The sequence below is a fragment of the Durio zibethinus genome, chromosome 12, assembly GCF_047325235.1.
Source record: "Durio zibethinus cultivar Kanyao isolate XHJ-2024 chromosome 12, ASM4732523v1, whole genome shotgun sequence".
NCBI classification, from domain to species: domain Eukaryota; kingdom Viridiplantae; phylum Streptophyta; class Magnoliopsida; order Malvales; family Malvaceae; genus Durio; species Durio zibethinus.
In genome coordinates, this window is record NC_143173.1 from 1,286,193 (window position 1) to 1,347,140 (window position 60,948).

Below are 60,948 nucleotides of genomic sequence, written 5' to 3' on the forward strand. Positions count from 1 at the left end.
ATCATTACATGTTTAAGACTTTGTCTTGAATTGAAAAAATGATGCTGATGAACGGTGATTAAAGTTATATTTAAAATAAAAAAAAAAAATAATTGGGTTAATTACGAAAGATATATTCAAATTTTGCAAAATTAAATGTTTAAAATGACATATATATAAAAAGTATTATAGCTTTATTTTTATATAAAACCAGTGTTGTATTTGAATTAATATTCTTTTTCAACAATTTGCTTAATTTTAGCCAAGCATACATATCAAAATTTGAATTAACCAAAAAAAAAAAAAACTATAGCAAAATATAATAATGAAAAATAGTCTTAATTTCTCTAAATTTTACGTAATTTTTTTTTCTAAATTTTTCATTTTTCATTTCATTTTTTCCTCGTTTCTAAGACCTAACAAGTGAATTAGCTGGCATAAAAAATAAAATTACGGGAAACTGAACTATAACCCAACTATATTAGTCAAATCATGTTCATCAATATAAGTTAATTAACTATGTAATTGAACAAGCATAGTGATTTACACAATTTTTAATTAGCTAAAAATAATTGTGTTAACTATGAAAGATAAACTGAAATTTTAATTTGCAAAATTAAACGTTTTACTTTCATAGATTTTTATATAACTTCATTTTTATATAAAATCATGTTTTCTATTTGAATTAATATTCTTTTCTCAATAATTTTCTTAATTTTAGGCACCAAACATATAAAGCAAAATTTTGATTTAACAAAAAAAAAAACTATAGCAAAAAATAATAAGAAAAAAGCGTCTTAGCTTCTTTAAATTTTTTGTAATTTTATTTTTTTCTAAATTTTAATTTTTTATTTATTTATTTTTCTCTTTTCTAAGACCTAAAAAGTTAATTGCCCCGGCTGTGGGACTTATTCCATGGACTTGATGGACTTAACTTACTTATCAAGGTTTTTTTTTCTTCTTCTAGAATTGTCGAATTTCAATGGACCATAAAAAGGTTTTTGTGGGAAATTCAAGCTGGAAATTGGTGGTCATAAGTTTTCTTCAAGGTGGTTAGCCTATTATGAAAAGTTGGAAAACATAGGCCACATGTCACGGGCTCCAGACTTAAGTCAGAATCTGTGCGGAGCGCCCGATGTGCCGGTCCAGGACGTGACACACAAGCTTTCTTCGTACGGGATAGATCAACTGGCCTATTTATGTTTTGTGTTTGTTGCTTTTCAATACATTTATGATTATCATTACGTGTTTAAGATTTAGTCATAAATTGAGAAAATGATGCTAATGAACGGTGATTAAAATTATATTAAAAATTAATAAAATAATAATAATTGTTTTAACTACTAAAGATAAATTAAAATTTTTGCAAAACTAAACGTTTGAAATCACATACACAAAGTATTTTAACTTTATTTTTATATAAAACCTGTGTTGTATTTGAATTAATATTTTTTTCAACAATTTGCTTAATTTTAGCCAAACATATATAGCAAAATTTGATTTAACAAAAAAAGAAAAGAAAAATACTATAGCAAAAAAAAAAAAAAAGGAAAAGGAGTCTTAACTTCTCTAAATTTTATGTAATTTTTTTTTTCTAAATTTTTCATTTTTTATTTCATTTTTTCCCTCTTTTCTAAGACCTAAAGAGTTAATTGGCTGGCCGTGGGACTTACTCCATGGACTTGGTTGGCTTGATCTCCTTGTCAAGTTCTTTTTGTGTTTTTTCTACAGGTCGAATTTCATTCATATATATGAATGCTTTTTGTGGAAAATTCAAGTTGGAAATTTAAATTGGAGGTCTTCGAACAAATTTCCTAGCGCTTGATGTGGTGGAAAACATTTTTCTTTAACTTTATATATTATGTGTTGGTAGCAATGATCAGTATGCAACCATGAAAGCGGTTACAATTTCCTTATTTGTATTTCTTTTTGTCATCGCAGCCACTGTTATTAGCTTTTGTGATGGGAATTCCGATGTGCTTTGCATTGAAAGTGAGAGGCAAGCCCTTTTGAAGTTCAAGCAAGACCTCATTGATCAATCAAACAGGCTATCTTCTTGGGTTGAAGGTGAGGATTGCTGTGAATGGCTTGGTGTTTTCTGCAATAACCTGACTGGCCATGTCAAAGAGCTGCACTTGGGGCTTCATTCAAATAGTCCTGATGAGGATGTGAAAGTTGTTCTTGCAATGCATGCTTATGTTGACTTTCGATCAAAGGTAGGAGACAAAATAAATCCCTCTTTGATCGAGTTGAAACATCTTAGTATCCTAGACTTAAGCAATAATGACTTTACTGGCCTGGCAATTCCCGAATTCATTGGTTCGATGAAGAGTTTGACATATCTGAACCTCTATCAGGCAAATTTCCAAGGAGCAATTCCCCATAAGCTTGGAAATCTCTCAAAATTGCATTATCTTAATCTTGGATACAATTCTCTATTTGAAGCTAAAACTCTTCAATGGGTTTCTGGTCTTTCGTCTCTGCAGTATCTTGATTTGAGTCATGCAGATCTTGGTAAAGCAACTGATTGGCTGCAGGTAACAAACAAACTTCCTTCTTTGGTAGAGTTACACTTGTCAGGATGCTATCTATATAATGATCCATCTCCAATCAGTGTTAATTACACATCTCTTGCTGTTCTTGATCTTTCTGCAAACAAGCTGTCTTTGGTGCCTACATGGATATTCAGTCTTCGTAGTCTGGTGTCCATTGATCTTAACTCTGCTGGAGTTGAAGGTGTGATTCCCAATGGTTTTCAAAACATGTCTTCTCTCAAATTTCTTGATCTTAGTTTGAATTCATTCTCTTCATCATCGACACTCAGCTGGTTGTCTAATTTAAACCATCTTCAATTCCTTGGTCTTAAAAATGTCAGTCTGCAAGGTAATTTTTCAAGTGCCATTGGAAACTTAAGCTCTCTTACTCATCTTGATGTTTCAAATAACCAGCTTGAAATTATAGAACCCAAATGTTTGGAGAGTCTTTGCAATCTGAGGGGGATGGATTTGTCAAACAATGGAATTGATCATGAGGTATCAGAAATCATAGTGAGTTTGTCTAGATGTAGTTTGGATCGATTAGAGTCATTAAATATTGCATCTAACAAACTTTCTGGCCATTTACCTGATCAACTTGGCCAATTTAAAAATTTGGCATACCTTTCCCTTTACCGAAACTCCATTTCTGGTTCCATTCCAATCTCAATAGGGAAGTTGTCATCATTGAAAGTTCTTGATGTTTCATACAATCGATTGAATGCAACTCTTCCTCAAAGTTTAGGACAACTTGGGAATTTGGAAGATTTAGACGTTAGCAATAATATGTTGGAAGGAAATATATCAGAAATGCACTTTTTTAATCTCACAAGATTGAGATTTCTTTTGGCATCTAACAACATGTTAACGTTTAAACCAAATTCAAGTTGGATTCCCCCTTTTCACTGTGAAAGTATTGGATTAGGTAACTGGCGTCTTGGTCGGCAATTTCCTCAGTGGCTACAATTCCAAGGGAAAATGTATAATTTAGATATCTCCCATGCTGGAATTTCAGGTGTCATTCCCACTTGGTTTTGGAACCTTTCGTCAATTTTTGAATATCTAAACCTTTCCCATAACCAACTAATCGGGGAGTTTTCATATTTACCGATTAGTTCGACGGTTGACTTGAGTTCCAACCTATTCACAGGTCCATTGCCACGGGCAATATTCTCATATTTGGGGGATTTATTTTTGTCCAAGAACTTTTTTTCAGGATCACTTTCTAATTTTCTTTGTAATCCCTCAAACGAACTGAAAGTTTTGAACATTCTTCACGTTGAATCAAATCTTCTGTCAGGTGAAATTCCAGATTGTTGGGAAAATATGCCAATGTTGGAAGTCCTAAATTTAGGAAACAACAATCTAACTGGGAAAATTCCTAGATCCTTGGGATCTGTGCGTCTTATTAAGTCATTAAGCCTTCGTAACAATAACCTGTTTGGAGAAGTACCATCCATATTGCAGCACCTAGTTAATATGCTTGTTCTTGATCTTAGTGAAAATCAATTGACGGATAGTATTCCAGCATGGATTGGAGAGAAGCTCTCAAACCTTGTGGTTCTAAACCTCCGTTCAAATAACTTTCAAGACTATATTCCTGATCAGATTTGTGCTCTTAATTCTCTTCATGTCTTGGATCTTGGTTATAACAACATTTCAGGAGCTATTCCAAAATGTTTTAGCAACCTAAGTGCCATGGCCACAAAACCCTTCGGCCAACACTGGCGTTACCCCATATTTTCATTGAACGGTGTTAACTGGTTTAATTTAGGTGCAATATTGGTGATGAAAGGAAGAGAGGATGAATACAGTACCATACTAGGACTTGTTACTGGCATTGACCTTTCAGTTAACAATCTCACAGGAGAGATCCCCAAAGAACTTGGTAATCTCAAGTGGCTGCGGTCATTAAATTTGTCAGGGAATCTCCTAACAGGAAAGATACCAGAGAACATTGGCAATATAGAGGTGTTGGAATCTCTTGACTTGTCCATGAACCGACTCCATGGTGAAATCCCTCCAAGTTTCTCCAATTTGAATTTCTTGAATCACTTCAACTTGTCCTACAACAACTTGACAGGACAAATCCCATCAGGCACCCAGCTCCAAAGCTTTGACAGGTCTTCTTACATTGGCAATCATCTTTGCGGACCTCCAGTCACTAAAAATTGCAGCGGAAATGGCGGAACACCTGATTTTACAAATGGAGGTAGCAGTGGAGGAAAGAAAAGATCTAAGGTGAATTGGCTTTATGTGAGCATAGTGCTTGGATTTGTGATGGGGTTTTGGGGAGTTGTGGCTCCCCTGTTTTTCATCAGGTCTTGGAGGTTTGCTTATTATCAAAAACTGGAGCAAATTGGTGATAAGCTATCCGTGTTTTGGGCTACTATTGGTATGTAATTATTTGTATTGGCAGCTCATTTCGGTGTGTTTGGTAATGTAATAACTCGATTTGCATATTCTTTACTTAATCCATGTATTCGGATTCAGAAGTGGCATTACATGTTGTAATTTATTGAAATAAAATAAATTATGTTAATGTATTTGACTCATGTATGTTTGAATTTAATTCAATATGAGTTGAAGATACAATTTTTTATAAATCATTTAATTTGAAATATTTATTATTCTAGTCTTATTTATGATTTTGGTTTGTTATTCAGAAGTAAAATTTCAAAAACAACAAATTTTTATAAATCCAAAGGAATTGAAAGCTTTTATTGTAACTATATAAAAATTGTAGAGTTTACGGGAAAAAAAAAAGTATTCGGAAATGGGCCGGATTTAACCAGCCCGTTTTTGTCAATTCACTCCACCCTACAAACCCATTAATGAATCAAGCCTAATAGTCTTTTTACCCTATTTTATGTATTTTTTTTAATTCTATTTATCAAAAATTTGAAAATAATAATAAATATAAAAATATAAAAGGCAAAAAAATTAAAAAATTAAACGCAAATCTAAATCATCATAAAAAATTTTAGTCGTATTTTTCTTTTAAATCTAAATCATCATAAAAAATTTAGTCGCATTTTTCTTTCTCTTTTTCTAAAAGTTTTGAAAAATGTTTATGATTTAAAATAAATTAAAAAACTCTTAGATTTGATCAAATAATTTATAAATTTGAAAATAAAAAATAAAAGTACACATCATAGCAAAAAAAGCCAACAGCAAAAAACGTGACCATAATAAATTAAATATTTTTTAATTTTGATATATTTATAAGATTTAATTTGTACACTACAAGGGTTTTGATTTTTAGTATAATTTTTTTTTTACGTTTAGCGACGTTTATAAACGCCACTAAAAAATTTATAACGTTTGCGAAAAATGTTAGTAAGAATGTCGCCTATACACACGTCGTGAAAAATAATGATGTTTTTTTATAAAACGTCGCTATATTAACGGTGTTTGTATCTGAAAAATTTTATATTTGAAAAATGCCATTATATTAATCGCATTTGTATTTTTGATATGCCGCTAATTTAGTGACGTTTTAATTAAATATTTTTTTAAATTTTGATAGATTTACATAAGTTAAATTTTTATTTTATTTTTATTAAAAATAATTATAAATAATGGGATCAAATTCTAGTAATGGATAAAAATATATAAAATAATGACCAATGTATATATGAACAATCAAATTTTTGGCCAATAAAATATTAGAGACTAATTAAAGAGTGGCAAATCATCCAATTAAGGCTGGAAGGTTATGCTTATGTAGGGTGTGAATTTGAAGAAAAAAAAAAGAAAAAAAGGTAGCACTTGAGGGAAGAGGTAAAACTAACCTATGGCACCTAGAAAGTGACCACTGACTTTTACATCTTATCATCAATTCAAAAAGTTATTATAACATCAATTATGCTAGTTTAAGAAACTTATTTATAATAAATTTTGACATAATTAATAAAAGAAGGATTATATGAAATAATTATTCAATGTAAAAATATATCTTTTTTATTTTATTAAAATCACACCGTAAAATAATATTTTAAAAAAATGTTGATTATTTATTTTATATTATACGTTATTATTAGATAGGTAAATTTTTATTTTAACAGCATTCACTTATTAGTGATACTTGAAAAATTAAAATTAATCCTTGTCAATAATATGATTATATCATATAATTTAAATGAAAAGCATATATATATATAGATAAAGCAATCTTTTTATAAATTCAAAGTCTAACCTAATTGATTTATATAGATATTTTAAAAAGTACTTCTAATCGGATTAAAATTTAAATTTATGCACTTATACTTTTTTTAATTCTCAAATTATAATTTATTTTGTATAAAAAATAAAATTATGACAAACTTAACTATAACCCGACTATATTAATCAAATCTTGTTCATCAATATAAGGTAATTAACATTGTAATTGATCATTCTAGGCATAGTGATTTACAATTTTAATTAGCTAAAAATATAAGGTATAGGCAGGACATAAAAGTGAAACATCACGGGTGATGTAAGAGAATTTTAACTTGATCTGGCCACCATGCCCTGATGAGTATTCCTTTTGACTCAGCTGTTGATTCTACTATTAACGACCCAATAATGACGTTCGACGCTAATAACTTGTTCATATAATTTTACTCTCTTTCCATCGTTTCTTTAATTTGTTCTTTCTTTCTTTTTTTTTTTTACTTTTTTAAAATAAATATTTGAATAATGTAGCCTTTCCCTCCGTAGCTTTTAATTACTATATATATAACACTAAGCTTCAAATTTCATTTCCTATGACCAAAACCAAAAAGCAAAATCAAAGAGAATTATAAGATCGAAGAAAAATCGTTTCCATAATAAGAATTACTTTTTCATACATGGATTCTTCGTTTTTTCAATACCTTAATCTCCAATTGTCTCTTGAATCATCTTCTTCCTATATTTCTCAAAAAAATTCTCACCAGAATCATTCAATTATCTCCATAACCAAACCCTTCCTTTCAATGGAAATGACTCCCAAGAAATGTTCCTTTGGGAGTCCTAAATCAAGCATAGGAAAACACTTTTGATACCACATCCGTTAATAGTTTTAGAAAGGATCATTAAGTGAACTTGAATGCAAACGAAGATGAGACAGGAAAGGAGGTTTCGTATAGAGGAGTTAGGAAGAGGCCATGGGGAAAATAAGCAGCTGAGATGAGGGATTCCATAAGGAATGGTGTTAGACTTTGGCCTGGAACCTTGGATATAGCTGAGGCTACAGTTAGCGTATGATCAAGCTACACTCGCAATGCGAGGTCCGATGTGATACTCAATTTTTCAATGGATACTGTCATAACATATAGATTTGAAAATCTATAGCTAAACTTAACAAATGAATAGAGTCGCCACCAATCTTTTTTACTAGGTGTGATTGGTCACCTAAGGAATCTATCCCTTTAAAGAGCTTCTAAGCTTGACGAAGGGTCCTTAAAAGAATAGGTTTGGGTCTATTAACCAGAACAAGTTCAGGAGTTCGGTTACATGTGAAAAAGGTTATAGCACCCCCACATGTCCATCCGAAAGATGGTACCATATTATTTCGAATTTATCCTAAAGTATTGAGTCTAATGGTTTCAAATTTTAAGTTGAAATTTTTTTAAGAATTCTACCATAATAATAAATTAAAATTAAAAATTAAAACTAAAATTGGGCTAGAACTGAGCTAAGCCCAATGGGCTTAGGCTCAGCCCTTGTTGAATCAAGCCCAATAGGCTCGGGCTTGGGTCTGAACAAATTAAGGTATCTACAACTGTCCCTCTTTACACATTTTCTGTGAAACAGGAATTGTGTAAAGACGTAGACACCCTGCTTATGGTCATCCCAACAAATTTATGCTCTTTTTTTATTTTATTTTATTATTATTATTTTTTTAAACAAAACTCCTCTAAATAGAAGCAACAAACTTCAAAAATAAATGGCCCCTCTGAATAGAGGCAACGAACTTAGAGAAAATAAATGGCTCCTTTAAATAGAGGCAATGAACTTTTAGGAAATAAATGGCTCTTTTAAATAGAGGCAACAAACTTTTAAAAAATAAATGGCTCCTCTGAATAGAGGCAATAAACTTTGAGAAAATAAATAGCTCCTTTGAATAGAGGCAACGAACTTAGAGAAAATAAATGGCTCCTCTGAATAGAAAAAATAAATAGCTCCTCTGAATAGAGGCAACGAACTTAGGAAAATAAATGCTCCTTGACAATCATGTCCAAAGGAGTTAAAGATCATGTTTGAAGGAATTTTAGGAAATTATACCCAAAGGTCTTGCAAATCGATCCTGATACTAAGAGACATCTTTTTTCAAAGGTTAAAAACTTACCTCACAAACTTTTTATCAAACAAAAATTAAAAAATCAAAAAGTCTTTACATATATTTTCTCCATGTGGGGATCCTAGAATACCCTTGCTTTTTGAACTTATGCACTATGCTTGCTTGAATGCAGTATATGCTATGCAAAATACAATGTGTGTAAAATTCAATGCATGCTATACAAATGCTAGCTAATTAATTCCCATTTAATTATGGTACTCAAGTTTCTCAAGCTTTTTCTTTAGCCTCGAACCCTTTGTTCTGCAAAGATCAAGTCAGCATAACTCGTAATCATTTAATTCTCACGTTCTTTTTGCAAGAAGTTTCCTTCCAAATATGTGTCCTTATTAGGAACTGAACATCTCAAATTTGCCTTTATCACTCTTAACCTTTCCAATGTAATGTAGAAATCTTTCATACTATTATTTATTTATCAATCATTATTTCAATCTCAAAAAGTAAGAATGCATTCACACATTTCTTCCATTGCAAGGTATTAAGGAGAAAAGAATAATGATGGTTAGGAAATAATCAACAGTAGAGACACACAAAGAATAAAGTAGAATGTCTTTTATTAGCAAAAATGCTGACAAACTCTAGGCAATGAAAAAAATTACAAAAATGGGTATAGGGAAGGTAAAGCCCAAAAATGAATAATCAAACGACCATGATAACATATCTCAAAGTCCCTTTGAAAACTCAACCATCTGATGCACTTAACAACTTGGAGCTCCTTAGAATATGCTAGCCTCCATGCCAATGAACTTTCAAATTCAATGCTGTATTCTTTTCATCTAAGTTACCTTTTTTGGTTTTCAAGTTAGACGCCCCCTATAACTCAAATCACCTTTTTCGAGTTTTCGCTTTGAGTCCTTTTTCATTTTTTTTCATTATTTTTTATTTTTTATTTTTTCTCTTTTTTTTAAGCATAGTAATTCTTCACAGCATCAGAATTTATAGGATGGGACAAATCATTTCCATCCATCTCTGCTAGTATCAATGCTCCACTCGAGAAAGCTCGTTTCACCACATACGGCCTTTTCTAATTGGGGTCTATTTTCCTCTATTATCATGCTGATTTGAAAGAATTCTTTTTAAGACCAACTCTCTCTCTCGAAAACAATGAGGTCGGACCTTTTAGTCATGAGCCCTCATCATTCGTCTTTGATATAGCTGACAATGGCATAACGTTATCAATCTATTTTCTTCAATGAAATTCAACTGTTTATAGCGTTCTCGAATCCACCAGTCTCCTCTAGTTTAACTTCTTTTAAAACCCTCAAGGATGGGATCTCTACTTCCACAGGCAATACGACTTCTATCCCATAAACCAAAGAAAATGGAGTTGCCCCAGTAGAGATATGCACTGATGTCTGATAAGCATGCAATGCAAATGGCAACTTTTCATGCCAATCTTTATAAGTTTCAGTCATCTTCTCAAGAATTTTTTTTATATTCTTATTAGTTGCCTCCACTACCCCATTCATTTTCGGATGGTATGGCGCTAAATTATGATGCTTAATCTTGTACTTGATACATATTTCTTGCATCATCTTACTATTCAGATTTTTTGCATTGTCTAAAATGATTCTCTTTGAAAGTTTGTATCTGCAAAAAATTTTTTTTTATAAACTTACAGACTATAGATCGTGTCACACTTTCAAATGATGCTACTTCCACCCATTTTGTGAAATAATCTATCATCACAAAAATAAACCTATGCCTATTAGAAGCTTTTGGGGTAATAGGACTAATGACATCCATGCTCCACATAAAAAATGGCTAGGGTAATGCCAAAATATGTAACGCAGATGGTGGAGCATGAATCTTATCAGCATAGATTTGGCACTTGTGACATTTTCGAGCATAGTCAATGCAATCACTCTTTATTGTCAACCAATAGTACCCTGCTCTCATGATTTATCTTGCCATCATATGTCCATTGGTATGTGCCCCATATATTCCATCATGTACCTCTTCAATAATTTTTTTAGCCTCAGCCTTATTTACATACCTTAACAATACTTGGTCATGGCTTTTTTTGTAAAGAATATCTCCATCTATGAAAAAATTTATGGCTAGTCTTCGGATGACCCTTTTATCATTCTCTGTTACTTGGAAATGGTATTGTTGATTCTTAATGTACTGTAAGATATTATAATACTAGGGCTTCCCATCCTCTTCTTTTACATTAGAGCAGTGAGCCGACATGTTTTTGACATCTAACTTGATAGGCTGGATGTCAACATTATCACTAATTCGAACCATTGCTGCTAAAGTAACCAAGGCATAGCAATCAAATTCTCTTCTCGAGGTAATTGATCAAATTGAATATCTTCAAACTGATTGATCAACTCTAAAATATACTTACGATATAGAATGAGTTTCGAATCTCTCATTTTTCATTCTCCTTTCAATTGATATATAACTAGAGCTGGATCTCCAAATACCTTCAATGCCTTAATCTTTCTGTCTATAGCAGCGTACAAACCCAATAACACATACATCATATTCAACGATGTTATTTGTGCAATTAAAATTCAACCTCGCTGTTATGAGATAGTATTGCTCATCTGGAGAAATCAAAATTGCCTCAATTCTATGTCTCAAGGCATTAGTAGCTCCATCAAAATACATTCTCCAATGGTACTCTTTATACCCTTCCCTTTCTAGTTGAAAAACAATCATCAAATCTTCATAAGAAAATTCTAATTTCATCGGCTCATAACTTTCAGCAACACGATCTGTGAGAAACTCGACTATGACACTTCTTTTAATTGCTTTCTGGTTTATATACATACACAATATCATACTCTGAGAGCATTATTTGCCATCTATCAATTCTTCCTGACAAAGAGGGTTTTTCAAATATGTATTTAATTGGATCCAATTTTGCTATGAGCCATGTGATATGATAGAACATATATTGTCTGAATATTTTAACAGTCCAAGCTAATGCACAACACATTTTTTTCTAATGAAGAGTACTTGGATTCGTATTCTGTAAATTTTTTACTCAGATAGTAAATAGCTCTTTCATTTCTGCTAGACTCATCTTGCTGCCTCAGCATACATCCCATTGAATTCTCGTATATTGTAAGGTATAAGATTAAGGGCTTTCTTGGAACATGTGGCACCAACACTGGAGGATTAGACAAGTATTGCTTTACTTTATCAAAAGTCACTTGGCATTCTTCATTCCATTCTTCAAGGTTGTTCTTGCGAAGAAGCTTAAATATGGGATCACATTTGTAGGTAAGTTGAAAGATAAACCGAGATATATAGTTCAATCTACCCAAAAAACTTCAAACTTTTTTTGGTGTGCTGGGAGGTGACAAATTTTGAATGGCCCATATTTTATCTGGATCAACTTCAATCCCTCTGTCACTGACCACAAAACCTAGCAACTTCCCTAACTTTACCCCGAAGGTGCACTTAGCTAGATTCAACTTGAGTTGAAATTTTCTCAATCTCTCAAATAGCTTTCTGAGATTGGTGGCATGATCTTCACCTTCTCTAGATTTTGCAATCATATCATCTACATACACCTTAATTTCTTTATGCATCATGTCATGAAAAAGCATCACCATGGCTCTTTGATATATTGCCTCTGTATTCTTTAACCCAAAAGGCATGACTTTATAGCAAAAGGTCTCCCATATAGTCTCAAAAGTGGTCTTTTTCATGTCATCTCTAGCCATCTTTATCTGGTTATATCCTGAAAACCCATCCATAAAAGAGAACATTGAATCTTTGACCGTATTATCTACCAGTGTGTCAATATGAGCTAAAAGAAAGTTATCATTTGGGCTAGCCTTATTTAAATCATGATAGTCTACACACATTGGTGTTTTTCTATCTTTTTTAGGAACTGGTACTATATTGACTACCCTCTCTAGATACTTGACCACTTGTAAGAAACCTGTATCAAATTATTTTTTCACCTCTTCCCTAATCTTTAGTAACATTTTAGGCTTCATCCGCCTCAATTTTTGTTAGATTGGTTTACATTCTAGCTTCAAAGGTAATTTATGCTATACTATTTATGTATTGAACCCAAGCATATCTTGATAAGACCAAGCAAACACATCTATGAATTCTCGAAGTAGATTTTTCAATCACTTTTTATCTGTCAATGAGAGTGATGTGCCAATCTTAACCTCTTTCTTATTCTCATCATTTCCCAAATTCACCAATTCAGTCATCTCTTGATGGGGCTCAATTGGTTTACTTTCTTACTTAATCAATCTCATTAGGTCTGGAGAAATAGTATGTTCTTCAAAATCATCTTCATTATCAAGTGCATCAGTATTAATTGATTTTTCAAAATTAACCCCTTGATCGTTATCATGATTATTTTTCTGTTCATTCAAGGACCTGAAATCGAATTAAATGGGATGTGTTGGCGAAATGTATGAAAAAATGAGAAAATAAAAAAATGAAAGTACTAGAAAAAATGAATGAAAATGCATATTTCCTAAGTTTATTAAAATAATAATAGATAAAGGGCTCAAACAAGAAAAACCACCTTAAGGCTTTGGGCATAAGCTATTGGAATGTTTAATTACATTGAACTGGTATCAAGCATAGCAGGCATCTCAATAATGTTTCAGTTGTTCAGCTCATAATCTGGTAGATAAGGACAAACCTATGTTTCATTCTCATTCCCACTTTTGTCCTCAATTGCATGAATGAAAAAATTAGCAAATGTTTCTTCCATGCTTCGTTCTAAATTTTCCTCTGCAGTTAGGTACAGGAACCCTCCAGGCTTGAAAGTCTCATATAAATGTGGGATAATCATTACTGTCTTGCTAGCTTGTCTTCCCTTAATTTCCCAGTCTTTCACCTCATAACCAAAGCCCAGTCTCTCTTTGTTGTCCATTGTTGTCAGAGGCTCTCTTATCCCTTGTAAATTTTTGCCAAATCCCATTCCAAGATACCAACCTTTATTGATGACCTGACACCTCATTATCTTTGAACAATGTTGACTTTTGGGTCCCTCACCCATAGAGTTGACTAATTCAAAGGACCGATAAGAGCATTTCATTATTTTTTTAGCAGCTTCCACATACAAAATATTCAAAGGCTGAGTTACCGGCATGTCTTCTTCTCCAAACACTATTACCAACTGCCCTTCCACATTGAACTTGATCTTTTGGTGTAGGGTAGAAGAAACAACACCAACCATATGAATCCATGGCCTTCCCAACAAGTAGCTATAAGATGGAGAGATATCTGTCATTTAAAATTTTACATTAAAGGTGCATGGCCTAATTTACAAGGGCATCTCTATATCTCTCAGAACTTTTTGTCTGGTTTCGTCAAATGCTCTAACGATCATTTGACTGTCTTTCATATGAGAATAATTAATAGGTAGCCTTGCCAAAGTTGACATAGGTATGACATTGATAGTAGAACCGTTGTCGATTAAGAATTTGGCTATAATATGGCTTTTGCATTTAACAGTGATATGCAAAGCCTTGGTGCTTCCCCTTTTCTTCTGGAGAAATCTCATCATCATCGAATGATATGTAATTTAGCCTGATCAGATTTTCAACCAAATGGTTCACATATTCAACAGACACATTATGTGCCATATATGCTTGATTCAACACTTTCAGTAGGGCATTTTGATGTGGTTCTGAATTCAATAACAGTGATAATAATGAGATACGTGTCGGTATCTTATTTAACTATTCCACCACTGAGTATTCACTATGTTTTATCAGTTTCAAGAATTCACAAGCTTTTTTTTTTTACACTGGTTTTGGATAATCTTTTTTGGGCACCACTTCAAGGTTATTCCTTTCTTCACTTACCTTGGCCTTTTCTTTTCTAGCCCTTTCTAATATTTCTGGAGTATAACATCTTTCACTTTGGGTGATACCTCTCACACTAGTTATATTGGCAGTATCAGGCTTAGAGACATTCTCCTCTTGTCCCTGAATTATTGTGTCATAGCCATATTTCCATGGCATAGCTTTATTGCTCTAGTAAGGGAATGGAGCAGGGACTTTGAAAGTTACTGGCCTAGGGGTAAACTTGTCTACGATCGACCTTGGCTTATTCCCATAATAAATTGTTAATGGTTTTGGAAATAGTTTTGGTGGCTGGTCAGTCATGAAGACTTCAACATTTTTTTAATCCCAATATTCTTCATAGAATTCAATCTGGTGTGAGTCCATGAGTTTTTGCACTTCTTGACAAAATTGCTCACAAGTTTCAATAGAGTGACCAGATGTCCCACTATGGTACTTACAGCTTTTATCAGCTATACATGTTCCATGAAAATTATATGGACTAACTAGTTGTATCATGTTAGCTTTTCATAAAATATCAAATAGCTGATTGAGAGGGGTCTTGACCTCTACCACTTTTTCCTTCAGATAATGCCCCCGTTCATCACTTAAAGCATTCACATGATGATTAGGCAAAAGATTGCCACTAACATTTGGTGGAGCTTCACTTCCTGTATTAAAATTGACCATTCCATCGTTGATCAGTTTTTACACTTTATGTTTCAGGGCAGTATAATTTTTAGTGGAATGACCAACAACCCTATAGTGATATTCACAATGAGCTATGAGATCGTACCATTTGAGATATAGTGGCTTGGGTGGCTCTACTCGATTAAGAGCAATTAGATGATTATTGTAGAGCTTTCGATACAATTCTATATATGTCATGAGAATTGGATCGAATACGGGTTTTTCATGAGTAATTCGTTGCTCTAATAAACCACTCATAGGACCAGTCGGACGAATTTGAGGCTTAGGGGAAGGTTGAGCATTAGAACTATATATGGCAGTCTATGGTCTAAAAAGGGATCGATGGGTTAAGGAATAGAGTGGCTGTGATTTGGTTGGTATTGGTAAGCATTATTCACAGTGGAATAATTCTGAGAGTAGCTCTGTGGTGCGTAGGGTTGATAACCCCTGAACTGTTGTCTATCAAAGCTCACAGCCTGAGTTTCAGTCTCTTTTTTTTTAGGCCCTTTTAGTAGATGTTTCCCCTCCTTCTAACTTATCATTTTTTATGGCACTTTTAATAATTTCACCCGAGATCACCATGTTGGTGAAATTCTTTGTTGCATTCCCTATCATCTTTTTGTAATAAGAAAATTTTATAGTGTTAACAAATAACACTGTAATTTCTTTTTCAATTAGAAGAGGTTGCACTAAGAAGCTACATTTCTTTATCTCTGAGCATATTCTTTGAATGATTTATTTACTTTTTTTTTTTTTCATATTTTGCAAAGACAAACGATTAGGGACCAAATCCATGATATGTCGATATTGACTGATAAAATCATGGGCCATGTTGCTCCAGGAATGGATGCGAGTTCTGTCTAACTAGACATACCATCTAACAGCAAAACCAGTAAGACTGTCTTGAAAAACATGCATTAGTAGCTTTTTATTATGAGCATGAGCTGCCATCTTCTGATAGTACATAGTAATATAAATTTTTAGGCACTTTGTATCATCATATTTTTCAAATTCTGGTACTTTGAACTTAGGAAGAATGACCACATCAGAGACTAAGCAAAGCCCAGCAGCATCAACTGAACCATAAAAACCAATTCCTTCCACAGCCCGTAGCTTTTGTTCTAGCATACTGATTTTGAAATCTTCCTAAGCTTTCACTTTTTTCTTTTCCTTGTCTTTTTCTTTCAATTCATCCAAATCAGGGACTTGAATTGGTTATACTACCTTTTTAGTAAAGACAGGATTCACATAGGTATGGAAATGCCTTGGATTGGAGGCTGATGGCATTTTAAGATATGTAGGGTATGTGAATTGTTAAGGTGGAACTTCTTGTGTGGACGGAGTTTGAGGTGGACCAAAATCAAGTGGATATAAGGGGTCAGTCACTTCTTATGATGAAAGGTCTTGTTGGCTTGTGTTCTCTTCTACCCCTTTTCCCTTGTTCAACTTGTTGAGAGCATCCAGAATCTTAGCCAACTCACTCTTAATCTTTTCTTGAGCTTTTTCTAATTTTTCAAATCGGTGAAAGTTTTCTTGCTCTATTTGTTTGGCTCTGGCTCTGGTGTTATATTGATGGGTAGGGTTTTTACTGGACGAAGCTATCATTGAACCTTAAGTACCATAATTATATGATTATTAAAAACTATGTATTTTATGTATGATATACAAATGTATGCCTGAAATATACTAATTTTGTCACATCATCAATATTGATAAAAGAAATCTCCATTTGAAACTTTATTAAATAAAAATTCAAAATTACACCCTAATAAAGTCAAAACAATATTTTAAAGTCCTAAACATCATCATTTATTTATAATGCCTCTTTATAAACATCTTAGCTTACTGGAAATGATTGTGTGCCTCATCTAGGAAATCAAGCAATTGTTGTCCATGGACTCCCACTGGTTGCACTACAGCCTTCAAATTTTTCACTTTTTCTTTCATTTCTGATGCTTTGTCTACGGCAACGCATAACTGATTAAACAAATGCCTTAGATGCACTTGTTTTTCTATGCACATGTCTTTCCATAGCCCACTCTGTTGAGTTTGTCTCTTGCACTCATCAGATAAGGCTTTTACTTGTGCTGTGCATCGATCCACTATCTCTTGTAACATTTGGTTATGTCTATGTGCTCTAGTAGTGGCCTTTTGTTCTTCCTCCACATTTACTTTTAGCAATTCATTTTTTAAAAAAAGTTGAGCAAGCTCAAGTGTGACTGATGAATGTGTCATATCTAGATCATTAAATAAACTCTTCATTGATCTTTTTACTCTGTCAAGCTCTGGATTTTCAGTTCTTGAAGTCGTAGACTCTCTTTTATTTCTAATTTCAATCGTTTATTTTCTTGTTCCAACTCTTCTTTCTCAGATTAGAGTTTTCTCTTAGCTATTTCCATTTTAAGCAAAGGATCCTGAAGAATGGGTTTTGGGGAATGCCTTATTTGTTCACTAGGAAGCACAATGTCTTTTTTCCTTATTACATGCCATACACTATATTCTGGGGTGACGTCGTAAGTAAACCTCCCTTGGTTAACCTTGGTGGTTTGCTTCCATGCCTTCTTGATCTTTTCAACCATTATATATGCCCCTTTATCAGTGAATGAGAACTCCCATTGGTTAAGTCCATAAGTTTTCGAAATGAATTGCTCATATCCAGATTATCTTTTCACCAAAATTAGGGCATAAGTAACAGCATCCCATAAGCCTAATAAGAACACCCATGGCTGATTTTCACAATTGTATAATACTGTATCATGACACATCAAAGGTGCTTTCTAAACTATCCTTGGACTATCAAAGGCTCAAAAATAAGAAACCTATTCTTCTTTTAATTTTGCTTGAGGTTATGTGCTGTAACAGAATTCCTTGATGGGGATGCTAGAACGAAGGTATGGTTTGTAAAATTAACTTTCTCTACATTTCATGTGACTCTTGATACATACATATAGCAACTGTAAACATCCATTAAATCGATCTTTTCCATTTATGCGACAAAAGTTTAAAGATCGGATGGTTTCTGCCAAAATGGTTGGTACTGCATTGACCTGATATACTAACTGATTAACAAAATCCACCATTGTGACATCAAGATATCTGATGACTTTCAGAAAGATCACCAATCCATATAAAGCTATAGCCATAGCCACTAATCCCTGATCATCATCTATGTGCCCCTGGATGAAATCTCACAGAAAACTCTATGGAATAGCCTTACTTTCATCTTTTTATCTTGACACATTAATTGACTTGAGGCAAACTAAGTCCAAGTATTTGCACTAGCTTTTTACAATAGCCCACCTTATTGGACCAGTAAATCTTGTCTGGGTTTGGTAGATCGAAGCAAAGTAAGACCATATACTCTTCAATTGTGGGCATCATGTCTGCTTCATTAAAGATGAAACATCTATAAAAAGGATTCCAAAATTGGATGATAGCCCTAATCAAATTATTGTCCACTTTTCTGAAGCAGTGAAGCTATATCTTTATATATGTTCGCAAATGCCTCATGCCTTATCTTATTCATGCATCCCTAAACACTGCTTAAGTCAACTAGATCATTTTACTGTAGCTTGAAGTGAACTTTCTCTGGTAATGAAGAAATAAAACCCTCAGGCAAGTAATTTTCTTATTTTCTTTGACCTTCCTCTGACTTAATTTTCAGTTGTTGGGCAAACTCATGATGAACTGATATAGACTTTGGTTGCATTTGACTTTTCATGGATGTAAATGAGAGATCTGATTTATCAATAACTGATATGTGATAAATATTTTCTATATGCAAATGATGGCATTAGACATGATTATGAAAATAATGCATAAAATGATATGATATAATAATGCTTAAAACATGAGAATGGAAATGATGCATAGAATGATGTAACATGATAATGCTTAAAACATAAAGATGCATGTTGTAATGCATAAAAATAACAAAAAATGGTTAGATAATGAACAGTTCCTTCTTGTGTCCTAATTTTGGGTTATATCTATTGATAGGTAGAAAGGGCTCTATCTTAAGGTTGACTTTTTAGGGGTAAACTATATACAGGGTTAGGTGGTTTTAACCACTAAAGGTTCTCAAATTATTTCTTACATCATTATCCATCGCAGACTAGTAAGGCAGTCCAATCCTCACCCATCACAGGCTACCAATGGAAAGGATTCAATTTAAGTTAAAGTATTTCACTAGCCATTACGGAGATTATCATCTCACTAGAGCGTAGGTACATTATTCCCTCCTAAGAGGGACAGAGCCCGGGTATAGAGCTTTTGTAATACAAATGCATGTGATAGTGTGTGTGAAGGAACATATGGTAATCGTCCCCATAAATCAGACAAAAACAAGAGAAAAAACGTTAGTAAACAAATAACTTAAAACCATTCGTTCAAAGGATAAGATAAATTAAAAAATTATGGCTTGACGTTCTAGCAGTTCCCAATAGAGTCATCAAATGGTCATAACATATAGATTCGAAAATCTATAGCTAGACTTAACAAATGAATGGAGTTGCCACCAATCTTTTTTACTAGGTGTGATTGGTCACCTAAGGAATCTATCCCTTTAAGGAGCTCCTAAGCTTGACAAAGGGCCCTTAAAAGAATAGGTTCGGGTCTACTAATCAGAACAGAGTTCAGGAGTTTGGTTACATATGAAGAAGGTTATAGCATCCCCATATGCCGATCCGAAAGATGGTATCATATTATTTCAAATTTATCCTAAAGTATTGAGTCTAATGGTTTCAAATTTTAAGTTGAAATATTTATGAGATTCTTCCATTAATTTGGTAGAATTCTTAAAAGAATATTTCTTCACCTCAAGAGTATTCAAGAATCCAATTTGATTTCTTGAAGAGGCTTTGTCGTCGAAAAAATATTTATTTATTATTTTTTAGTCAAAAACTTATCTAATTATTCCTCCATTTGGGCCAAATTAGAAATATTCTCTCTTTTTGAATTTCTAAAATTTTTCACCATTTGGGCCTATTTAGAAATTCTTTTTATTTTTCTTTGGAAAGAAAATAATATGACAATTACTTTTATTGAAAATTTTCATTTAAACTATTCCACCATTTGGGCCAAATTTAGAAAAAATTTCTCACCTAGAGATTTCTTAGAAATTTACCATTTGAAATTTTTAAGAATCTTATCCTCGGATAATTATCACATATTTCCAATCAAAATTTTATTTGGAAAAGAATACAATTATTTATATTGAAATTTTATCTAAATTATTCCACAATTTGGATCAAATTTAGAGAAAATTTCTCACCTAGAGAATTTTTATAAAATTTATCATTTGAAATTTTTAAAAATCTCATCCTTGAATAATTTATATTTAATTTTAAAATTTTATATTTTTTATTATATATATATTTTTTAATTTTTTTGATTGAAAATAAATATTAATTATTGTTATTGAAACATTATCTAAATTATTCCACCATTTGGGTTAAATTTAGACAAAATTTTTCACCTATGAATTTTATAAAAATTTACCATTTGAAATTTTTATAAATTCCATAATTGGATAATTAATATTCATTCCTAAAATTTTATTTTTACTTTATTTTACTTTATTTTAATTTAATAATTAAAAAACAAAAAAAACAAATAAATAAAATACTTAAATAAAATAAATAAGAAAATACCAAAAAAAATTTGAAAACGACTCGACTCAAGATAGAAATCACAGCTCAAACGCGCAGCTTGGAGTCTCAGCTGGAACCCGGGCAGAGAAGCGGGTCGCTAGTTTGGGTGCGCTACGGGTCGGGTTGGATCTTGGCAAAACACGTGGATCCTCAAGATTTACTAACGTAAAAATGACGTCGTTTTAGCATGGTATAAACGGCTCTAACCTCTATTTTTTTCACAGATGGCTCATTCCCTCTTTCTCTCCTTTCCCTCTTTTCTCTTCATTCTCTCTAAACGATCTCAGATTCTGGTTGAATTTCTACCAGAATCTGGAAAAAGCCACCGGAATCTTCAAATCTAGCCAGAAAACTCATCGGAAAATTCAAAGTTCGTCGAAAAATTTCATTGGATTCTGGAAAATTTTCAAAAATTTTTCAGAAAAAAGTCCAAAAATTCAAAAAAAAAATTCTAAAAATTCTATATTGTCTCTAAACACTTTTAGCTTCTGTTTCACCTCTCTATTTCTTTTCCTTCTGATCCCTCTCTGATTTTTTTCTGATTCTTGTTTGAGCCTCTATTTATAGGCATTGATCAAAAACAATTTTTAATCAATACTTATTCCCTATTTGACTGGGATTCAATCTTTGAATCCCAGTCCAACTCTACCAGAAACTATTTTAGAAGGAAACAGAAATTAAAACTTACTTTTCGGATCAAATAAAAAGAAAAATAAAATAACGAAAATAATAAAATAATTAAAAAAATTAAAAAATTAAAACTAAAATTAAAAATTAAAACTAAAATTGGGCCAGAACTAAGCTAAGCCCAATGGGCTTAGGCTCAGTCCCTGTTGAATCAAGCTCAGTGGGCTCGGGCTTGGGCCCGGACAAATTAGAGTGTTTACAATTACAGTTTATGATTCATTTCAAGAAATGAACTATGGATTTGAAGAAAGTTGTTAACCTACTTTGACAATTGAGAAAAGGTACTCCATGAAGTGCAAAAGATCATGGAACATGAAGATCAAGAAAGAAGGAAATGGGGATGGAAAATATTTTGGTGTTTGAGGATTTAGGAGCTGATTATTTGGAGAAGCTTCTAAGTAAATCTAAGAGTGCAACTCCTTATTGGTGAATATTTGAGTGCAAACACCAACATTTTTTCTTCTCTTTTTCCTTTCTTCTCCCTTTTCAATTGAGATAGTGGAGGAGGACCAAATTTTTTACTGGATATTGTCTGTGAATTTGTAAATCTTGATGTACAATCAAAGTTTAGTGCTATTATAATTTTCGCCAACAATAATATTACATACTAGTTGAACATTTCTACAAATTTTCATTCTTCCATGTATACATACATACATACATACATATATATATGATAACAATTTCTAGTTATTTTGAATTCATAAAGAGTGATCATCTATATTAATCATATAATAGTAGTAGTTTTATTTTCCTTTTTGCTTAAAAGAACACTTGAAAATAAAGGTCGTTGCGCCAATTTGTATTCTCGTTTCTTTTTTTCTTGGTATAAAAGAAAATATTTTTTTCGAATTTATAAGATTTCTGTCCATATCTCACCACATCCTTTTTCGTGAAAGTAGAATATTAACCAGCTTTTCCTTGAGCAATATGTGCCGTTGCCAAGGCAATTTGGACCCAATTTTGAATCAGATGAAGCTCTAATTGTATTTGGCTGAAAGCTCACCGAATCACTATCATAATTTATAACTAAAACTGTTTTTAATGTGGAAGAGAACTCAATCCCCCTAAATCCAAGCCCATGGATGTGTTTTTACCATCATGAGCTTTTTTATGCTGCCTATCGAGCTCAATCAACGACTTGCATAATAAAAAAAGAGAGAACTACTATTTACCTATCAAATTAAAGTTATAAAATCTAATGGACCGGCTTCATATATATATATATATATATATATTAGTCAAAATTGATCCATCACATTATGATTCAAATACAAAATTAAACTGGGATCATACTTAATTAATATCGTACTATATGTTTGAATATATTACAATATGATACCACTATAATTATTTGTAATTTGACATTAATTGACCTAAATCCGGATTAATTAATTGACTGTGTTAGCCCACCATATAATTGCAAACATTCTGCACTGGGGAAAAGGGTTACGGAATGTCTGGGAAGCCATTGCACTGTAAAGGCTCAGCATTTCACCGAATCATCCCGAGCTTCAGGTGTCAAGGTGGAGATTTCACAAAGGGGAATGGCCCTGGAGGAGAAGCAAGCTATGGCATGAAATTTGCAGATGAGAATTTCAAGCTTACACATACCGGACCTGGTTGTTTGTCAATGGCCAATGCAGGACCAAACACCAATGGTTCCCAATTCTTTATATGCACGGAGAAGACTCCATGGCTTGATGGAAAGCAAGTTGTGTTTGGTAAAGTAGTGGATGGATAAGCGTTGTCAAGGAGATGGAAAAAGCTGGCTCAGACAGTGGGAGGACTTTGCAACCAGTTGTGATCGAAGACTGTGTTCAGCCAAAAGAAATTGATGGAGAACCTGGGAATGATGAAGTACTGCATTTTTTTTTTTTTATGTTTCTACATGGCAATTTGGACTCTGTCCACTTTGTTAGTCACTGCTAATGTACGTTACAATAGAAATTTGAGGCACTCCTGAAGGAAAAATTGCTTCAGTGTCATGTTTTATCAGATTATACATTTTTGGTTAGGAGAGGAACTGATCAATTTCATTTATATTATACTTGGATCACAATTTTATTTCCATCGCATGATACTTGAATTATACTTGATCACAATTAACAGAACATAGTCAAGGACTCTTATTCATGGGTCAAGCGAACGGAATCGGGCAGGCAATGGAGATGGGGGTGGCCGAAAAGGTTAGTAAAGTTGTTGCTGTAGAGGTTTGGGGGCTTGCTGGGGATTAGAATCGCTGAGATGTGTTTTAGAAGGTGGGAAAGGGAGGTGAAGGGAAAAAAGAGATGGTTTTGGTTCAAAAATGAAGAAAATAAAGGATTTTGGCAATTGGCGATGGGTTTAAGAGAGGTTGATGAGAGCATGGCGAGGAAAAATAGATGTAGAAGATATTTGTAGGAAGGAGGGAGAAGGGGAAGGCTTTATTTTGTTTATTAGCAGCAGCAGGGTTGTTTAGGCCTGTCAAAATTCTAATACCCCATTTGCTTGGTGGTATAAGGCAAAACAAAACTAGCCTAACACTTTTATATTTAAATATATATCATTTAAATTATACAACTCGAGTTCATATATCATTTAATACGAAATAATAAAATTATAATTACTTAAATTAATATCGTTCAATTATGTAAAAAAATTATTACATTTTTTATTACATCAAATATAGATTCAATCAATCAAAATACAACACATTATTAAAATTTGTAAATTCTCTCTTTATATAATTTAAAAGAATTTTTTTCCCATGGCTTCTATGAGGGGTTAGTTCCATTGCTAGTTGGATATAAAAAAAAGGGTTTGGTGATACTATATGATCATACTAAGTACAATGAAATCACACATTGAAATCTTGTTTTAAAAATTTAAAATTTAATTTAATTGATTTATATAATTATTTTTAAAATATAACATTCAATAAATTTAAAATTTAAATTTTAACACCTATAATTATGAATTGTGAAAATCATACTAATATTTGGTAATTAAAATTGTATTAAAGGTTAATGGATAAAAAAATAATTGTGTTAAATATGAAAGATAAAACTGAAATTGTAATTTGCAAAATTAAACGTTTTACTTTCATAGATTTTTATATAAAACCACTTTTATATTTCAATTAATATTCTTTTTTTGACAAATTTCTTAATTTTAGGCGCCATACATATATTAAAACTTGATTTAAAAGAAAAAAAGAAAGTAACTATAGCATAAAAATAATAAGGAAAAAGAGTCTTAGCTTCTCTAAATTTTTTGTAATTTTATTTTTTTTCTAAATTTTCATTTTTTTTATTTTTTCTGTTTTCTAAGACATAAAGAGTTAATTGTTTGACCGTGAACTTGACTTACTTGTCAAGTCTTTTTTTGTTCTTCTTTCTACAATTGTAGGATTTAAATGGACCATAAATGCTTTCCGTGGAAAATTCAAGTTGGTTTTTGTGGAAAATTCTCCATAGACTTGGTTGACTTGACTTACTTGTTAACTCTTTTTTGTTCTTTCTACAATTGTAGAATTTAAATGGACCATATATGCAATTTAAATGGACCATAAATGCTTCCCGTGAAAAAGTCAAGTTGGAAATTGGTTTTTGTGGAAAATTCTAACTCCGTAGAGTTGATTTACTTGTCTAGTTTTTTTTGTTCTTCTTTCTACAATAGTAGAATTTAAACGGACCATAAATGCTTTCCGTGGAAAATTCAAGCTGGAAATTGGTTTTTGTGGAAAATTCAAACTCCATAGACTTGCTTGACTTGACTTGATGTGATGGAAGATATTTTTCTTTAACTTTATATATTAGGTGTTGGTAGCAATGATCGGTATGCAACCATGAGAGCGGTTACAATTTCCTCATTTGGATTTCTTCTTGTCATCGCAGTCACCATTATTAGCTTTTGCGATGGGAATTGCAATGTGCTTTGCATTGAAAGTGAGAGACAAGCCCTTTTGAAGTTCAAGCAAGACCTTATTGATCAATCAAACCGGTTATCTTCTTGGGTTGAAGGTGAGGATTGCTGTGAATGGCTTGGTGTTTTCTGCAATAACTTGACTGGCCATGTCAAAGAGCTGCATTTGGGGCTTCTTTCATGTAGACCTGATGTGCATGCACCGCATGCTGAATGGGATGTTGAATGGGATGTTTACATTCGGTCAAAACTAGGAGGCAAAATAAATCCTTCTTTGATCGAGTTGAAACATCTCAGTTTCCTAGAATTAAGCAACAACGACTTTGGAGGCTTGGCAATTCCCGAATTCATTGGTTCCATGAAGAGTTTGATATATCTTAACCTCTCTTGGGCAAATTTCCAAGGAGCAATTCCCCATAATCTTGGAAATCTCTCAAAACTGCATTATCTTGATCTTGGACACAATTCCCTATTTGAAGATAAAACTCTTCAATGGGTTTCTGGTCTTTCGTCTCTGCAGTATCTTGGTAAAGCAACTGATTGGCTGCAGGTAACAAATAAACTTCCTTTATTGGCAGAGTTACACTTGTCAGGATGCTATCTATATAATGATCCATCTCCAATCAGTGTTAATTACACATCTCTTGCTGTTCTCGATCTGTCTGCCAACAAGTTGTCTTTGGTGCCTACATGGATATTCAGTCTTCGTAGTCTTGTGTCCATTGATCTTACCCTTAATGGAGTTGAAGGTGTGATTCCCAATGGTTTTCAAAACATGTCTTCTCTCAAATTTCTTGATCTTAGTTGGAATTCATTCTCTTCATCATCGACACTCAACTGGCTGTCTAATTTAAACCAGCTTCAATTTCTTGGTCTTCGTAGCGTCGGTCTGCAAGGTAATTTTTCAAGTGCCATTGGAAACTTGAGCTCTCTTACTCATCTTGATCTTTCAGGTAACTTGCTTGAAATTATAGTACCAAAATATTTGGAAAGTCTTTGCAATCTGAGGGAGTTGGATTTGTCAAATAATGGAATTGTTCATGAGGTATCAGAAATCATAGAAAGTTTGTCTAGATGTAGTTTGGATCGATTAGAGTCATTAAACATGGGATTTAACAAACTTTCTGGCCATTTACCTGATAAACTCGGCCAATTTAAAAATTTGGCATACCTTTCCCTTTCTGGAAACTTCATTTCTGGTCCCATTCCATTCTCAATAGGGAAGTTGTCATCATTGAAATTTCTTGATGTTTTAAACAATCGATTGAATGCAACTCTTCCTCAAAGTTTAGGACAACTTGGGAATTTGGAACATTTAGACGTTAGCAACAATATGTTGGAAGGACATATATCAGAAATGCACTTTTCTAATCTCGCGAGGTTGAGATTTTTTAGGGCATCTAACAATATGTTAACGTTTAAACCAAATCCAAGTTGGATTCCTCCTTTCCACTGTGAAAGTATTGAATTGCGTAACTGGCATCTTGGTCCGCAATTTCCTCAGTGGCTACAATTCCAAAAAAACTTGTCTCGTTTGGATATCTCCCATGCTGAAATTTCAGTCGTCATTCCCATTTGGTTTTGGAACATTTCGACTCAGTTGGAATATCTAAACCTTTCCCATAACCAACTAATTGGAGAGATTTCATATTTACCGATGAAGAGGACGGTTGACTTGAGTTCCAACCTATTCATAGGTCCATTGCCACTGCCAATCTCATATTTGAGGTTTTTTTTTTTTGTCTAGGAACCTATTTTCAGGATCACTTTCCAATTTTCTTTGTAATTCCTCAACTAAACTGGAAGCTTTGACCATTCTTGACATTGAATCAAATCTTCTGTCAGGTGAAATTCCAAATTGTTGGGAAAATTGGCAAATGTTGCAAGTCTTAAATTTAGGAAACAACAATCTAACTGGGAAAATTCCTAGATCTTTGGGATCTATGCGTAGCATTAGGTCATTAAACCTTCGAAACGATAACCTGTTTGGAGAAGTACCATCCACATTGCAGCATTTGGTTGAGGTGATTATTCTTGATCTTAGTGAAAATCAATTGACGGGAAGTATTTCAGCATGGATTGGAGACAAGCTTTTAAACCTTGTGGTTCTAAACCTTCGTTCAAATAACTTTCAAGCCTATATTCCTGATCAAATTTGTGCTATTAATTCTCTTCAAGTTTTGGATCTTGGTTATAACAACATTTCAGGAGTTATTCCAAAATGTTTTAGTAACCTAAGTGCCATGGCCACAAAAACCCTCTACCAATATGTGGGTAACTTCGCCTGGGAACTCGACCGTATTAACTTGATTCCTTTGGCTGCATTATTGGTGATGAAAGGAAGAGAAGATGCATACAGTAACACACTAGGACTTGTTACCATCATAGACCTTTCAGTTAACAGTCTCACAGGAGAGATCCCCAAAGAACTTGGTAGTCTTATGGGGCTGCGGTCATTAAATTTGTCGGGGAATTTTCTAACAGGAAAAATACCAGAGAACATTGGCAGTATGGAGGTTTTGGAATCTCTTGACTTGTCCATGAACCGATTCCATGGTGAAATCCCTTCAAGTTTCTCCAATTTGAATTTCTTAAATCACTTCAACTTGTCCTACAACAACTTGACAGGACAAATCCCATTAAGCACCCAGCTTCAAAGCTTTGACAAGTTTTCTTACGTTGGCAATCATCTTTGCGGACCTCCTGTCACTAAAACTTGTAGCAGAAATGGTGAAACACCTGATGTCACAAATGGAGGTAGCAGTGAAGGAAAGAAAAGGTCTAAGTTGAATTGGCTTTATGTAAGCATAGTGCTTGGATTTGTGATGGGGTTTTGAGGAGTAGTGGCTCCCTTGTTTTTCATCAGGTCTTGGAGGTTTGCTTATTATAAAAAATTGGAGCAAATTGGTGACAAGCTATACGTGTTTTGGGCTACTATTGGTATGTAATTATTTGAAATGGTAGCTCATTTTGGTGTGTTTGGTAATATAATAATTTTATTTGTATGCTCTTTACTTAATCCATGTATTCGGGTTTGGATGTGGTATTCTATGTTATAATTTATTGAAATGAAATAAAATTATGTGTGTTAATGTATTTGACTCATAGATGTGTATTCAAGTTTTATTTAAATTGGGTTGAAGGTACAAATTTTTTTATAAATCCTTTTAGTTGGATTGAATTATTAAAAAGATAAATCAAAGTCAGGGTGAATAAAAACATGTCATGACAAGTTGTCATCCTTAAATGGATGTATTCATTAGGCACCCCTATTAATTTGGTTTTTTTTTTTTGGGGTTGTTTTTTGAAGTTTTGGTTTTTTTTGTTTTTAATTATCTATATTTTTTATCTATGTTTGGAGAACTAAATTGGCAGTAGAAGTGTTCATGTGGCATCCCATTTAGTTTTTTTTTTTCTTTTTTTTTCAGCCCTTTCCTTTCCTTTGTTTTATTTTATTATTTTTTCTTTTTTTAATAAAATAAATTTTGTAAACAATGAAGTCATCGGAAGTTAAGATGTCAAAATAACACATATTTGATTGGTTTCAATCTATCAATATAATAGGGACAATTTTTAAAATCCAAATTGGATCGAAGTAGGATGATTTTTTCTTTTTGAAGATCAAAGTCGAGTCGAAATCAAGTTTAAGATACTTTATTCTACCTCGTCTCAAGGTATATATATAAGAATATATATTATTTAATTTGATTTTTATTTGTTATATTAATAATTTATGTTAAGAATTAAAATATAATTTATATTAAAAATTATAATTATTAATGTTATATTATTGAATTGATTCTTGGTCAAGGTAAACCTAATACAGATTATATATATATATATATATATATCAAGTTGGCATCGAGTATAAAAAATAATAATATGATCAAAGTTAAAACGAATATAAACTAGTCTTTACTCGAGCCTTTGCCGTCTTTAAGTGGAGGTCTTTATGTGCTATCCCTATTTGGCTATTTTCATTTTTATCCTTTTGCTTATGCATTTTCTTTTCTATTTTTTTAGCATATTTTAAATCATTTTTATTATTTTTAATTGTTTTGAAAAATAAAATTAAAAGAATAAATTTGTATTTGAATTTGTTATAAAAGTTATAAGAATTATATATATTATTTACAAATTAATGGATAAATTTTCACCGATCATTATTTTTATCCAAAAATTATGAACAATAACAAGATTTTAGAATAAAAGTTCAAATTACACACAACCCTAAACTCTACACAGCAGAAAAAGCAAGTAGCATTTTATTAAAATTGAATATTTAAGAACTCTCACTTAAAACTTTTGACCAAGTTTTTTTTTTTTTTTTTGGGGGGGGGGGGTGAAGTTTAAACTTTAAAGCCCTGTTATATTAATCATTTTTTGACGAGCTTTTCTGAAACCAGAAACTATAGAAATAGAAGATTCACTGATTAATTTGCTTCTTTATCTGGTAATTGATAGGTTGAAACTTGAAATTTGGAAACCTTTAGGGGTAACTGAATGCCCTATTATAATTTTACAAGACCACATGTAGAAAATAGTTGACCTGTACCAATTAAACCATCATAAAATAATGCTTCATTTGAATGAATAATAATAAAGATTTTCATCGAATCACATTGAAACTATTCATTTTGACGTCCGAGAGGCCGTCCAAATGGAACATGATTGTTGCAAAATTTTCAGGCCTGGAAAATATTGGTCAATAATAATTTTGCATACAAATCCATGATTTCATATTGAACAAATAAAAAGAACCGAATCATTCTTGACTATTTTTGTTATTTATTTATTTATTCTTTTGTTTTTGAATGATAAATCATTATAATATGTAACATTTACATATTAATCAAATTCATAAGGATTGTTTATCGTAGAAAATAAAGGGTTCAGTTTCTGGAAACTCTAAACATATGCAGATAACCAGACATAGATGAAAGGAATAACGTTGATAGTTTAGAATATGATACATTTCACATTGAATAGAAAATTTTAATTATTGATGAATAAAATTAATTTTTGTATTAATTTTATTCATATTTTAAATAATTATGTTTGAACAGAAATAAATATCATATGATAAATGGTCACAACTATTTGAATATAAATGAATTATTATTCATAAAGGTAATGATTATACAGAAGGTCATAACCATCTGAATATAAGTTTATGTTTGTTCATTCATTATAAATAAATCTTTTAGTATGATCATTTTTACTATTTTTGATTAGAGAGTTTGAGGCTTTGTTGTATCCTAAAGGTATAATTGTCTTTAAGAAAATGTTCTTTATGTCTCAAAGCCAAAATTCTTTTCTATTATTTTTTTTCTCTTATGTATTTTTCTCTAACAATTTAAAGGCAATTATATAAGAAAATTTAATTTTGCCTAAGGAAGATATAAAGAAAAGAAATTGGCATGATTTGGAGATTAATATTAGAAAAGGCTAAATGAGTCAAAGGTGCTGAAGCATGCTTCTGCTAAAGATATGGTTTTGGAAAATGTTGATGCAGTGAAAGATGAAAAGGATGTTGAGACTGATGCACGTAGTCATGCCAGTCATAATGAGAAACAAAAACCTAAGTGGGAAACTGTCACTGCCCAAAAGAAATGTGAGCACGTGGAGAGTTTAGAAGGTAGTGAAGGTCATGAACCATATGGTGGAGCGTCTCCTTGTAAGGCATTAGCCACGGTAATGGAAACAGAACAACCTATGAGGCCAAGGATGACAGATCAGTTGACGATTTTCTTTTAACCTTACTAAGAGCACTTGATAAGCTACCTATAAATCTTACAGCTCTACAGATGTGTAACATTGGTAAGTCTGTGAATCATTTGCGTAGTCACAAGAATATAAAAATACAGAAGAAAGCGAGTTTAGTTGATATATATAAAAAAAAAATGAGTTGATGCTGAGATGGATGCTAAGTCTGGTTCAAATCAGGCTGTTACCTGGTCTGCAAGACCTTGTTTTACTGAAGTTTCTCACAGTGAAAGCAAGTACTCTGGGTCATCTGAGGTTGCCATGAAGAGTTCAGTACCTTAACTTTCTGTTTCTAAAACTGGTTCGGTTAAGCTTGCTCAAGGAGAGACTGCAAGCAAGTCTGCTTTTGCATAAAATATCAGTCTGGTTTAACATGTGAAAAGGCCATGGATGCTCTTATGGCTGAGGGTAATAGTCATAAGTTCATTGTTAACATCCCAAATCAAGGTAGAAGTCCGGCACAAAGTGCCAGTGGATGATCTCTTGAAGATCATTCTGTCTGAGCAGAGCTTCTTCTCCTATGCTTTCAGAGAAGTCTGAACAATTAGATTGTAACATGAAGGAGAAAAGTGATACTTGCTGGACAAATATTATCGCTGATGTGAATACTGAATCTTGGCAGAACAATAACTTGAAAGATATGCTGATTGGGTCTGATGAGGGAGATGGTTCACACACAGCTGTTCCATATAAAATAAAATAAAAATTGTAAAACTGGAGAAGATGCCAGGAAAACAACTGAAGTTACAAAAATGGCTTCCCCATCTTTGGAAATGAACTTAAATCAGGGAAACTGCTGGAGGCTTCTTTCAGCTCCATTAATGCTTTAATTGAAAGTTGTGTCAAGTACTCTGAAGCAAACGCATGCGTACCAGTTAGGAATGATGCTGGAATGAATTTGCTTGCTAGTGTGGCTACTGGAGAGATTTCTAAGTTAATGTGGCTTCACGGATTGATTCTCTACAAAAGAAACACTCATGTTTTTGACTCGCATTGCTGAAACCTTTGCATCTTCCCCTGATAAATTAGATGAGTTGTGCAATCATGGACTTGTTACTCAGGCTGACTTTTTTCAGCATGTGCAAGGGGGTCTCCTCTAAAAAAAAAAAACTTTACTTTTGCTTGCGATCAGTGGCATACTTAAAGATATACTATTAGGTTCTGGCGTTTCCTCCAACTCATCTGTTCCGCCAGTTTTAAGTAGACCAGCAGAGAAGATCTTTTAGATTGACAATCTAGCAAATGAGCTTCTTCCTCCATTGCCACAAGGAACCATCTCCCTCCCTGCCAGCTTAAATATATTTTTGAAAGGATCTATTGTGAAGAAGTCTTCTGCTAGCAGCTCTGGCAAGCAAGAAGACACCAATGGAAACGCTACTGAGGTTTCAGCCCAAGTGAAAATTGTTGAATGATCAACCCAAACTTCTTCAGCAGTTTGGAATGGATCTCTTTCCTGTTCTCATACATATCTATAGTTTTAGTGTCAATAGCACTGTTCGCTACAAATGTCTTTCAGTTATTGGCAAACTGATGTACTTCAGCAGTGCAAAGATGCTTCAGAAGCGGTTGAGTGGGACAAACATATCAAGTTTCTTGGCTGGTGTTATAGCATGGAAAGATCCATATGTCCTGGTTCTTTCCCTCCAAATTGCTGAGATCCTCATGGAGAAGCTTCCTGGAACCTTCTCCAAAATGTTTGTTAGAGAGGGTGTGGTTCATGCTGTGGAACAACTTGTCTTAATCGGTAATCAAAATACCACTCCTGTTCAAGCATTTTCTGTTGAGAAGGATAATGACTCTGTATCTGGAACGTCATCGTGTTCCAGGCATTACAGACATCGCAGTGGTAACTCCAATCCCAAAGGAAGTTCTGTGGAGGAGTCCAAGAATTCAGCATCTTTAAATATTGGCTCACCTCCAAGTTCTATCGAAATTCCTACTATTGTTGAGAGTGGTGATCTCGATATGAACGTATTAATCACAAAATGATTGTGAAAGTAATTAAAATTGGAGTTAAATATATTATGAACTCTTATTTTACATAGGTATATTGGTCCTATGAGTAAAGTTTGAATTCATTATATATCGAAAAAATATTATAACCAATTAAAAGTGGTAAATAACAGAGATATATAAGTTGCACAATGGTGGAGAAATAAAGTTCTCATAAAAGTTTAAAATCAAGTTTAGAGGTTTCAATAATCATGAACTTGGAATTGGCCATTGGACCATTACTATATGCATTGAAAACTCATGATAACATTTGAGATAGTTGGTTTTCATTAAAAGCTATCATTATAAATGAGATAATTTTAATAGCCAAATCTAAATGATTTGTAGGTATGAGGTAGATTATTATGGTTGGCTTAGAAAAGCCATAAGCCAAAATTGATTCCACAATCTTGATCACATTGTGGTAATTTTTTGCTATGTATATGGTCTAATTCATAGATTGTAGAAATGATTTATCATCTATGGTTTTATATAGTGAAAATTTCAAAGTATATTTACTTTGGAAGCATGAGTGATTCAAAAATCTTTTAATTTTGAAAACTTTTATAATAGCAAAAGGAATGCTCTTTAATCCATTTGGTTGATGGAAATGGTTTTGTTCATGGTAATAAAAAAAAAAATTTGTCCATGATGAAATAGATTCATATAAAATGAATTGACATAAAAGTCTTAAAAAGAGACTATAGAAGCATGATTATATTTAAAATCAGCTTATTGATGCAAACTCTTATAATGAGTTAAAATATAAAAGTTTTAAAACTTTTATTGAAATATTAAGATATCGGCTAGTTATCTTTCACTAAGGGTGGATTTGGAGGCCTCCTACTTAAAAAAAAAAAAAACCACTAAATAGTAAAAAGATAAATGAAATGGCAAATTGATTAAGTATATATATGATATCTTGATAGTTGAATGAGATATTCTTTAATAAAGGAATGCATACTTGCATATGGTGGGGGTGATAAGAATCAAAAGAAATAAAAAAAAATTACCACCATCGTGTTGTACGATTTTAGTATAATTTTATGAGCAAATTATACAAGCTAATAAGTTTAAACACTTATTAAATTAAAGCCATAAAAAAGTCCTTAAAAAATATATTAAAAAGGACTAAAATAGTTTGGTTTATTCATTGAGTTTTTCCAATTGTACTAGAATTATAATTGTATTAAGGATGTATAAAAGTATGGAGATAAAATGGTTGAAAGTTATGAATATAGAGTTGTGGCCACAACCAAAACTAACTATTTCTTAAAATGATAATAATGAGGTAATAATGTCTGGAGCATATAAATGATATGCAAAATGAAAAATTTGGACATATTAGATTGAAGTGATTATATTAAAGATTCAATCTCAATTGGATCTCAATTGGGGGTAATTACCATAAAAGAAAATTAAATTCCAAGATATTTGGTTAGTAGTACTACAAGTAGAATGGATTTAAACCCTTACTATTAGACACCAATAATAGGAACCCAACTTTGAATTAGTAACCTCTAATTACAAAGTTTAATAGATGAAAACAAGTTATTGTTATGTGTCTATTAAACATTAGTAAAATCCATTCAAATTTTAGAAACTAGTGTGATCTATTGCGTGGGAGGATGAGTTTTTATTCTCTTAATGGAGTTTTAAATGTCTAAAGCAATTGAGACATAATGGAAACTCTACCTATATAAACATAGAAGTGGTGCCGCTTTAAAAAAAAGAATTGTTGGGGTTTCTCTTGTAAATGTTTATGAATAGGATAAGTACATGACCATAATAGTGCTAAAAGCAGTTATAAACCTCTAACAGAAGAATAAATAAGTATTATGTGTGTTACATTTTCAATTCTAACACTAGGAGTTAAGGTTTAATCTGCGGACACTATCAACTTTGTTAGAATTCTAAGATATATACGCTAATTGAAGGTTTAAATCGAGAGATACATTCTTGTATTCATAATATTTATTTGTGTGAAAGGTAAAAATTAAACACCACATTCCAAACTAGTGGGGGATTGTTGGTAGTTTAGAATATGGTAAATTTCACATTGGATAGAAAGATTTAATTATTGATGAATAAAATTAATTTTTGTATTAATTTTATTCATATTTTAAATAATTATGTTTGAACAGAAACAAATATCATATGACAAATGGTCATAACTATTTGAATATAAATAGATTATTATTCATAAAGGTCATGATTATACAAAAGATCGTAACTATCTGAATAGAAGTTTGTCTATTCATTCATTATAAATAAATCTTTTAGTATGACTATTTTCACTATTTCTGATTGGAGAGTTTAAGGCTTTGTTGTATCCTAAAGGTATAATTGCCTTTAAAAAAATGTTATTCATGCCTCAAAGCTAAAATTCTTTTCTATTGTTTTTTTTTTCGCTTATTTATTTTTGTCTAACAAATAATTGATAAAGAAAGGAGTTGCTTTGATAAAGAATTGGAAAACGTAGACATTCTATGGTGGAATGTTTAAATCTCTTCTTAGGAGTTAAGTAAGACCATACAATATAATTACCAGAAATGTTATATGATTCAAACCAAATATTAATCTATAACTAGTCCAAAATCACATAGCAAATTTATCCTTGAAATTTATCTCCACAAATTAAAATATCGCCAATTTAAGATAATATTTTTTATTTGAGTCATTGGAATTTTAATTTTGATTACTGAAATTGAAATAATATTAGCTAATACCTTATCAATTTGAATATCCAATTAATTTGTTATATGATCTTTTTTCTTTTTGGTTATTTGCACAAGATGACATCTTTTATGCTTTAATTTAGATAAAACTACCCCCTACTATTGTGTTTTTTTTACACAATATCCAAGACTCATGTATAAAGGTGTTCATGGGTAAGATCGGTTTGGTTTCAGGTCAGATTCGGTATTAATAGCTTATATGCTTGTCTAGACCTAGCAGACTTGAAATTCGAATCTCAAAATTTTTTCAAACCTGACTTAAATTAAAAAAATAAATCCCAAATACACTCATTAAACTTTTTTTATAACAAAAATTTGAAAAAAATGTTATTAAATTAAGTTCAATGAAATTATATTTAATTCACATATATATAAAAATTAAAATATATATTTATATTTATAAAAATTAAAAATAAAAATTATATAAAAGTAACAATTACGTTTAATAAAATATTTATAATTTTTATACATACGTAAATTAATTTATATATAATTTACATATATATAAAAATAAAAAATTTCTATTTATGTGAATTCAATTGGGCTGGACTTGGGTTTTAAATTTTGTCTAAAATTCAATTCAAAATTTAAGTGGATCTAAAAATTATGTCCAAACCATGTTTAACAGGTTTTAATTTTTTATCCAAACCCTTTCAAAACTTGAGCAAACCTTCGAGTTTAGACAGATAACTCGATCCTTGAATAGGTCTACTTATATATATATATATATATATATAAGAGGATCATTTCATATGAAATTTGCACCAAACTCACCTTTTATGTTTTTTTCCCTAGTACTATTTTTGTATGACATTACTCTTTTTTGGGTACAACAATCTCATTGGAGAGATCCCTAAAGAACAAGCTAGTCTCACAAGATTACAATCGTTAAATTTATCAAGAAATTCCTTGGGAGGAAAGATACCTGACCACATTGACAACATAAGTGCAATACCCAAGCCCAAGTTATTATATCAGTGACCCAACCCATAAGTATCATTGGTTAAAAAAAAATAAAGGAGAAGAAAATAAAAAGAAAACTTATCAACAACTTTTGTTGATAGTTTTCTCTAATAGAAAAAAAGGGAAAACTTTAAGAAATACTTGAGAAGAAGAATAGAGGAAGAGATAGGGCAAATCAATCTTAGAAATCACTGATTTAGGTAAGATTTTGCTTAAAATTTTTAGAATTTTCATGTTTTATGTAATTTTCTACAAACTCCAACTTATATTTTTATATTTTTTCAATTTCAAAAATATTCCGACAATTTTTTGGTGACAATCCTACAAAATTGTGATACCAATGGAAATGTCTCTTCAAGATCTTTCTAATTGTATGTGTGTTAGTTGAGTAATGTAGGAGAATTTAATATTTCAAGTTTCTGATTTTTGAGGTTTCTTGCAATTACAAATGCCTAATTTTGAGCCACCAGAATTCCCTACTCCAATGGCCAATTTGGTCAAAAGTTAGGTGCTTTTGATAGTACGAAATGTGAACTTTCTAGTGATATAACTGGTTTGTTCAAATTATTTATAGGCTAAGAGAATCAAAGCCCCAAAATAGGTTTCATGAATAAAAAAACTCAAAAAATCTGGGCTGTTTGTGATAATTTGTCAAGTTTTAGACTTCAAAACTTAGGCTTCTAAAAATCATTTTTGCCAAAACAAAATTCTAAGCTGTAGTATTACATTTTTTCTTTAAATTAATGCTTTTCTTTGTCACTAGGAACTGTAGTATATTCAAGATTTTGTGGCTCAAATTAAGTCAAATGATCATGGAATGTGAAAATTTTAGAATTTAGAAATTCTCATTTTTAATTATTTTAAAAATTATTTTTAGCCAATATTTGATGTACTTAGTTATAAATACTTGAATTTTAGTTATATTATTTTTAATGAATTTTTACTTATTTTAATATATTTTTATTGTATTAATTTCATGTTATTGGCATTGTTAAAGAACTATTAAATTATATTTAGATTTATAAAAAAAAAATGATTACTATTAAATGTTAAAAATTAAATATTTGTAAAATTTTAAATTCCTACTGATTTTTTTTATGTTTTAATCCTTAATTTCATATTTATACTCAATTTTAGGCATTTTGCTATATTAAAAGAAAATTTGTTTTATATACTAAAAAAAATATTTTCAAATAGTTTCGAATTGTCGAAAAGGTTGCCACATAACCCAATTTGCTTAGAATAATCTGTGGAAGGTTTACCTTGTTAAATTTATGTTTTTGGGTTAAATTTTGATTTTTAAATATTTCTTGAATTGTTAGGATATTAAAAAAATTGAGTGATTTACCGCTTAAGTTTTGGTTTAGCACATCAGGTAAGTAATTTGATATCCCTTTGAAATTTATGTCTATAAATGTTAGCTTCAATATATTTAGAGTTGAAATATATAATATATATAGTTTTGTTTGTTTATTTTGTAAATCGGGTTGAGTATGCAAAATATATATATGATTTCTTTGTTATGAGTTTGGAATATGGTTTGACATTGTTTTGATTTTCAAATATGATTTCATAATAATATATTTATATAACTGTTGTTTGTTGGAATATGAAATGTTGCTTTGGAATGATTATGGAATTTACTATGTATGGATTATGTTTTGCAAAAATTTATAAATATTGAATTTGTATATTTTGGCTAATCTGAAAATATATTGTGGTTTTTGTCTCATAGTATGACTATATTTTGACTCTGCCAATAGGGGTTAATTGTTGGCCATGTCGACATGTATTTTGTGATATTGATATTGGTTTCAAACCATGCCACCAATTAAGAATAGTGGTTTTTGTTCACCATGCCATCGGTTGAGAATAGTAGTTTTTATTCATCGTACCATCAGTGATATACTTCTATCCCACTGCATTAAAGGGGTTACTATAATTTTTGTTCTATCCTATTGCACTAACGGGTTAATTATGATTGTCAGTGCAATGATCTAGTTGTTTCTGATATATTTTTGTCTCATTGCACTAAAGGAAAATTTCTGATTCTAACCTACACTACAAGGGTTAAGGTGATCGTAGTATGTTACAGGAGACTAATAAATTTTATAATTTTGTGATATTTATTTCATTTTGTAATCTGAGAATTTGATTTTGAGAATATGATTTGTGAAAATGTGTTTGAACACAAGATTACCCAAAATATTTTTGAATCACTTAGTTAATGTTTTGGCCTAAATGTTTTGTGACATACTTAATCCAACTGAGGGGATATCAGTTACTTGCCGAGTCATCGTACTCATTCCTTTATTTTTCTTTACTTTTTCAAATTTCAATGTTTGCGTCATAGGAGACTTAATCTTGACAACTACTTTGATTAGCAAGATTAGAATCTATCTTTAATTTGGTATTACTTTTGAAGTGAGTATTTTATTATTGATTCTAAAAGATTTATTAGTAAGAATTTTTGTATATTCGACTAATTTACAAAGAGTATAATTTTATAGACTTGAGATTCTGTAAAGTATTATTTTAAAGATTATTGAAGATTTTAATTTAGTTAGATATCTGTTGTCTTATACGCTTATAAGATTCGTCTCATAAGTATGCGGCATTATTAAGCTCTAAATCTTCAGGTTTGGAGCGTGACAATGAGGATACTAAAATCTCTTGATTTTGAGGGGAAGAATCCCATCAAGTACCTAACTCCAAACTTTTGACGAGTTCTCTTACATTGGCAATCAACTTTGTGGACCTCCGGTCAGTGTAAACTACAACAGAAAAGTTGTTACAAATGAAGGTGGTAAGGATGAAGAACGTGTGCTTGTTGATTGGGTTAGTCGTGGGAGGTTTTCAGTTCTCCCTGATAACACGAAATATAAATTTTAATTTCTTTATTATAATTCATAAAAATATTATTTTTAAATTAGTTGAACTTGATAATATTAAATTAATTATAAACATCATCACTTATTCACCATTAATTTTACTTTTACTGACCAAAAAAATATATATAGTTTACATTATCATATCTTATTTTAACCATTAATTATTACCATCATCACTTATTTTACATTAATTTTAGCTAAACATATATAGCAAATTTTGATTTAAAAAAAAAAAGCCTATAGCAAAAAAATAATAAAGAAAAAGAGTTTTACTTCTCTAAATTTTTTGTAATTTTATTTTTTTTCTCAATTTTTATTTTTTATTTATTTTTTCTCTTTTCTAAGACCTAAAGAGTTAATTGCTGGGCCGTGCAACTTACTCCATAGACTTGGTGGACTTGACTCCTTTATCAAGTCTTTTGTTCTTTCTACAATTGTTGAATTTTAATGGACTATAAAATGCTTTTTGTGGAAAATTCAAGTGGGAAATTGGAGGTCACAAGCTTTCTTTGTGTTTCATCAAATCATGGTGGTTAGCCTACTATCAAAAGTTGAAAGCAACGGTCACAAGTTTTCTGCCTCAAGGGTTAGATCAGCTGGCTTATTTGTGCTCCGTGTTCGTTACTTTTTTATGCATTCGTCTTATCATTTACGTGTTTAAGACTTAGCCATGAATTGAGAAAATGATGCTAATGAACGGTGATTAAAATTATATTAAAAATTAATGAAAAAATAATAACTGTGTTAACTATAAAAGATATATTAAAAATTTACAAAATTAAATGTTTAAAGTCATGTACATAAATTATTATAACTTTATTTTTATATAAAACCAGTGTTGTACTTGAATTATCTTTTGTCAACAATTTTGCTTAATTTTAGCTAAAAATATATAGCAAAATTTGATTTAACAAAAAAAGCAATAACTATAGAAAAAAAATAAAGATAAAGAGTATTTAACTTTTTTCTAAAGTTGATGTAATTTTATTTTTTTTCTAAACTTTTCATTTTTTATTTCATTTTTTCCTGTTTTCTAAAACCTAAAGAGTTAATTAGCTGGCCGTGAGACTTGCTCCATAGACTTGGTTGACTTAAAGTTCTTGTCAAGTTCTTTTTATATTCTTTCTACACTTGTCGAATTTATACGTATGATTGCTTTTGAGGAAAATTCAAGCTGGAATTTTAAATTGGAGGCCTTTGAAGAAAATTCCTAGCACTTGATGTGGTGGAAAATATTTTTCTTTAACTTTATATATTCGGTGTTGGTAGCAAGGATCGATATGCAACCATGAGAGCGGTTACAATTTCCTTGTTTGGATTTCTTCTTGCCATCGCAGCCATCGATATTAGCTTTTGTAATGGGAATTCCAATGCGCTTTGCATTGAACGTGAGAGACAAGCCCTTTTGAAGTTCAAGCAAGACCTCATTGATCAATCAAACAGGCTATCTTCTTGGGTTGAAGGTGAGAATTGCTGTGAGTGGCTTGGTGTTTTCTGCAATAACTTGACTGGCCACGTCAAAGAGCTGCACTTGGGGCTTCTTTCAAGAAGTCCTGCTGAAGATGTGCCAGTCGTTGAAAGGGATGCTTATGAGGATAAGCCAATTGCTCTGTGGGATGCTTATTTTCGGTCAGCTGAATGGGATGCTTACTTTCGCTCAAAGCTAGGGGGCAGAGTAAATCCTTCTTTGATCGAGTTGAAATGTCTCAATTTCCTAGACTTAAGCAATAACGACTTTGGAGGTCTGGCAATTCCCGAATTCATTGGTTCGATGAAGAGTTTGACATATCTTAACCTTTCTCGGGCAAATTTTCGAGGAACAATTCCCCATATGCTTGGAAATCTCTCAAATTTGCATTGCCTTGATCTTGGATACAATTCCCTATTTGAAGCTAAAACTCTTCAATGGGTTTCTGGTCTTTCTTCTCTGCAGTATCTTGATTTGAGTTCTGCAGATCTTGGTAAAGCAACTGATTGGCTGCAGGCAACACACAAACTTCCTTCTTTGGTAGAGTTACACTTGTCAGGCTGCAATCTAAATAATGATTCATCTCCAATCAGTGTTAATTACAAATCTCTTGCTGTTCTTGATCTTTCCACAAATACATTGTCTTCGGTGCCTACATGGATATTCAGTCTTCGTAGTCTTGTGTCCATTGATCTTAGCTCCAATGAAGTTGAAGGTGTGATTCCCAATGGTTTTCAAAATATGTCTTCTCTCAAATTTCTTGATCTTAGTAGGAATTCATTCTCTTCTTCATCGACACTCAGCTGGTTGTCTAATTTCAACCAACTTCAATTCCTTGGTCTTAGCAGTGTCGGCCTGCAAGGTAATTTTTCATGTGCCATTAGAAACTTAAGCTCTCTTACTCATCTTGATGTTTCACATAACCAGCTTGAAATTATAGAACCCAAATGTTTGGAGAGTCTTTGTAATCTGAGAGAGATGGATTTGTCAAATAACGGAATTGATCATAAGGTATCAGAAATCATAGAGAGTTTGTCTAGATGTAGTTTGGATCGATTAGAGTCATTAAATATTGAATCTAACAAACTTTCTGGCCATTTACCTGATCAACTCAGCCAATTTAAAAATCTGGCATACCTTTCCCTTTCTGAAAACTCCATTTCTGGTCCCATTCCATTCTCAATAGGGAGGTTGTCATCATTGAAAGTTCTTGATGTTTCGTACAATCAATTAACCGGACCTCTTCCGGTAGGGGAGCTATCATCTTTGAAGTTGCTTGATGTTTCAAACAATCAATTGAATGCAACTCTTCCTCAAAGTTTAGGACAACTTGGGAATTTGGAACATTTAGACGTTAGCAATAATATGTTGGAAGGAAATATATCAGAAATGCACTTCTCTAATCTCACAAGATTGAGAATTTTCAGGGCATCTAACAACATGTTAACGTTTAAACCAAATCCAAGTTGGATTCCTCCTTTCCACTGTGAAAATATTGAATTAGGTAACTGTCATCTTGGTCCGAAATTTCCTCAGTGGCTACAATTCCAAAAGAACTTGTTTCATTTAGATATCTCCCATGCTGAAATTTCAGGTGTCATTCCCACTTGGTTTTGGAACCTTTCGACTCAATTTGAATATCTAAATCTTTCCAACAACCAACTAGTGGGGAAGATTTCATATTTTCCTAGGAGTTTGGTTGTTGACTTGAGTTCCAACCTATTCACAGGTCCATTGCTACAGGCACCCTCAGATTTGATGTTTTTATTTTTGTCTAAGAATCTATTTTCAGGAACACTTTCCAATTTTCTTTGCAATTCCTCAACTAAATTGGAACCTTTGACCATTCTTGACATTGAATCAAATCTTCTATCTGGTGAAATTCCAAATTGTTGGGAAAATTGGCAATTTTTGAAAGTCTTAAATTTGGGAAACAACAATCTAACTGGGAAAATTCCTAGATCCTTGGGATTTTTGCGCCGTGTTCTGTCATTAAACCTTCGTAACAATAACCTACTTGGAGAAGTACCATCTACACTGCAGAATTTGGTTGACATGCTTATTCTTGATCTTAGTGAAAATCAATTGACGGGAAGTATTCCAGCATGGATTGGAGACAACCTCTTAAACCTTGTGGTTCTAAACCTCCGTTCAAATAACTTCCAAGCCTATATTCCTGATCAAATTTGTGCTCATAATTCTCTTCAGTTCTTGGATCTTGGTTATAACAACATTTCAGGAGCAATTCCAAAATGTTTTAGTAACCTAAGTGCCATGGCCATAAAACCCCTCAAGATACACGTGGGAAACAGTACCTGGTCATTCGAGTCTAATAACCTGTTTCTTTTGGGTGCATTATTGGTGATGAAAGGAAGAGAGGATGATTACAGTACCATACTAGGACTTGTTGTCGGCATAGACCTTTCAGTTAACAGTCTCAGAGGAGAGATCCCCGAAGAACTTGGTAATCTCATAGGACTGCGGTCATTAAATTTGTCAGGGAATCTCCTAACAGGAAAGATACCTGAGAACATTGGCAATATGGAGGTGTTGGAATCTCTTGACTTATCGATGAACCGACTCCATGGTGAAATCCCTTCAAGTTTCTCCAATTTGAATTTCTTGAATCACTTGAACTTGTCCTACAACAACTTGACAGGACAAATCCCATCAGGCACCCAGCTGCAAAGCTTTGACAGGTTTTCGTACATTGGCAATCATCTTTGTGGACCTCCAGTCACTAAAAATTGCAGCAGAAATGGCGAAACACCTGATGTTACAAATGGAGGTAGGAGTGGAGGAAAGAAAAGGTCTAATGTGAATTGGCTTTATGTAAGCGTAGTACTTGGATTTGTGATGGGGTTTTGGGGGGTAGTGGCTCCCCTGGTTTTCGTCAGGTCTTGGAGGTTTGCTTATTATCAAAAACTGGAGCAAATTGGTGATAAGCTATATGTGTTTTGGGCTACTATCGGTATGTAATTATTTGTAATTGAAGCTCATTTCGGTGTGTTTGGTAATGTAATAACTTGATTTGCAAGCTTTTTATTTAATCCATGTATTCGGTTTATGGATGTAGTATTCCATGTTATAATTTATTGAAATGAAATAAAATTGTGTGTGTTAATGTATTTGACTCGTAGACCTATGTTCAAGGATTTATGCAATATGGCTTGAAGGTAAAATTTTTTATAAATCCTCTAATTCGAAATATTTCTTATACTAGTCTTCGTTATGATTTTGATTTGTTGTTCAAAAGTAAAATTTCAAAAACTACAATTTTTTATAAATCCAAAGGAATTGAAAGCTTTTATTGCAATTATATAGAAATTGGAGAATGTCGGTTTACGAGAAAAAATATATATATAAAAGCTGGAAGAATCTGATCAACCTGATTTTGTCAATTCACTTCACATTACTAACCCATGAATGAATCAAGCAAAATAGTCTTTTTTATCCAAATTTATGTAATTTTGAAAATTTTTAATTGAAATAATAATAAATAAAGAAATATAAAAAGAAAAAAATTAAAAATCAAACGTAAGTCATCATTAAAAAAATATAGTTGTTTTTTTCTTTTTCTTTTTTCTACAAGTTTTAAAATGTTTATAATTTAAACTAAATTGGAAAAACGTCATAGATTTGAACAAATAATTTATAAATTTGAAAATAAAAAATAAAAGTTCATGTCATAGCAAAAGAGCCAACAACAAAAGCGTAACATGTGAGTTAAAAATTATTATTATTTTTTAATTTTGATATATTTATAAGATTCAACAAGTGAGCTAAAATTATTATTATTTTTTTATTAAAAATAATTATAAATATATTAAAAACAATGAAAAGTAACTTACCTAAAATAGTGGGATGAAATTCTAGTAATGGATAAAAACATTTAAAATAATGACCAATGTATGTATTAACAATTAGTATAACATCTTATTTTCTATTCAAAAAATTAGTATAACATCAATTATGCTAGTTTAAGAAACTCATTTACGATAAATTTTGACATAATTAATAAAAGAAGGATTTATGAAATAATTATTCAATGAAAAAATATATTTTTTTGTTTTATTAAAATCACACCATAAAATAATATTTTTAAAAATATATTGATTATTTATTCTATATTATACATTATTATTAGATAGGTAAATTTTTATTTCATCAGCATTCACTTATTAGTGATACTTGAAAAATTAAAATTAACCCCTTTCAATAATATGATTATATCATATAATTTAAATGAAAAGTGTATATATATATATATATATAAAGTAATCTTTTTATAAATTCAAAGTCTAGTCTAATTGATTTATATAAATATTTTAAAAAGTACTTTAGATTAGATTAAAATTTAAATTTATACATCTATAATTCTTTTTTTAATTCTCAAATTATAATCTTTCTTGCATAAAAAATAAAATTATGACAAACTTTAACTATAACCCGACTATATTAATCAAATCATGTTCATCAATATAAGGTAATTAACATTGTAATTGATCACTCTAAGCATAATGATTTACAATTTTAATTAGCTAAAAATATGAGTTATAGGTAGGACATAAAAGCGAAACATCACGGGTGATGTAAGAGAATTTTGACTTGACCTGGCCGTCATGCCCCGACGAGTATTCCTTTTGACTCACCTGTCGATTCTGCGACCAAATAATGATGTTGGACGCTAATAACATCTTCATACAATTTTACTCTCTTTCCATCGTTTCTTTAATTTGTTCCTTCTTCTTTTTTTTTTACATTTTTAAAATAAATATTTGAATAATGTAGCCTTTCCCTCCCTAGCTTGTAATTACTATATATATATATATATATATATATCACTAAGCTTCAAATTTCATTTCCCATGACCAAAACCAAAAAGCAAAATCAAAGTGAATTAATTAAAAGATCGAAGAAGAATAATCGTTTCCATTATAAGAATTACTTGATTTTCATGCATGGACTCTTCATTTTTTCATTACCCAAATCTCCAATTGTCTCTTGAATCCTCTTCTTCCTATATTTCTCAAAAAAATTCTCACCAGAATCATTCAATTATCTCCATAACCAAACCCTTCCTTTCAATGGAAATGACTCCCAAGAAATGTTCCTTTGGGAGTCCTAAATCAAGCATAGGAAAACACTTTTGATACCACATCCGTTAATAGTTTTAGAAAGGATCATTAAGTGAAGTTGAATGCAAATGAAGATGGGACAGGAAAGGAGGTTTCGTATAGAGGAGTTAGGAAGAGGCCATGGGGAAAATATGCAGTTGAGATAAGGGATTCCATAAGGAATGGTGTTAGACTTTGGCCTGGAACCTTGGATATAGATGAGGCTACAGCTAGCGTATGATCAAGCTACACTCGCAATGCGAGGTCCGATGGTGATAATCAATTTTCCAATGGATACAGTTTATGATTCACTTCAAGAAATGAACTATGGATTTGAAGAAAGTTGTTCTCCTACTTTGACAATTGAGAAAAGGTACTCCATGAAGAGCAAAAAGATCAGGGAACATGAAGATCAAGAAAGAAGGAAATGGGGATGGAAATTATCCTGGTGTTTAAGGATTTAGGAGCTGATTATTTGGAGGAGCTTCTAAGTAAATCTGAGAGTGCAACTCCTTATTGGTGAATATTTGAGTCAAACACCAACATTTTTTCTTCCCTTTTTTGTTTCTTCTCCCTTTTCAATTGAGATAGTGGAGGAGGACCAAATTTTTTGTTGGATATTGTCTGTGAATTTGTAAATCTTTGAGATGATGTACAATCAAAGTTTAGTGCTATGTATAATTTTCGCCAACAATTATATTACATACTAGTTGAACATTTCTACAAATTTTCGTTCTTCTATATATACATACATATATATATGATAACAATTTCTAGTTATTTTGAATTCATGAAGAGTTATCATCTATATTAATCATATATTAGCAGTAGTTTTATTTTCTTTTTTGCTTAAAAGAACACTTGAAAATAAAGGTCGTTGCGCCAATTTGTATTCTCATTTCTGTTGGGGAACACCACAGCTTTGATACCATTTATTGGGGAACACCACAGTTCTGATACCATTTGTTGGGCTAAAAGCCTCCAATCCAATCACACAAGCGGAAGCGAAATCAAACAATAAATCAAATACATAAGAGACAACAATTTAACGTGGTTCAGTCCAACTGACCTACATCCATGGATGAGAAACAAGATCCACTAGTTGTAGAGAATTACAAACTTACATCAAATCATCAACCTCACTCAACAATCAATACTCATAAGACACTCTCAATCTCCTCTAGTCCTATGAAGTATTCTCAACCCAAACAAACACAAACCCAAACTCTTGTGCACCCTTTTAACATAACCAAACACATACCCATATGCTCCCATACACCATACCTATGTGGACCCTCTCAATCTCCTCTAGTCCACTCACAAACAAATATACACACTCATAAGACGTAGAGCTCCAATACTCCTATGGGGTGTCTATCCCACAAAATCCTACAACTCTCTTACATCTTTTTCTCATACCTAACTCTGTAGAGACTTCACCTATTTATAACCATACAAACTTGCCCATTAAGAATCCCTCTCCTCTTAGAATTCTTCTCCTGTAAGTCAAACTTACCTATTAAGAATCCCTTTCCTTTTAGAATTTTTCTCTTGCAAGTCTTCTTGTCCATCAAGCAATATCTGACAAATCTCAAACAAATCTCTAACAAATCTCTTATGAGATTTGAGTCAATATTCCCAACAATCTCCACCTTGACTCAAATTTCATCAATCATCTGTCTTCATGCTAGACATGCTTGGCTCCACCTACAATGGAAGTCTCACAATCATCTTCTCTTCTCTTGTGTCTTCACGCTTCATACAAACCAATCCTCAATCTTCAAAACTTAAACTCGAACTTTTCTCTTGAATCGAGCTTTCTGAACTTGCTTCTTCCCATGTCTCAAACCATGCACTTCTCACATCTCGAACTTTCAGCTCTTTCACATATCGAACCTTCGGCTCTTTCCACATCTTGAATCTTCAACTCTTCTCATGTTTCGAACCTTCAGCTCTGATACCACTTGTTGGGGTAAAAGCCTCCAATCCAATCACACCAGCGGAAGCGAAATCAAACAATAAATCAAACACATAAGAAACAACAATTTAACGTGGTTCAGTCCAACTGACCTACATCCATGGATGAGAAACAAGATCCACTAGTTGTAGAGAATTACAAACTTACATCAAATCATCAACCTCACTCAACAATCAATACTCATAAGACACTCTCAATCTCTTCTAGTCCTATGGAGTATTCTCAACCCAAACAAACACAAACTCAAACTCTTGTGCACCCTTTCAACATAACCAAACACATACCCATATGCTCCCATTCACCATACCTATGTGGACCCTCTCAATCTCTCTAGTCCACTCACAAACAAATATACACACTCATAAGACGTAGAGCCCCAATACTCCTATGGGGTGTCTATCCCACAAAACCCTACAACTCTCTTACATCTTTTTCTCATACCTAACTCTGTAGAGACTTCACCTATTTATAACCATACAAACTTGCCCATTAAGAATCCCTCTCCTCTTAGAATTCTTCTCCTGTAAGTCAAACTTACCTATTAAGAATCCCTTTCCTTTTAGAATTCTTCTCTTGCAAGTCTTCTTGTCCATCAAGCAATATCTGACAAATCTCAAACAAATCTCTAACAAATCTCTTATGAGATTTGAATCAATATTCCCAACAATTTCTTTTTTTCTTGGTATAAAAGAAAATATGTTTTCTAATTTATAAGATTTCTATCCATATCTCACCATATCCTTATCAGTAAAGCCATTCTATTTTCTTTTCAATTGAGGTTTTTTATTTTCTTTTCGGGAAAGAAGAATATTAACCACTTTTTCCTTGAGCAATATGTGCAATTGCCAAGGCAATTTGGACACAATTTTGAATTAGATGAAGCTCTAATTGAACTATAACCAATTTGGCTGAAGGCTAACCGAATCACTATCATAATTTATAACTAAAACTGTTTTTAATGTGGAAAAGAAATCAATCCCCCTAAATCCAAGCCCATGGATGTGTTGTTACCATCATGAGCTTTTCGATATATAAATTAATCAAAATTGACCAATCATATTATGGATTTAAATACAGAATTAAACTAGGATCATTCTTAATTAATATCATACTACATGTTCGAATATGATACCACTATAATTATTTGTAATTTGACATTAATTGACCTAAATCTGGATTACTTGACTGTGTTAGCCCACAATATAATTGCAAATACTCTGCACTGGCGACAAGGGTTTCGGAATGTCTGGGAAGCCATTGCACCATAAAGGATCAGCATTTCACCGAATCATCCCGAGCTTCATGTGTCAAGGTGGAGATTTCACAAGGGGGAATGGCACTGGTGGAGAATCAATCTATGGCATGAAATTTGCAGATGAGAATTTCAAGCTCAAACATATCGGACCTCGTTGCTTGTCAATGGCCAATGCTGGACCAAACACCAATGGTTCCCAATTCTTTATATGCACTGAGAAGACTCCATGGCTTGATGGAAAGCATGTTGTGTTTGGTAAAGAAGTGGATGGATAAGCGTTGTCAAGGAGATGGAAAAAGCTGGCTCAGACAGTGGGAGAACTTTGCAACCAGTTGTGATCGAAGACTGTGGTCAGCCAAAAGATAATTGGAGAAGCTGGGAATAATGAAGTACTATATTTTTTTTATGTTTCTACATGGCAATTTGGACTCTATCCACTTTGTTAGTCACTGATAATGTACGTTCCAATAGAAATTTGAGGCATTCCTGAAGGAAAATTTGTTTCAGTGTCATGTTTTATCAGATTATACATTTTTGGTTAGGAGAGGAACTGATCAATTTCATTTATATTGTACTTGGATCACAATTTTATTTCCAACACATGATACTTGAATTATACTAGATCACAATTAACAGAACATAGACGAGGACTCTTATTCATGGGTTAAGCGAACTGAATTGGGCAGGCAATGGAGATGGGGGTGGCCTAAAAGGTTAGTAAAGTTGTTGCTGTAGAGGTTTGGGGGGTTGCTGTGGATTAGAATAGCTGAGATGGGTTTTAGAAGGTGGGAAAGGGAGGTGAAGGGAAAAAAACAGATGGGTTTTGGTTCAAAAATGAAGAAAAGAAAGGATTTTGGCAATAGGTGATGGGTTTAAGAGAGTATGATGAAACCATGGTGAGGAAGAATAGAGGTGGAAGATTGTTATTAATTTTATTAACAAAATTAATTAAAAAAATACACTAATTGCGTTAACTGTGAATAATATATTAAAAATTTACAAAATTAAATGTTTGAAATCACATTAATATATATGAAGTATTATAGCATCATTTTTATATAAAACCAGTGTTGTATCTGAATTAATATTCTTTTTCAATAATTTACTTAATTTTAGTCAAACAAATATAGTAAAATTTGATTTAACAAAAAAAAAAAAAAGAAAATAACTATAACAAAAAATAATAAACAAAAAAGAATCTTTTAACTTCTCTAAAATGTATAAATCTCACATTCGACATTATAACAAGTAACAAATTCATACTGAGTCTCATCTACTTCAAGCTTCAAATGTTTCCAATCAAAAACTTCCCTTATATTTTCAAACCCACCTAAACTACGAAAGATATATGAAATTTCAATTTGCAAATTAAACGTTTTTCTTTCATAGGTTTTTATACAACTTCATTTTTATATAAAATCACGTTTTATATTTGAATTAATATTCTTTTTTCATCAATTTTCTTAATTTTAGGCTCCAACAATATATAAAAAAAATTAAATAAAATAACTATACCAAAAAAAAAAAATAATAAGGAAAAAGAGTCTTAGTTTCTCTAAATTTTTTGTAATTTTTTTTCATTTCTAAGACCTAAAGTGTTAATTACGGGCCGTGGGACTTACTCCACAGACTTGGTGGATTTGACTCCTTTGTCAAGTCTTTTGTTTTTCTTTCTACAATTATCGAATTTCAATGAATCATAAAATGCTATTTGTGGAAAATTCAGGTTGGAAATTGGAAGCTTGCTTCGTATTTCATCAAATCATGGTGGTTAGCATACTATGACAAGTTGGAAAGCATAGGTCACAAGCTTTCTTCCTTACGGGGTAGATCAATTGGCATGTTTATGCGCCGTGTTTGTTACTTTTCAATATATTTATCATTATTATTTACGTGCTTAAGACTTAGTCACGAATTGAGAAAATGATGCTAATGAACGGTGATTAAAATTTATTAAAAGTTAGTGAAAAAATAATAATTATGTTAACTACGAAAGATATATTAAACTTTTGCAAAATTAAACGTTTGAAATCATGTACATAAAGTATTATAACTTCATTTTTATATAAAACTAGTGTTGTATTTGAATTAATATTCTTTTTCAACAATTTGCTTAATTTTAGCCAAACATATATAGCAAAATTTGATTTAAAACTATAGCAAAGAATAATAAGAAAAAAGAGTCTTAACTTCTCTAAATTTTATGTAATTTTTTTTATGAATTTTTTAGGGATAAGGTTTAAAAAAAATCTTAGACAAAAATTTAACAATCATTTAAGTTCCTAATATTTAATTGCAATTAATCAAGCTCTAAATCTTCTATTTCAAATCAATTGAACCTTTGAATATATTTTTTCAATCAATTAAACTTTTACATATCTATTTTCATTCAATTAAACTCTTTATTGGATGAAAACAATTAACCAGCTTTTCTCTAACAAGGGCTTAATTGATAAAAAAAGATGTTGAATTTTAGTTCATGGGGGTTTTTTTTTTTCACCCATTTACCTTTCTTTTATGATATATTTGATTACCTTATTATACTTGCATCACAATTTTATTTTCAACACGTGATACTTTTGTTATTCATGACCACAATTAGCAAAACATAGGACTCTTGTTCATGGGTCAAAGGAATGGAATTGGGCAGGCAATGAGATGGGGGTGGCCTAAAAGTTTAGTAAAGTTGTTGCTGTAGAGGTTGGGGTTGCTGGGGATTGGAATAGCTTAGATGGGTTTTAGGAGGATTTTAGAAGGTGGGAAAGGGGGGTGAAAGGAAAAAAGAGATAGGTTTTGGTTCAAAAATGAAGAAAAGAAAGGATTTTGGCAATTGGTGATGGGTTTGAGAGAGGTTGATGAGAGCATGGTGAGGAAAAATAGAGTTAGAAGATATTTGTAGGGAGGTGGGAGAAGGGGAAGGCTTTATTTTGTTTATTAGCAGCAGCAGGGTTGTTTAGGCATGTCAAGATTCTAATACCCCATTTGCTTAGTGCCATAAGGCAAAACAAAACTAGCCCAACACTTTCATATTTAAGTATATATCATTTAAATTATACAACTCGAGTTTATATATCATTTAATATGAAATAATAAAATTATAATTACTTAAATTAATATCGTTCAATTATTTTAAAAAATTATTACATTTTTTATTACATTAATTGTAGATTCAATCAATCAAAATACAACACGTCATCAAAAATTATAAATTTTCTCCTTATAATTTTAAAAGAATTTTTTCCATGACTTATTTGAGGGGTTAGTTCCATTGCTTGTTGGATATTAAAAAAACAAAAGTTTGGTGATACTATAGGAATCATACTAAGTACAATCAAACCACGCATTGAAATCTTGTTTTAAAATTTTAAAATTTAATTTAATTGATTCATACAAATATTTTTTAAATATGATATTCAATAAATTTAAAATTTAAATCTCAATATTTATAATTATGAATTGTAAAAATTATACTAATATTTGGTGATTAAAGTTGTATTAAAAGGTAATGGATAAAAAATAATTGTGTTAACTATGAAAGATAAACTGTAAGCATTTTATTTTCATAGATTTTTATATAAAACTACTTTTTATATTTGAATTAATATTCTTTTTTGGATAAATTTCTTAATTTTAGGCTCCACACATATATTAAAACTTGATTTAACAAAAAAAAAAAGTAACTATAGCAAAAAAAAATAATAAGGAAAAAGAGTCTTAGCTTCTCTAAATTTTTTGTAATTTTATTGTTTCTCTAAATTTTCATTTTTATTTTTATTTTTTCTCTTTTCTAAGATTTAAAGAGTTAATTATTTGACCGTGGGACTTACTTCATAGACAATGCGGACTTGAACTACTTGTCAAGTCTTTTTTGTTCTAGAAATGGACCATAAAAAAATTCAAGTTGGAAATTGGTTTTTCTGGAAAATTTTAACTCCATAGACTTGGTTGACTTGACTTACTTGTCAAGTCTTTTTTGTTCTTCTTTCTACAATTGTCGAATTTCAATGGACCATAAAATGCTTTTTTGGAAAATTCAAGCTGAAAATTGGAGGTCACAATTTTTCTTTGTATTTCAACAAATCATTGTGGTTAGCTTAAGAAAGGTGGAAAGCATTGGTTACAAGCTTTCTTTCTTGCAAAGTAGGCTTCGTGTTTGTTACTTTTCAATGCACTTATCATTATCATTTACGTATTTAAGACTTGGTCATGAATTGAGAAAATAATACAAATGAATGGAGACTAAAATTATATTGAAAATTAATGAAAAAAAGTATTAATTGCGTTAACTGTGAATGATATATTAAAAATTTGCAAAATTAAATGTTTAAAATCACATTAATATATATAAAGTATTATAGCATCATTTTTATATAAAACCAGTGCTCTATTTGAATTAATATTCTTTTTCAATAATTTACTTAATTTTAATCAAACAAATATAGTAAAATTTGATTTAACAAAAAAAAAGAAAATAACTATAACAAAAAAAAAATACGCAAAAAGGAATCTTTTAACTTCTCTAAAATGTATAAATCTCATATTCGACCTTATAACAAGTAACAAATTCATACTGAGTCTCATCTACTTCAAGCTTCAAATGTTTCCAATCAAAAACTGCTCTTCTAATTTCAAACCCACCTAAACTACAAAAGATATATGAAATTTTAATTTGCAAAATTAAATGTTTTTCTTTCATAGATTTTTATATAACTTCATTTTTATATAAAATCACGTTTTATATTTGAATTAATTTTCTTTTTTCATCAATTTTCTTAATTTTAGGCTCCAACAATATACCAAAAAAATTAAATAAAATAACTATACCAAAAAAAAAAATAATAAGGAAAAAGAGTCTTAGTTTCTCTAAATTTTTTGTAATTTTTTTTCATTTCTAAGACCTAAAGTGTTAATTACCGGGCCGTGGGACTTACTCCACAGACTTGGTGGATTTGACTCCTTTGTCAAGCCTTTAGTTCTTCTTTCTACAATTATCGGATTTCAATGGATCATAAAATGCTTTTTGTGGAAAATTCAAGTAGGAAATTGGAGGTCACAAGCTTTCTTTGTATTTCATCAAATCATGGTGGCTAGCTTACTATGAAAAGTTGGAAAGCATCGGTCACAAGCTTTCTTCCTTACGGGGTAGATCAATTGGCTTGTTTATGCGCCGTGTTTTTTATTTTTCAATGTATTTATCATTATTATTTACGTGTTTAAGACTTAGTCATGAATTGAGAAAATGATGCTAATGAACGGTGATTAAAATTTATTAAAAATTAGTGAAAAAATAATACTTATGTTAACTACGAAAGATATATTAAAATTTTGCAAAATTAAACGTTTCAAATCACAAACATAGAGTGTTATAATTTCATTTTTATATAAAACTAGTGTAGTATTTGAATTAATATTCTTTTTTAACAATTTGCTTAATTTTAGCCAAACATATATAGCATAACCAAAAAAAAACCTATAGCAAAGAATAATAAGAAAAAAGAGTCTTAATTTCTCTAAATTTTATGTAATTTTTTTATCAATTTTTTAGGCATTAGGGTTAAAAAAAAAAAACCTTAAACAAAAATTTAATAATCATGTAAGTCTCTGATATTTTATTACAATCAATCAAGCTCTAAATCTTTTATTTCAAATCAATTGAACATTTAAATAAATATATTCACTCAATTAAACTCTTACACATCTATTTTCATTCAATTAAGCTCTTTATTGGATGAAAACAATTAATCGTTTTTTCTTTAACAAGGGCTTAATTGATAACGAAAATGTTCAATTTTAGTTCATGGGTTTTATTTTTTTACCCCCTTACCTTTCTTTTATGATATATTTGATTACCTTATTATGCTTGGGTCACAATTTTATTTCCAACACATGATACTTTTATTATTCATGACCACAATTAACAATACATAGGACTCTTATTCATGGTTCAAAGGAATGGAATTGGGCAGGCAATGGAGATGGGGGTGGCCTAAAAGGTTAGTAAAGTTGTTGCTGTAGAGGTTGGGGTTGCTGGGGATTGGAATAGCTTATATGGGTTTTAGGAGGGTTTTAGAAGGTGGGAAAGGGGGCTGAAAGGAAAAAAGAGATAGGTTTTGGTTCAAACACGAAGAAAAGAAAGGATTTTGGCAATTGGTGATGGGTTTGAGAGAGGTTGATGAGAGAATGGTGAGGAAAATTAGAGATAGAAGATATTTATAGGGAGGAGGGAGCAGGGGAAGGCTTTATTTTGTATATTAGCAGCAGCAGGGTTGTTTGGGCCTGTCAAGATTCTAATACCCCATTTGCTTGGAGGTAGAAGGCCAAACAAAACTAGCCCAACACTTTTATATTTAAATATATATCATTTAAATTATACAACTCGAGTTTATATACAATTTATACGAAATAATAAAATTATAATTACTTAAATTAATATGGTTCAATTATGCAAAAAAATTATTACATTTTTTATTACATCAGTTGTAGATTCAATCAATCAAAATACAACATTTCATTAAAATTTATAAATTCTCTCCTTGTACTTTTAAAAGAATTTTTTTTCCATGGCTTATATGAGGGGTTAGTTCCATTGCTTGTTGGATATATAAAAAAAAAAGGTTAGGTGATACTATATGACTTATACTAAATACAATCAAATCACGCATTGAAATCTTGTTTTAAAAATTTAAAATTTAACTTAATTAATTCATACAAATATTTTTAAAATATCCTATTTAGTAAATTTAAAATTTAAAATTTAGCATCTGTAATTATAAATTGTGAAAATTATACTAATATTTGGTGATTAAAGTTGTATTGAAAGTTAACGGATAAAAAATAATTATGTTAACTATGAAAGATAAACTGAAATTTTAATTTGCAAAATTAAGCATTTTACTCTCATAGACTTTTATATAAAACCACTTTTTAAATTTGAATTAATATTCTTGTTTCGACAAATTTCATAATTTTAGGCGCCATACATATATTAAAAAAAAGTAAGTAACTATAGCAAAAAAAAAAAGAAAAGAAAAAGAGTCTTAGCTTCTCTAGATTTTTTGTAGTTTTTTTTTTTCTATATTTTCATTTTTATTTATATTTTTTCTCTTTTCTAAGACTTAAAGAGTTAATTGTTTGGCCGTGGAACTTACTTCATAGATTTGGTGGACTTGACTTACTTGTCAAGTCTTTTTTGTTCTTCTTTCTAGAATTGTAGAATTTAAATGGACCATAAATGCTTTCCGTGGAAAATTCAAGTTGGAAATTGGATTTTCTGGAAATTTTTAACTCCATATACTTGGTTGACTTGACTTGACTTGACCTCCTTGTCAAGTTCCTTTGATGTTCTTTCTACACGTCGAATTTCATTCATACATATGAATGCTTTCTGTGGAAAATTCAAGCTGGAAATTTAAATTGGCGTCTTCGAAGAAATTTCCTAATGCTTGATGTGGTAGAAAACACTTTTCTTTAACTTTATATATTAGGTGTTGGTAGCAATGATCAGTACGCAACCATGAAAGCAGTTACAATTTCCTTGTTTGGGTTTCTTCTTGTCATCGCAGCCGCTATTATTAGCTTTTGTGATGGGAATTCCAATGTGCTTTGCATTGGAAGTGAGGGGCAAGCCCTTTTGACGTTCAAGCAAGACCTCATTGATCAATCAAACAGGCTATCTTCTTGGGTTGTAGGTGAGGATTGCTGTGAATGGCATGGTGTTTTCTGCAATAGCCTGACTGGCCATGTTAAACAGCTGCATTTGGGGCTTCTTTCAAGTAATCCTGATGCTTATGCACCGGCTGCTGAATGGGATGCTTACTTTCGATCAAAGTTAGGAGGCAAAATAAATCCATCTTTGGTCGATTTGAAACATCTCAGTTTCCTAGACTTAAGTAATAATGAATTTGGAGACCTGGCAATTCCCGAATTCATTGGTTCGATGAAGAGTTTGACGTATCTTAACCTCTCTTGGGCAAATTTCCAAGGAGCAATTCCCCATAATCTTGGAAATCTCTCAAAACTGCATTATCTTGATCTTGGACACAATTCCTTACTTGAAGCTAAAACTCTTCAATTGGTTTCTGGTCTTTCATCTCTGCAGTATCTTGGTTTGAGCCTTGCAAATCTTAGTAAAGCAACTGATTGGCTGCAGGCAACACACAATCTTCCTTCTTTGGTGGAGTTACACTTGTCAGGATGCTCTCTAAATAATGGTCCATCTCCAATCAGTGTTAATTACACATCTCTTGCTGTTCTTGATCTTTCTCAAAACATGTTGTCTTCGGTGACATGGATATTCAATCTTCGTAGTCTTGTGTCCATTGATCTTAGCTCTAGTGGAGTTGAAGGTATGATTCCCAGTGGCTTTCAAAACATGTCTTCTCTCAAATTTCTTGATCTTAGTTGGAATTCATTCTCTTCATCATCGACACTCAACTGGTTGTCTGATTTAAACCAACTTCAATTCCTTAGTCTTAACAGTGTCGGCCTGCAAGGTAATTTTTCAAGTGCCATTGGAAACTTAAGCTCTCTTACTCATCTTGATTTTTCAAATAACCAGCTTGAGATTGAACCCAAATATTTGGAAAGTCTTTGCAATATGAGGGAGATGGATTTGTCAAATAATACAATTAATCATGAGGTCTCAGAAATCATAGAGAGTTTGTCTAGATGTAGTTTGGATCGATTAGAGTCATTAAATATTGCATCTAACAAACTTTCTGGCAATTTCCCTGATCAACTTGGCCAATTTAAAAATTTGGCATACCTTTCCCTTTACCGAAACTCCATTTCTGGTCCCATTCCATTCTCGATAGGTAAGTTGTCATCATTGAAATTTCTTGATGTTTCATACAACAGATTGAATGGAACTCTTCCTCAAATTTTAGTACAACTTGGGAATTTGGAACATTTAGACGTTAGCAATAATATGTTGGAAGGAAATATCTCAGAAACACACTTTTCTAATCTCACGATATTGAGATATTTTTGGGCATCTAACAACATGTTAACGTTTATACCAAACCCAAGTTGGATTCCTCCTTTTCACTGTGAAGGTATTGGACTAGGTAACTGGCGTCTTGGTCGGCAATTTCCTCAGTGGCTACAATTCCAAAGGAACATGTATATTTTAGATATCTCCCATGCTGGAATTTCAGGTGTCATTCCCACTTGGTTTTGGAACCTTTCGACTTCATTTGAATATCTAAACCTTTCCCATAACCAATTAGTCGGGGAGTTTTCATATTTACCGATAAGTTGGATTGCTGACTTGAGTTCCAACCTATTCACAGGTCCATTGCCACAGGCAATATTCTCAGATTTGGGGGATTTATTTTTGTCCAAGAACTTTTTTTCAGGATCACTTTTTAATTTTCTTTGTAATTCCTCAAATAACCTGAAAGTTTTGAACATTCTTCACGTTGAATCAAATCTTCTGTCAGGTGAAATTCCAGATTGTTGGGAAAATATGCCAATGTTGGAAGTCCTAAATTTAGGAAACAACAGTCTAACTGGGAAAATTCCTAGATCCTTGGGATCTATGCGTCTTATTGAGTCATTAAGCCTTCGTAACAATAACCTGTTTGGAGAAGTACCATCCATATTGCAGCATTTAGTTAATATGCTTGTTCTTGATCTTAGTGAAAATCAATTGACGGGAAGTATTCCAGCATGGATTGGAGACAAGCTCTCAAACCTTGTGATTCTAAACCTCCGTTCAAATAACTTTCAAGACTATATTCCTGATCAGATTTGTGCTCTTAATTCTCTTCATGTCTTGGATCTTGGTTATAACAACATTTCAGGAGCTATTCCAAAATGTTTTAGTAACCTAAGTGCCATGGCCACAAACCTCAACCCACACGTGGCTAATTGGTTCTCGAGATTCTACCCTGACAACTCGTTTCATTTTAGTGCATTATTGGTGATGAAAGGAAGAGTGGATGAATACAGTACCACACTCGGACTTGTTACCGGCATAGACCTTTCAGTTAACAGTCTCACAGGAGAGATCCCCAAAGAACTTGGTCATCTCATGGGACTGTTGTCATTAAATTTGTCAGGGAATCTCCTAACTGGAAAGATACCAGAGACCATTGGTAATATGGAGATGTTGGAATCTCTTGACTTGTCGATGAACCGACTCCATGGTGAAATCCCTTCAAGTTTTTCCAATTTGAATTTCTTGAATCACTTCAACTTGTCCTACAACAACTTGACAGGACAAATCCCATCAAGCACCCAACTCCAAAGCTTCGACAATTCTTCTTACGTTGGCAATCATCTTTGCGGACCTCCAGTCACTAAAAATTGCAACAAAAATGGCGGAACGCCCGATGTTACAAATGGGGGTAGTAGTGGAGGAAAGAAAATATCTGAGGTGAATTGGCTTTATGTGAGCATAGTGCTTGGATTTGTGATGGGGTTTTGGGGAGTCGTGGCTCCCCTATTTTTAATCAGGTCTTGGAGGTTTGCTTATTATAAAAAATTGGAGCAAATTGGTGACAAGCTGTACGTGTTTTGGGCTACTATTGGTATGTAATTATTTGTAATGGTAGCTAACTTCGGTGTGTTTGGTAATGTAATAATTTGATTTGCATGCTCTTTACTTAATCCATGTATTCTGATTTGGAAGTGATATTTCATGTTATAATTTATTAAAATGAAATAAAATTATGTGTGCTAATGTATTTGACTCATAAATATGTGTTGGAGTTTTATTCAATATGAGTTGGGTGCTTTTTTTTATAAATCCTCTTATTTGAAATATTTCTTATTCTAGTCATATTTATGATTTGATTTGTTGTTCAAAATTAAAATTCCAAAAACTAAAATTTTTATTAATCCAAAGGAACTGAAAGCTTTTATTGCAATTATATAGAAATTAGAGAGTGTCGTTTTACAAGGGAAAACAATTTTTTTCGTAGTTTTCTTTCTCTTTTTCTAAAGGTTTTTTAAATGTTTATAATTTAAAATAAATTGAAAAAACGTCATAGATTTGATCAAATCGTTTATAAATTTAAAAATAAAAAATAAAAGTTCACATCATCGCACAAAAAAAGCCAACAACAAAAACGTATTCATAATATATTAATTATTTTTAGTTTTGATATATTTATAAGATTGAAATGTTCATAATTTAAAATAAATTGAAAAAAGGTCATAGATTTGATCAAATAGTTTAAAAATTTAAAAATAAAAAATGAAAGTTCACTTCATAGAAAAAAACA

The 60,948-nt window shown here is 31.7% G+C and overlaps 3 protein-coding genes and 4 pseudogenes across 3 annotated transcripts; all 7 read left to right on the forward strand.

Annotated features, from left to right (window-relative positions):
- The first annotated feature begins 1,871 nt into the window (after positions 1-1,871).
- On the forward strand, positions 1,872-4,916 carry LOC111315855 (receptor-like protein EIX1). The gene is made up of 2 exons (XM_089741579.1): positions 1,872-2,592; positions 2,710-4,916. The coding sequence occupies exons 1-2, from the start codon at positions 1,872-1,874 to the stop codon at positions 4,914-4,916; spliced, it is 2,928 nt and encodes a 975-aa protein (XP_089597705.1).
- Positions 4,917-7,348: 2,432 nt separating this feature from the next.
- LOC111315852 (ethylene-response factor C3-like) lies at positions 7,349-22,076 on the forward strand (annotated as a pseudogene).
- A 1,002-nt stretch (positions 22,077-23,078) lies between these two features.
- On the forward strand, positions 23,079-23,615 carry LOC111315851 (peptidyl-prolyl cis-trans isomerase-like; annotated as a pseudogene).
- A 1,689-nt stretch (positions 23,616-25,304) lies between these two features.
- On the forward strand, positions 25,305-28,653 carry LOC149515507 (receptor-like protein EIX2; annotated as a pseudogene).
- A 12,227-nt stretch (positions 28,654-40,880) lies between these two features.
- On the forward strand, positions 40,881-44,498 carry LOC111280241 (receptor-like protein EIX2). The gene has a single exon (XM_022867449.2). It carries the CDS (start codon positions 41,191-41,193, stop codon positions 44,347-44,349), a length of 3,159 nt encoding a protein of 1,052 aa, XP_022723184.2. The 5' UTR covers positions 40,881-41,190; the 3' UTR covers positions 44,350-44,498.
- Positions 44,499-46,239: 1,741 nt separating this feature from the next.
- Positions 46,240-47,301, forward strand: LOC111280243 (ethylene-response factor C3 pseudogene; annotated as a pseudogene).
- A 9,396-nt stretch (positions 47,302-56,697) lies between these two features.
- On the forward strand, positions 56,698-60,448 carry LOC149515508 (receptor-like protein EIX2). Its single transcript, XM_089741580.1, has one exon. The coding sequence runs from the start codon at positions 57,234-57,236 to the stop codon at positions 60,258-60,260; it is 3,027 nt and encodes a 1,008-aa protein (XP_089597706.1). The 5' UTR covers positions 56,698-57,233; the 3' UTR covers positions 60,261-60,448.
- Positions 60,449-60,948: the final 500 nt, after the last annotated feature.

Excerpts from the sequence above, each read along its gene's own strand:
- LOC111315855 (XM_089741579.1), top strand. The coding sequence starts at position 1,872 with ATGAAAGCGGTTACAATTTCCTTATTTGTATTTCTTTTTGTCATCGCA. Across the intron at positions 2,593-2,709 it reads TAATGATCCATCTCCAATCA|TTGAAGGTGTGATTCCCAAT; the intron begins GTGTTAATTACA and ends ACTCTGCTGGAG.
- LOC111280241 (XM_022867449.2), top strand. The coding sequence starts at position 41,191 with ATGAGAGCGGTTACAATTTCCTTGTTTGGATTTCTTCTTGCCATCGCA.
- LOC149515508 (XM_089741580.1), top strand. The coding sequence starts at position 57,234 with ATGAAAGCAGTTACAATTTCCTTGTTTGGGTTTCTTCTTGTCATCGCA.